At 47.3% G+C, this 70,917-nt stretch overlaps 1 protein-coding gene across 2 annotated transcripts; it reads left to right on the forward strand.

The window, feature by feature from the left end:
* The first annotated feature begins 19,921 nt into the window (after window positions 1–19,921).
* On the forward strand, window positions 19,922–47,495 carry ADAMTS15 (ADAM metallopeptidase with thrombospondin type 1 motif 15). 2 transcript variants are annotated; one of them, XM_005580182.4, is made up of 8 exons: window positions 19,922–21,206; window positions 32,598–32,730; window positions 33,199–33,366; window positions 33,578–33,861; window positions 40,152–40,329; window positions 41,727–41,908; window positions 42,015–42,190; window positions 43,839–47,495. In XM_005580182.4, exons 1-8 carry the CDS (start codon window positions 20,250–20,252, stop codon window positions 44,611–44,613), a joined length of 2,853 nt encoding a protein of 950 aa, XP_005580239.1. In that variant the 5' UTR covers window positions 19,922–20,249; the 3' UTR covers window positions 44,614–47,495. The 2 variants fall into 2 exon arrangements, with proteins under 2 accessions (XP_005580239.1, XP_073871743.1); XM_074015642.1 differs by lacking the exons at window positions 40,152–40,329; window positions 41,727–41,908; window positions 42,015–42,190; window positions 43,839–47,495 and adding an exon at window positions 34,519–36,240.
* The last annotated feature ends 23,422 nt before the right edge of the window (window positions 47,496–70,917 follow it).

The following is a 70,917-nucleotide window of genomic DNA, read 5'->3' on the forward strand; positions in this document are numbered from 1 at the left end:
AACCCTTTTCTCAAAACAAGCAAAACACTTCATCCCAGCACAGTGTACAGTGCTCGGGACATCCTGTACAGTGCTTGGGACAGTCTGACCTGGGCAAGCAATGAATACAATTCTGTGTTGCCTCAGGGCTGTTGTAACAGTTCAATGACTGGTTTTTACCTCCTTGAAGCCCCTTATTTGCTGTTTCCCAGAGTACAACTCCTGATTTTCTTTTTTTTGACTCTCACTTTGTTGCCCAGGCTGGAGTGCAATGGCACGATCTTGGCTCACAGCAACTTCTGCCTCTCAGGTTCAAGAGATTATCCTGCCTCAGCCTCCCAAGTAGCTGAGACTACAGGCAGGCACCACCACACCTGGCTAACTTTTGTATTATCAGTAGAGATGGGGTTTCGCCATTTTGGACAGGCTGGTCTCCAACTCCTGACCTCAGGTGATCTGCCCGCCTCAGCCTCCCAAAGTGATGGGATTATAGGTGTGAGCTGCTGTGCCAGCTAACTCCTGATTTTCAGTAGCAGTTAGGTCCTGTAGGTTTTCCTTCTTTCTCGAGTGTAAGCATCTGGGAGGAGTGGGATTGAGGAGCATGCCCCGTTTCCCTTTCTCCTGCCTGGATGCTAAGGGCCAGAAGTGGGAGATTTAACTGGACCAAGGGAAGTCCTGAGTGTCCATGGAGCCTTCAGTTGTGAAGGCTCTGGAAGTTGCTGCTTACTTTTTATTTTATTTTTAAATATTTTTGAGATGGCGTTTCACTCTTGTTGCCCAGGCTGGAGTGCAATGGCGAGATCTTGGCTCACTGGAACCTCCGCCTCCCGGGTTCAAGTGATTCTCTTGCCTCAGCCTCCCAAGTAGCTAGGATTACAGGCTCCCACCACCATGCCTTGCTAATGTTTGTTTTTTTTTTGGTAGAGACGGGGTTTCACCATGTTGGCCAGGCTGGTCTTGAACTCCTGACCTCAAGTGATTTGCCCACCTCGGCCTCCCAAAGTACTGGGATTACAGGCGTCAGCCACCGAGCCCAGCCACTGCTGCTTCATTTTTTTTAAATAGGATGAAGTGCCCCCATGGGTAGCATTTTGGAAGTTCTCTTTGGAGAGAGAAGTCAGTGAGTTCTGGACTTTATCCTTCCTCATTTTAACAACAACGACATCACCAACACCACCACCACCCACCGCCGCCGCCGGCGCCGACACCGCCACCACCACCACCTGCTGACTGGCTGCTTGACTGGCTGGGCAGCCCCCTCTCCCTCCTGAATTTGCCCTTCCCCAGATGTGCAGTGCTGCTGACTTCCCAGGTAGCTCCTGCCGTTCGCAATGCAACCACAAGGTGTCAGGCTTACCTTGGCTATGTTAAACCCAGGCCCCTTGCCGCAGGGAGAGAGAAAGGGTGGGTAGTTTGTAGTGGAAGCTCTTAGAGGAATGGTAGATGAAAACAGTACAGCAAAACAAACATCCACAAATCAACCCGTGAAAATCCCACAACGGCATTCTGCCAATTCCGGATTTCTTACATTACTACTTTATTTCCCAAAATATATAATTACAGCAGGGTTGCCAGACTACGGCCCGTGGGCTAATTGCTGCACACTGCTTGTTTTTTTTCCACTCTACAAGCTAAGAATAGTTTTTATATTTTTAAGTGGTAAATATAAAAAATTAGAAAGAATATTAAAATTTCTTAACACTTGAAAATGGTATGAGATTCAAATTTGTGTCCATAAAGTTTATTGGAATGCAGCCACAGCCATTCATGTACGCATTCTTTGCTCTTGAGCTGTGAGGGAAGGGTTGAGTAAGCCTAAAATATTTACTATCTGGCTCTTTGCAGAAAAGTTTGCTGACTCCTGAATGTAAAATAGCATCAATTTGGATTCCTCGAATTTGGAATCTGGGATTACTTAAGCTCACTATATGCCATTCTTACGGAATAAGAAGCTCAAAATAATTTCTTGCTCTGGATGTGAAAAGGAAATTATATAAAAAATGAAAGCATCTTTGTTTTGTCTTTAATTCTGTATCTAGTAGTTACTTGTTATTTAATTCATCCTTAAATAATTAAAATACTTTTATGTTTACGGAGTCTTATACTGTAGGCCTATTGTGATTTTTACGTTTTTAATCAACTTACATTATTAGTGACTGGTTATTTCTTAGTTTATAACTAGAGTTTTATATGGTATATATGATACATTTTTAGTGTATGTAAGTTCCAGTATTCTTTAGAATTCCAGACTGCTTAAAATGGGAAGAAACATTGCTGATCATCTAATCCACTGCCACTCACATTTTGCAGAGAAGAAACAGAAATTCAGAAGTGTCAGTGACTTGCCCAAAATAACATAGCTAGTGATGAATTGCTTTTTCCAAATTACTCTCGTATCTCCTACATGAAGGTAAAAAAAATTGTTTTGCTTTAGAACTTCATTTGCAATTTGTACATTTTCATTAAAGTTTAGTGTTTACTATGGGCCTGGGCATTGTTCTGAGGATTTTTTTTTTTTTTTTTTTTGAGACGGAGTCTCCCTCTGTTGCCAGGCTGGAGTGCAATGGTGCGATCTTGGTTCACTGCCACCTCTGCCTCCTCCCGGGTTCAAGTGATTCTCCTGCCTCAGCCTCCCGAGTAGCTGGGACTACAGGCATGCATCACCACGGCCAGCTAATTTTTGTATTTTTAGTAAAGACGGGGTTTCACCATATTGGCCAGGATGGTCTCGATCTCTTGACCTTGTGATCTGCCCACCTCGGCCTCCCAAAGTGCTGGGGTTACAGGCGTGAGCCACCGCACCTGGCCGCACTTACTTTAATTTAATTTACTTTTCGTTCAATCCTCAGTAATAATTGCTTCCATCTTTTGAGTGCTTGCCGTGCACTAGGCACTGTGCTGAGCAGCTCATTTAATCATCATGCCAATCCTCTGAAAAAGGCATCTTACAGACAGGTAAAGAAATAGGTTTGAGAGGTTAGAGAACTTGCTTATGCTAAGAAGCAGCACAGACAGGATTCTTTTTTTTTTTTTTTTTTTTTTTTTTTTTGAGACGGAGTCTCACGCTGTTGCCCAGGCTGGAGTGCAGTGGCGCGATCTCGGCTCACTGCAAGCTCCGCCTCCTGGGTTCACGCCATTCTCCTGCCTCAGCCTCCTGAGTAGCTGGGACTACAGGCGCCCGCCACCGCGCCCGGCTAATTTTTTTTTTGTATTTTTAGTAGAGACGGGGTTTCACTGTGGTCTCGATCTCCTGACCTTGTGATCCGCCCGCCTCGGCCTCCCAAAGTGCTGGGATTACAGGCTTGAGCCACCGCGCCCGGCCCAGACAGGATTCTTAACCAACGCGGAATCCATAAACTGGGAATTCAATATAACAGTTTTCTGATGAGATTGCGGTACACTGAATTAGTGTTCCTTTGAGTAGAACCAAGGACTGAATCATTGCATTACAAAGCTGGAAGAGACTCCAGGTGTTCACTGGGCCTGTTGTTGGAGATCCTGGGAGAATGGCACTGCTTTAAAAATCTCAAAGAAGGGAATAAACAGCCTCTCTCAAAAGCCTGTGCTAGCACTTAAATAAAAACAGAGTTCTTTCTTTCTAAATAAAGTAATACCATGTTTGCTACAATTCATGTCAATTTTCTGTAAGTTTGGCTATTGTGCAATGGCTGTGACTCCACATTGCCTGTAATAAAGGATTTTCTTGTCCTCATCTATCATATCACTGAGCACACATCCCAGGCAGGCAATGTCTGATTTTTGGCATCACTTTTGTGCTGACAGTTGCCTTGTATTCCCTTTGGCATTCAGGTTTCTGTGATTGCCACCTGCATGTTTGGAAGCATTTCTGTGCGCTTAATTCTTTCTTAGTCCTAGATAGTCTCTCTTTTTGGAAACTTTAAAGTTTTTCAGTATTTTTATATATATATATATATATTTTTTTGAGACAGAGTCTTACTCTGTCACCAAGGCTGGAGTGCAGTGGCATGGTCTTGGCTCACTGCAATCTCCGCCTCCCAGGTTCAAGCAATTCTCCTGCCTCAGCCTCCTGAGTAGCTGGGATTATAGGCACCCACCACTATGCCTGGCTAATTTTTGTAATTTTGGTTGAGATGGGGTTTCACCATGTTGACCAGGCTGGTCTTGAACTCCTGCCCTCGGCCTCCCAAAGTGCTAGAATTACAGATGTGAGTCAGCCACCATGCCTGGCTGGAAATCATTAAATCATATCCCTGAGGCCACTTTAAGTTCAATCTCCTGTAAAGTGCTAGCTACTCTGATTATTTTTCCTGCCATCATCTGGTGTTCACAGCCTCAATGGACATGCTCCGGATTCTGTGATCTATATCAGGGAAAACCAGATCTAGCAGAAACTCTACTGCAATATCGACATTGTCTTGCTTGCTAATAAGATTTTAATTGATTTTAATACACCGAGAAACAAATTCAGAAACAACCCTTTCTGTTCCTGCCATTTGTATTTTTAGTGACTAACTGCCAAGTACTGGTTTCCCAAAGTTGCAGAAGAGACGGTCCCTGTTCTCCAAGATACAGTCTTGTGGAGGAGTCTAGCAAGACACTTGTAAAAGGCTGCCCAAATTCCATGTGTGATGCGTCCATGATTACAATCTGTGGTTACTATAGTACCCGGCCAGTAAGAGTTACTTGCACATTTTAGTATTATATGCAGTAACAATTGCCACCGTGAGAACCGACACATAGGTCATGCCTGTCTCACCACATCATAATGTGCCACCAGAAGGTGGCACTGTTGGAACTTGCTGTCTCTTGCTCGCTCGCTGGCTCTGTCTCGCAACTTTCTAAAAAATTAGGCATCACTACCGTGTCATGCCAGTCTAAAACAACAGTCCTTCAACATTGTTCAAAAAATCTAAGCACACAGCAATTCCTCATAGCCAATCACCGGAGCCAGTTGAAGGAGACGCTGTCCTGTTCCTTTGTTTACCGTGAGTCATGCGTCTTTCCTTCCTATTCTTCTTTCTTCACTTTGATTTCTGCTCTTCATGACACCAGTGTCTCTAATTATTTCACAGGCTGGGAGAGCTGACAAAGCTGAGATGTCTCCAGGGCCGGGGACCACCTTAATTATAAGGACTGCTTGGTTTCTGTACACCCCAGTTAATTAATGCAAACGTACATTTCTCCCAAATCTTCACTATTGATTCTAACCACCAGGTGGGAGTCTTGGCATATTTACCTTTTATAGGTCCTATAAGAAGAGGGTCTGAAAACTCCCTGAACGATGGATCTCACTAGCTACTTAGTGTATGTATGTGTGTATATATATATGTAATATGTGTAAATGTATTATGCAAACTTGCAAAACTACACCCATTTATCTTTGTTTCAGAAGGAAAGAAAAGAGAAATGCAGGAAAGGAGCCAGGATCTTCAGGATCTGGGGTGATTTCTCCGAGCAGATAAGCTGCTTATTGTAAGTCATTGTAACAAGTCCCAATATAAGTCCCATTGTAACAAGTCCCTTTTACGAGGGACTTGTAAAAACTACCCAGTTCTTATAAATGTGCTTACAATGCGTCAGAGCTGAAGTGCTGAGAAGCCTACTTGGCAGGCAGTAGGCATGTTTATTTTTTTTCTGTCATCATCATCCTATCCTTATCATATATATTCCCATCTGGTCTGGTGGAATAGTGGTAAAATATTTAAAATGTATCTTGTCACCTTTCCCCTCATCCTCAGGGTCTCTCCTTTTAAAATCACCTAGGGCCCTCCTCTGACCTTCTGTTCTCATGAACAGGGGGGAAGCCAATAAGTCATGAACACTTTGTTTTGATAGCAAATACTACTAGAAAAGTTTGAATTTTAAGAGACCTGAGGAAAGGGAAGCAAAATAAATAAACGACTAATAGTAGAATTTCAGACACTGTGGCTCTAGCATGAGGGAGCAATCTGGGGGCCAGTGACACATGCCGGGGCCCCTAAGTAACTATGCTACCCGTCCCTGCTCGCATCGCTGCAGAACTTTGCACACAGAGGTAGTTCCCATTCCTGGAAGTGTTTAAGCAACGACACGAGCACCTGCAGGGTGATAAAAGAGAATTCCTGGACTGGGCAGGAGATTAGAGGACCTTGAAGGACCCATCCCTTCTAATTTAAAAATATTCTTTAAAATTTAAAAAAATATTAAAATTTTTTCTTGATTTAAAGAAAAGGTCTTGCTGTGTTGCTCTGGCTGGTCTTGACTTCCTGGGCTCAAGTGATCCTCCTGCCTCGGCCTACAGACACGGGGAGTAGCTGGGACTGCAGGCACATGCCACCTTGCTGGGCCTAATTTTCAAATAGTCTTGAGCAATGGAGGATTATTTGGATTCTGGATAAGAAACACAGAGTTTTGTTTTTGTTTTGACTTTTAGATATCTACTCCCAGTGCAAATTGTGCAGCTGTCTGTTGATCCCGCTTCCTGAGGTTATAGGATTTCTTTCTTTTTGTCAGAACATTCTCTCTGGCAGGCCGCTCTGTCTGGAGTCTCCTCATGCTCATTGGCATTAGAGAACTTTAAAGAGAGACATAGACAGTAGAGGGGAATGGAACCTAGGAGATCCCTGTCTCTAACCTCTTGCTTTTCTGATGGGGAAACTGAGACCTATTTGGTCAAATGTCATTTGACCAAAGTCACACAGCTGGTTGGCAGGAGATTCAGGGCCAGAATGTAGGTTCTCATCCACTGTTCTCTTTATGTCACATCGAATGCCACTGTCTCCTGAAGAGCAGGATCTGGGCATGACATGACCAAGTCCCGGGGTTGTCTGGAGGCAGGGCTGACAGTTCAGTATGGGTCCATGGAGTGGGGTGGGACGTGCTGATACAGTTCAGCATCCTCCCTAACCCAGTGGACCATGTTATCTTCATTCAGACTGCTTTCTTTTGGGATGTTTGTTTTTTTTCTTCACGAAAACAGCCTTCTATTATGGAGGAATTCAAAATGTCTATAATTTAGCCATATTTAGTGACTTACAAAGGAGTGTTTTACCCTGTGTAAAACTCTTTAAGCATGTGAAGGTGTCCTCTGATTCCCTCAAAAGATGATGCTGAAAGTAAGAAGGCCTGAGGGCTTAGGAAGAGAGTGAGGTTTAGAGCAGCCACGTGGTGGGAGAGAAAGAGGGAGAGGGTGGGGATAGATGTTGCCTTGTGCACTTACATGGAAAGCATTTTAATTAGCATTGAAGCTTCAAATGTTGAAAGCTTTTTTTTCACAGCTTGCCTTGTGTGTATGTATGGACACCAACTCACATCCAAACCTGCCCACCCACCTACACACACGTGCACACACACGTATTTTGGTGGTGCTGGGAGAAGTGGTACACCTTTCTGTTTCTCCTCTTTCTCATTTTTCCTCTTTTGCTCCCATCTCTGGGCTCCCACCCTACTCTTCTCTCTTCTCCTTGAACTTTACCAGATTTTCTTCTTTCCTCCTTTTCTTCCTCAGCTCCCCATTCCCTGTATCTTCACTTTCAGTAAGTAATTCCATTAACCTACTCTACGCCACAAATGGTGCTACACACCAGAGGCAAAGAAATGCAAAAGGTAGTTCCCGTGTTCTGATCACCTCTTTCATCAAGACAGCTCCCTGTCTGGCGAAAGAAAAAGTTAAATAGCCAAATAAATATAATGTAATGCTGCAAGCACAAGAATAAAGCTATAGCCACAAAACGTGGTACACAAGTAGTAGTTCAGTAGACATCTATTGTTGGAAGTAATACATTATGAAAACCCAGAGAAAGTAGTGATAGTTGTGTTTTGAGGGGCAGGCAGCAGGTTGGGAAGGATTCCATTTGAGTGACATTTTTGTTGGACTTTAATGAATGAGTAGGAGTTCACCAGGCATTGGAGGGAGAAAATCCACACACACACACACACACACAGACACACCCACACACAGACACACACACACACACACACGAAGACATTAAAGAGTCTGCCATGTTTGAGAAAGTGAGGAGCTCCCTGAGTCTGCGGTGTAAGGGGCCGCTGAGGCATGGCAGGACTTGGAGCTGGAACAGTCAGCAGGGCCGGTGTGTGAAGCGGTGTATTCATCACCTTGGGGACCTTGGGCTTTCTCCCAGAGGGCAATGCAGATTCATTGAAGCCTCGTACTCAGGGGAGTGACATGACCGTATTTGTCTTTGGAAAGACAGCTCTAGCAATTATGTAGAATCAGGATTGCATTAGTGGAGAGATTGGATAATGGAGACCTGTCAGGACGTGACTTCAGGAGATGGCGGGAGCCTGAGTTAAGAAGTGGCAGCAGGGAGGATCGCGGGGGCCACGGAGAGAGAGATGAGGCTGCCTAGTGGAGGCCTGAGGTGAAGAGAGATGCCATTGGCCTAGTTGGGAAAACAGCAGGGAAGAGGTGTAGATGGACATGTGCATTGCTTTGGGTGTGTGCGTGGGGGAGGAAGAAGTCTGGGTACAATTTTGAAAGAGGAAAACAAAGACAACCCCAAATTTCACAAATATTCATACAGCTATGTGCCCGCCTTTCTTCCTTTCTCTCTTTCTCTTTCTTTCTTTCTTTCTTTCTTTCTTTCTTTCTTTCTTTCTTTCTTTCTTTCTTTCTTTCTTTCTTTCTTTCTTTCCTTCCTTCTTTCTCTTTCTTTCTTTCTCTTTCTTTCTCTTTCCTTCCTTCCTTCCTTCCTTCCTCTCTCTCTCCCTTTCTCTCTTTCTTTCTTTCCCTTCTTTTCTTCCTCCCTTCCCTTCCCCTCTTTCTTTCCTCCCTTCCCTTCCCCTTTCTTTCTTTCCTTCCTTCCTTCCTTCCTCCCTCCCTCCCTCTCTCCCTCCCTCCCTCCCTCCCTCCCTCCCTCCCTCCCTCCCTCCCTCCCTTCCTTCCTTCCTTCCTTCCTTCCTTCCTTCCTTCCTTCTTTCCTTCCTTTCCTCCCTCCCTCCCTTCCCTTCCTCCCTCCCTCCCTCCCTTCCTTCCTTTTCTTTCTTTTTTTTTTTTGACAGAGTCTCGCTCCGTCGCCAGGCTGAAGTGCAGTGGCATGATCTTGACTCACCGCAACCTCTGCCTCCCGGGTTCAAGCGATTCTCCTGCCTCAGCTTCCTGAGTAACTGGGACTACAGGCCTGTGCCACCACGCCCGGCAAAATTTTGTATTTTTAGTAGCTACAGGGTTTCAGCATGTTGGCCAGGCTGGTCTTGGACCCCCGACCTCAAGTGATCCACCTGCCTTGGCCTCCCAAAGTGCTGGGATATAGGGGTGAGTCACCACATCCGGCCGAGCAATGTGCTTTCACTTCCACTTCAACTGCACATGTCCACACTTGACTCCCAAATCTGCCTTTCCGGCCCCCATCACTGCCTGAGCTTCATCACACGCATTCATTGCCACCTTGATATCCAGAGGGTCCTTACCTAGCCTGAAACAGAAGTTTTCCCCATTCCTCCATTTCTCTTCTTTTCCGCATTTCCTAGAGCACAGGTGACATCTGCCTGTCAGTTACCCTTCTTGCTGTCTCCTCTCCCTCCACAGCTGGAGCCTTTCCAGAAGCAGGAAGCACTCCTGGTTTTCCTTTGCTGATTGCAGTGACTTTTACCCAGTTGGGTTCTGTGGTCAGGTGTCTTCCAGTTGGCCTGTTGGCTGATTCAAAATGTCAAGGTGGGAGGTACCGATGTGAAGGAGGAGGTTCCTGGCTGGTTCAGGGAGAAAAAGGAGAGGGAGGTGGAATCTTCACTTGGAGTGACTTGACTTTTGGAGTCTCACCAACCACAGCTTGAAAGCATTGGGCAAGTTGCTGGGCCGCTCTTGCCAGCTTGGCTAAGAAGTGACATTACTGGATCCTATCACCTCTTGGCTCTCAACGATGACAAGAGAGGCTGCACAGAGGTGCAGAGAGGACAGAGTGAGGGGAAGCATGACGTGGAAGGCCTTTCTGGAGGAGACGACTTCTGTTTCCTCAGTAGAGCACTGGGGAACCCATGGTGGGAGAACAGTAGGGTCCGCTGGGCGCCTCAGGCTCTGCTCTGGGAACTGTGTGCAGGTGGGAGGTGGGCCTGAGCCAGGGCAGCCGGAAGCAGCTTTTCTTCTATGACTGGCCAGGCTCAAACACTAGTTTTATGTTCTTCTTTAGTTAAATACCAGAGTTGTCTGCCCTTTAATTTCCAATGTCCTTGAGGATCAGAGAAAACTCACATCTATAAGTCTCGTGCATATCAGGTTCCTGGAGGCTCAGCTGTAAATCGTACCTGCCTCTTGGGCCCATGCTGTCTCATTGACTGTCCACGATGCTCATTCCCATTGCCTGCTCACCTCCCACTTCTAGAGTGAAACACATTCCATCTGAAGTGAGATGATGTGCATTGACCATTAGCAAAAGAGAGGGCCGGATGAGCTAAGCATTCCACACGATGTTTTTTTTTTTTTTTTTTTTGAGACGGAGTCTCCCTCTGTCGCCCAGGCTGGAATGCAGTGGCCGGATCTCAGCTCACTGCAAGCTCCGCCTCCCGGGTTCACGCCATTTTCCTGCCTCAGCCTCCTGAGTAGCTGGGACTACAGGTGCCCGCCACCTCGCCCGGCTAGTTTTTTGTATTTTTAGTAGACATGGGGTTTCACCGTGTTAGCCAGGGTGGTCTCGATCTCCTGACCTTGTGATCCGCCTGCCTCAGCCTCCCAAAGTGTTGGGATTACAGGCGTGAGCCACCGTGCCCGGCCCCACACAACATTTCTAAATGAGATGCCAGATGAAAAATTTGAGGTTGAGAACTTGCTAAATGGAAGTCCTCCCATGCTGGCTCTGTTGGTCTCAGAAAGAAGACTGGTGGATGAGAGCAGGGTGAGTGCACGAAATCCGTTGCTGGGCATGCACTTTTTATCAGCTTTTTTCACCTTAGGATAAATGAAGACACTGGTAGCAAATTTTGAGAGACGGGAGTGAGGATGCGTGAGAAGAATTAGAGAGAGCATCAGAAAGCATGGCATCAGGGAGGCCAGACAGGGACTGGAGAGGGTACAGGGGAGAGGGGCGTGCTGGGGGAGAGAATTGACAGTAGGGTGTAAACCACAAGGGGCTGCTACCTCTGGGTTTCCATGGGCTACTTGCCTACCCCCTAAATCACCTAGATGAAGAAAGTAAGAGCCTGCAGCTCCCCTCAGTTTTTCTTGGCAGAACAAATCAAATAAATTGCAGGCTCCTGCAATGGGAACTGTATCATACTTTCTGATTACAAGAGTCCTAAATAATGTTATTCACTCTGTGGGCTCGATGTGTCATTACTAATGATAATGAGACTATTCTTTCTCTTCTGTAAGTAGGGGATTCAAAACTCCAGGAAGCATTTAACTAGCACCCCAAAATAAAGCAACCTCAAATAGGGCTGGGACTGGGCCCTGGCTTGCTGACCTGCAATTCTGGCAGTGAGTTAGACTGATCCTTGCTCTTGACCTCTCTGTCATATAAGGGCTGGTGTGTTAGGCTCAGGTCCTGGCATGGTCTTTTTGATTTTCAGGTATTTTCACAACTTACTTCTAGTGGGAGAAGAAACTTTTCCTCCTCTTTGGGCATGGGCATGTCTTTCTTTTTTTTTTTTTTTTATATCATACTTTAAGTTCTAGGGTACATGTTGTGCACAACGTGCAGATTTGTTACATATGTATACATGTGCCATGTTGGTGTGCTGCACCCATCAACTCATCAGCACCCATCGACTTGTCATTTACATCAGGTATAACTCCCAATGCCATCCCTCCCCCCCCCATAATAGGCCCCGGTGTGTGATGTTCCCCTTCCCGAGTCCACGTGATCTCATTGTTCAGTTCCCACCTATGAGTGAGAACATGTGGTGTTTGGTTTTCTGTTCTTGCGATAGTTTGCTGAGAATGATGGTTTCCAGCTTCATCCATGTCCCTACAAAGGACATGAACTCATCATTTTTTATGGCTGCATAGTATTCCATGGTGTATATGTGCCACATTTTCTTAATCCAGCCTGTCACTGATGGACATTTGGGTTGATTCCAAGTCTTTGCTATTGTGAATAGTGCTGTAATAAACATACGTGTGCATGTGTCTTTATAGCAGCATGATTTATAATTCTTTGGGTATATACCCAGTAATGGGATGGCTGGGTCATATGGTATTTCTAGTTCTAGATCCTTGAGGAATCGCCATACTGTTTTCCACAACGGTTGAACCAGTTTACAATCCCACCAGCAGTGTAAAAGTGTTCCTGTTTCTCCACATCCTCTCCAGCACCTGTTGTTTCCTGACTTTTTAATGATCGCCATTCTAACTGGTGTGAGATGGTATCTCATTGTGGTTTTGATTTGCATTTCTCTGATGGCCAGTGATGATGAGCATTTTTTCATGTGTCTGTATTTCATGTATGCATGTCTTCTTTTGAGAAATGTCTGTTCATATCCTTTGCCCACTTTTTGATGGGGTTGTTTGTTTTTTTCTCATAAATTTGTTTGAGTTCTTTGTAGGTTCTGGATATTAGCCCTTTGTCATATGAGTAGATTGCAAAAATTTTCTCCCATTCTGTAGGTTGCCTGTTCACTCTGATGGTAGTTTCTTTTGCTGTGCAGAAGCTCTTTAGTTTAATTAGATCCCATTTGTCAACTTTGGCTTTTGTTGATGGGCAGGTCTTTCTAAGCCTCTAGGAGTTAAAGAACAAAATTCTTAGAGGCTGCAAATCTCCCAAAATTGTGGGCAGAATTTCATATGTACATGTGCCTAGGTGTTTTTCAGGGATGAGGTTTCACAATGTTTATGGCATTCTCCAAGGACCCAGATGGTTAAGGATTGCTGCATTAGAGCCCATGTGATCTATGTTGATATCCAGTGAGTTGAGTTCCTTTAGTGTCTGTATTAGTCTGTTCTCTCATTGCTATAAAGAAATACCTGAGACTGGGTAATTTATAAAGAAAAAGAAGTTTAATTGGCTCATGGCTCCACAGAACATACAGGAAGTATGATGCTGGCATCTGCTTCACTTCTGGGGAGGCCTCAGAAAACTTACACTCATGGTGGAATGTGAAAGGGAAGCACATACATCATGTGGCCAGAGCAGGAGCAAGAGAGAGAGAAGAGGGAGGTGCCAGGCACTTTTAAACAACCAGATCTCACAGGAACTCACTCACTATCACAAGATCAGCATCACGTGGGAAATCCGCCCGCATGGTTCAATCACCTCCTGCTAGGCCCCACCTGTAACATTGGGAATTACAATTTGACGTGAGATTTGGGTGGGGACACAGATCCAAACCATATCCATGCCGTGGTGCACAGGCAGCAAAGCAAAAATGAATGCAGTGGGAAAAATGCTCCACTGGTGTTTTCTGTGGCTTCTTGTTGATGCGCCAAAGACAGTGGGCCAAGCCACTTTAGGGTCATTAAGCTAATTCTTGACCCAGAGTAGGCTCAGCTTAAAGGCAACTCATTGGATTCTCATGAATTCTATTTCAACTAGCTTGTGAGCATGTGTTCGAGGAGTGTGAGGAGTATGTGTATGGGAGGAAAATGGGGAAGAGCTGAGTGTGGCTGGAAGTGTATGATACTGGGGTGCACCCATGGTATGAGTCAGAATGGGAAAATGAAAATGGAAAAAGGATGGTCTTACCAGAAGAAAGGCGGCTGAGGTCAGAGGAGTCACCAGGGCTGGAATTGAACAGGGGAGGAGTGTCTCAGTCACACATCTGCTGCCCAGTGATGAGGCGATCTTTGTCGAGTCACTCAAACTCTGAGTCTTAGTTCTTCTTACTCAAAAAGGAGATGTTAAGAACTCCTGTCCCATCGCTCCCCTCCCCAAGTATTGTTGTAAGGATGGAATAATATATATCAACTTATTTACCAATCATATGGTATTTTGTATATGTCAAGTATTTTTCTTAGGAGCGAGGATGAGCTAATGGAAGAAACCATGCTACCTGGGAGAGCAATGAATTTCGTATTGGGACCTCATCTGGCATGCAGGAGCCTGGAGTGGTCCTTTGCTAGAGATGGGGCGGGGGCCTGAGGCTCAAGGTCAGGCTCAATCTTGAAGCTACTCTTTGTTGATGGTGGTGGGAAAAGGGGCACACTAGGAAGAGTAGAGGAGATAGAAGTTTTTTGGCAGGAAAAACGAATTGCTTTCTAAATCCCTAGACAGGAGTTGAGGATTTAGCATCCATCTCATCTCCATTTTAGGCATTCTCCTTCAACCAGCCTAAAGGCTAAAGGTACAGCTATGCACAGAATAGCCAAGAGTTCCCGAGTAATTTGCACTGGGGCGTGTGTGTAAATCGATACAATAAATGATTGAATCAGGGAGCCTGAGATTTGAGGGGGGGCGGTGGCTGTTACTTAAGACTGCCTAAGGGGGATTCAGGGTGAAAGGAGGCAGCCTGGAACTATTGTTTGTTGAGTTTGTCCAAGCCAAATCAAGACCCTTTGCTCTAATTTCCTGGCATCCAAGAGAACAAATACAGGAGTTAGCACCGGAGAGACTTCTACTTAAACGCTTAGCCCCAGAGTCAAAAACAGAGTGGGTGGCTGAGAGGGAAAGAACAGAGTTAAATATTTCCTCTGAGTAATGAAGAATGAACCCAGGCCAGGGCTATAATTCATGGGGCCTTAGATGAATCTCCAGCTGCTTCAGCTGTCTCTGCATCTGGGATAAGACCAGCCAAGAGCTCCAGCAGTTGTGGAAGCCAGTGGATGATGGCAACTCAGTCATTTAACACTCACTGGGCCTTCCGGGGGCTTCTTGAAGCCTGTGCCTTTCTATACTTTGCTGCTTTGCCCACCTCTGTGGCACAGATTCCAAGAGGAGCAGATTAAACACAGCTGGGATTTTTAGGGATCTTTAGTAAAGAATGATTAAGTCCTAAAGCTCAAAACATGATAAATTTGTACATCTGTTTTCATGCTGCTGTGTAAAACCCGATTTAGGTCCTAACATGGCAGGCCAATGATTTAGCATAGCTAATCTGGGGAATTGGGAGACTCTGCTAAGTCATTTCCCTGCCCAGTAAAATCTTGCCCAGATCATAGTGCTTGTCCCTCCACCCCGTTTTTCTCCTTAATTATTTTCACCTGTTTTGAAGAGATCCTCCAGGATGCCCAATTTCACAGGTAGGCAGAAGTGATCCTTGGTCCAGATGATGGTGGATAATCAGGATCTGGAAGAAGTGAAATCCGCTGGGCGTGATGGCTCACGCCTGTAATCCCAGCACTTTGGGAGGCCAAGGTGGGTGGATCACAAGGTTAGGAGTTCGAGACCTGCCTGGCCAAGATGGTAAAACCCCGTCTCTACTAAAAATACAAAAATTAGCTGGGCGTGGTGATGGGCACCTGTAATCCCAGCTACGTGAGAGGCTGAGGCAGAAGAATCGCTTGAACCTGGGAGGCGGAGGTTGCAGTGAGCTGAGATCATGCCACTGCACTCTAGCCTGGGTGACAGAGCAAGACTCCATCTCAAAAAAAAAAAAAAAAAAAAAAAAGAAGTGAAATCCAAACCTAATCCTTGTAGCTGCCTCCTTCTGGCCTCAGTGAGTTACCTTTTTGGGCTGATCTTCTGCCTGGAACCTGCTGCATCCAGCTGGCTCGACCAGGAAGTTAACACCTCCTCTGGGGACTGTCGTGGAGACTGGTATAATAGGAAAGGAAGCCCTGCTTTTGATGAGTTTCCAGGCAAGTATGGCTGCAGCCCAGTCTCGGGAAAAGGGATGAACACACGATTAGCAAAGGGCAAGCAAGTTCAAATGGACTCTGCCTGTGCTGGAAATGGAATGCATATATGCCAGAGGAACTAACAACAAAAGAGCAACCAGAGCTGTGTGAGTTAAATCAAGGGGCTTCCTGTTGGAGGTGAGGGTTATATAGACAGGCATGGATGAGGCTGAGAGGGCGTTCTGTAGGGAGGAAAGGCTCACATAAATATGCATGCTGGAAGAACAGCTTCTGATCAGGGGCACTCAAGCTAATGAATCTAGCTAGGGCCAGGCTTTCACATGAAGAAGGGGGCTGTACTTGGGCTGAGATCTGGAGGCTGTGAAGAGGCCAGCCTAGTTGGTGACGGACAGAAAGGCCAAGTTGGGGGTCTTAGATCTGACAGACGGGCCAGGCCCCCAGTCGTTCTCTGGGGGAAGAGCTGCTTTTTTTTTTTTTTTTTTCTTTTCATTTTCATACCTTGACAGGCAGTTGCTTTTTTATTTCCCGAGGATCTTAAGATCACGGAGGGCAGGAGAAGTGAGAACTCCATGGCAGTTGTGGAGTCCTACTATGGAAGTGGGACTTGGAGCCAATGTGGAAATTCCCGAGCAGAACCGGGAGAGGACATGCCCCAGAAAACTTCAGAAGATGATGACAGCAATCAGCTTGGAGGGCCTAGTAGAGACTGGTAGCGCTAGGAGTAGTAATAATAATAGCACATAAGAATATTAGCAGTACTAGGCCGGGCGCGGTGGCTCAAGCCTGTAATCCCAGCACTTTGGGAGGCCGAGACGGGCGGATCACGAGGTCAGGAGATCGAGACCATCCTGGCTAACACGGTGAAACCCCGTCTCTACTAAAAATACAAAAAATTAGCCGGGCGAGGTAGCGGGCGCCTGTAGTCCCAACTACTCGGGAGGCTGAGGCAGGAGAATGGCGTGAACCCGGGAGGCGGAGCTTGCAGTGAGCTGAGATCCGGCCATTGCACTCCAGCCTGGGCGGCAGAGCGAGACTCCGTCTCAAAAAAAAAAAAAAAAAAAAGAATATTAGCAGTACTATTAGATAATATTTAAGGCACTTTTAAAATATACCAAGCATTGCCAAACACTTTGGAAGTATAATATTAACTCATTTGGTCCAGGAGGTGGGTAGAATTCATATCCCCATTTTAATAATGAGAAAAGTGAGGCTTAGGGAGGTACAGCAATTTACCCAAGATTGCACAGCTAAGATCTGGTGGAGGCATGCACACAAGGCCCTCTGACCATGGGCTCTTAATCACTGTGCTATGTTCCCTTCCACAGGCCTCAATCAGTCATGTAATATTTGACCGGGTTGTTATCTTAGGTATTATCTAGACCACAGATTTCGGATGCAGTCCTCTGGCTGAAGACCTCTGAGCTAGGATAACCCCTTCTCTTTTGACAGACGAGTCAGAGAATCAGATCAGTGGTAGAAGTGGAGTGCCAATCCTGAGTCTCACCTCTACTCAAGTGCTCAACATATCCCTAGATCCTCAATTCCCTGGCAAAAGTGACTGGATGGAACCACAGACTTCCAAGAGGGGACAGTCAAGCATTAAATACGAGAATGCACATATAACTCTTGATGCAATGTTTAGCACATACTAAGCCTGCAATACATGCTCATCCCTTTGAACAAATCCACATGGCCAGTTTCTGTGCTCAGGGGTGAAAACAGCCGGGCTATGATTGGGACAGGGGGAGCAATAGGTGGGGAGGGGCTTCCTCTCTCCAGGCCTGCCATCTTGACTGACATGCTGCAGCCCTTGCCAAAATCCATGGGTCAGAATGAAAGTAAAATGTCGTTGGAAACCTTGCAATCCACCATTAAAACTGCTGGGTGTAGTAAAACAATTGCTTGCCCCAAATAAATGACTTATCCTTGCTGTTGGTTGTCTGCGTTTCTCTTTAATTATAGGCCCTCTTTGAACGCTCAAACACACAGGGCCTTTGTAAACTTGAACTCCCTCTCTCACACACATCCCTCCCATACACATACACTCCCTTTCATTTACAGAGTATAAACACCCATCTCTCACTCATTCACATAATGAATTTCAGCTCCTTGCGTCCCAATCAAGGAGAGGCCTCACTAGAATTATGGGCATCTGAGCCATCTTCATGTTCCAAGGCCCCAGGGGGCGCTTCCAAGAGTGGATCCTTTATGGGCAGAAGATAATGGGCAAAAAGTGCTCTTCACTCATGGACTAGTCCCGGCCTTTTCTCTCCTTGGACAATAGAGTTGTTTACTTGAACAGCCACTTCCCTAAAAAAATTCCAAAATTCTCCCACATCATCCCCTTTATGCTTGAAATCATCACACACTCCCTTCTTTGTCCTCCCCTCTTGCAAACTCAACTCAGAGCCCTTTGGCTCCAGAAAGATTTTCTAGGTATCAGGAGAGACTAGCAAAGCCTCCCTCCTCCCCCTTGCCTTTCTTCCTTGTCAGAGAAAGAAGTCGATTCTGCGGAGAGGTAAGAAGGATCTTGAGGTCTAGAGCCTGAAAGGCTCCTGGGGCTGTTCTCCAAACTAGATGGTAACATAAGGTGTGATTGTATCTTCTCCACCTGATACTGACTCGGCCTCCTATGCCTGTCCCCGGTCCAGGGTTTGGTCAAGGGTCAAATGAGATAATTTCATGGAGGAAGCCTGGCCCAAGTTTTCTACTGTCTGCTGGAAGTACAGCCTCTTCCTCTTGTACCTGCAGCCCCAGCACCTGATCTCCACATCCGCGCCAGGCAGGTAGCTGTGTAACAAGGGCTCATCTCCCTGCCCCCAACCCCAGCTCTGATTTGCTTATTCAGGTGATGTAAATACTTCTACCAGGACCCAGGACCTATTTCGAGCCATTGTGATTTCCCCTGACTGGGGAGACGCAGGGCAGCATGCCATTTAATATTTCCCTCACATTTCCACCCCACTCTGCTCTCTTTTCTGGGAATTGCTGGCTGTCTCAGAGGGTTGGTGGTTCTGGTGGCTCAAGACCATAGGTAATTATCAAATACTTAGGAAGCGATGGGTTTTGAGTATTTATTACCTTTTAAAAATGTACTTTGTGGCTAGGCATGGTGGCTCACGCCTGTAGTCCCAGCACAGGGAGGGTGAGGTGGGTAGATTGCTTGAGCTCAGGAGTTCAAGACCAGCCTGGGCAACATGGCGCAAGCCAGTCTCTACCAAAAATACACACACACACACACACACACACACACACACACACACACACACAAAATTGTCCTGGCGTGGTGTCGTGTGTCTGTGGTCGCAGTTTCTCAGGGGACTAAGGTTGGAGGTAGGAGACCCAGGTAGGAGGATCACCTGAGGTCGGCAGTTCGAGACCAGCCTAACCAACATGGAGAAACCCTGTCTTTACTAAAAATACAAAATTAGCCAGGCGTGGTGGTGCATGCCTGTAATTCCAGCACTTGGGAGGCTGAGGCAGGAGAATGGCTTGAACCTGGAAGGCGGAGGTTGCAGTGAGCCGAGATTGCGCCATTGCACTCCAGCCTGGACAACAAGAGCAAAACTCCGTTTCAAAAAAAAAAGGAAAAAAAAATATATATACACACAATTTGTTTAATTGCAAGTGTGTTTAGTTTAATTTTTAATAATGTCTGTGATTAACAGCTGGCTGGCAAGATTCCTGAGTACTGAAGAGTTTTGCCCCAGCCCATCCAGCACACCATGGGCCCAGGGCAGACCTTGGGGCTAGGCGGTCCTGGGCTCCAGAGGGCTCCCATGCCGCTGTCCTACTGCTCTTCTGGCAACAGGACATTTACAGGGGGGAGATCTTGATTCTGGGTCTTTTAGGGGACTCTGTGGTTAAGAAACAGCAGAGATGTTGCAACAGCAGGGATGAGGTGGGCCTGAGGAGGGGTCAGTGAAGGGCCTTCATTCCCAGCTTCTGACCTGGTCTGCCTTGAGATAAAGGCTAAGACCCAGAGACTGGACGATGTCCACAGGGGCAGAAGCGACTGAGGCGTCGGGACAGTGGGGCATAACCGAGAGCAAAACGTGAACCGAGACTTCAGCGCCGGTTTCTCGGGCCAGCCCACGCCTCCCGCCTCAGCCCAACGCCACTCCCTCCCCGCCAAGTGGCTCTCTGCTCTGGAGGCGGGACCGAGTTCTCCGGTGGCCCCTGGAGGCTCGGGCTGCGAGCTCTGGGAGGCTGGGAGGGGAGTGAGGGGAGGGGCGCTGACTGGGCAGTCCAAAGAGGAGGGGGCCTTTAATAGGCTCGCCCAGCGCCCGGCTTGCTGCGCTGCGAGTGGCTGCGGTTGCGAGAAGCCGCCCGGCACCTTCCGCTAGTTCTCGGCTGCAAATCTTCGTCCTCGCACTTGACAGCGATTGTACTTAAGCTCCCAGGGCGCGCTTTGCTTGGAAAGGCACAGGTAGGAAGCGCCGGCTGCCGGGTGCACGCTCGCTGCTCTGGGAGGAGTCTCCCTCCCTTGGCTCTCCTTTCTGGGAGCTGCCGGCTGTCCCGGAGCGTTGGCGGTACCAGAGTGCGGGCTGCACGGAGACCGCGTCCGCGGCCGGAGAGCCCGGCCCAGCGCCTTCCCAGAGCGCGGCGGTGCCTGCCGGGCGCCATGCTTCTGCTGGGCATCTTAACCCTGGCTTTCGCCGGGCGAACCGCTGGAGGCTCTGAGCCAGAGCGGGAGGTGGTCGTTCCCATCCGACTGGACCCGGACATCAACGGCCGCCGCTACTACTGGCGGGGTCCCGAGGACTCCGGGGATCAGGGACTCATTTTTCAGATCACAGCATTTCAGGAAGACTTTTACCTACACCTGACGCCGGATGCTCAGTTCTTGGCGCCCGCCTTCGCCACTGAGCATCTGGGCGTCCCCCTCCAGGGGTTCACCGGCAGCTCTTCAGACCTGCGACGCTGCTTCTACTCTGGGGACGTGAACGCCGAGCCGGACTCGTTCGCGGCTGTGAGCTTGTGCGGGGGGCTCCGCGGAGCCTTTGGCTATCGAGGCGCCGAGTACGTCATTAGCCCGTTGCCCAACGCCAGCGCGCCGGCCGCGCAGCGCAACAGCCAGGGCGCACACCTTCTCCAGCGCCGGGGTGTGCCGGGCGGGCCTTCCGGAGACCCCACCTCTCGCTGCGGGGTGGCCTCGGGCTGGAACCCCGCCATCCTGCGGGCCCTGGACCCTTACAGGCCGCGGCGGGCGGGCTTGGGGGAGAGTCGCAGCCGGCGCAGGTCTGGGCGCGCCAAGCGTTTCGTGTCTATCCCGCGGTACGTGGAGACGCTGGTGGTCGCGGACGAGTCAATGGTCAAGTTCCACGGCGCGGACCTGGAGCATTATCTGCTGACGTTGCTGGCAACGGCGGCGCGACTCTACCGCCATCCCAGCATCCTCAACCCCATCAACATCGTTGTGGTCAAGGTGCTGCTTCTTAGAGATCGTGACTCCGGGCCCAAGGTCACCGGCAACGCGGCCCTGACCCTGCGCAACTTCTGTGCCTGGCAGAAGAAGCTGAACAAAGTGAGTGACAAGCACCCCGAGTACTGGGACACCGCCATCCTCTTCACCAGGCAGGTGAGTTGATCTGCTGTCATTTTGCACCCATAGAGTCCCGTTCTTTAGGGTCACCTCCCCTAGCGCTCCAAATCCCCTTTGTATCGTGCAATGCCTCCGAGTTTAAACTTCGTTAACTTCTTCCGACTCCAACTGTTGTTTTCCGGAGAGCCCTCTCCTAGGCTCGGAGGAGCGGCGGCTCACGTGCATCTGGGCCATTGGAGGAGAGCCTGCGCTTTCCGAAGGTGTTGGCCTGGCGCGGCCAATCAGCGCCTCCTGGATCGGGCGCCGAGGGGCCGGAACCCAGGAAGTTGCCGCCCCGGAGCCGCAGTTTGTGTCCAAGACCGATAGGAGACGCTATGAGGATGGTGTTGGATTGGGCGGGAACGGCCCGCCCCTATTGTATGGGCGGCTGAGACTTCTCGGACACCTCCTGAGGTCTCCTTTCGAGGGTTGTAGAACTGAAGGTGATCCAAGGTCAGCGCCTGCTACATTTCTCTCGGGTAACATGTTGTCCCCTCTCTGTACTGGGCCTGGAAAGCCTGGATTTGGGTGGAGGGAACCATTGAGAGATTTTGTGAGTTTGCAGTGACAGGCCAGACTCAAGTACTGCGAGCATCCCTCCTTCACCGCCGCTTCTCCTACAGCCTCTGCTGGGCATGGTCCAAGGGGCTTCTAGACCATTCTGAGCAGGCAGTGTAGTTAGGGCACCTGTTTGGAGCTGAGACTGTTTCACTTGGAGTTTCAAGTGGAGTTTCACTTGGAGCTGAGTTGGGAAAATCTTTTCCAATTTTCCTGTATCCTTGCTGTCAGAGGGTGACCCGTTTGCCCAGATGTATACTACAGAGCAGAGCTGGCACGCTTGCTCCTGCTCCCAAGTCACTATAATTCCTATGACTACACTTGACTTCAGGGCTCTAGCTTCTGCCCTTGCTGGGGTTGAAGTGGTGTGAGCTTAGTCAAGAGTATTTGGAGATTCCAGCCGTAGAGTTAGAAGGAAACTGAGTATTGGGATTAGAAAGATGGACCCAGCCCAGGAAGCAGCCCTGCCTTTTGCAAGGCCTTACCTGATATTCTATGTCAAAGAAGCTATGAATCTGTGAACATTTAGATTCACAGGTGTTGGAGTGATTGGGCACTGTGGAGTATTTGGATTCTTGAAATTTCTCAGATACAGGAGGCTGGGAGGAAAAGAGCCATCCAAGTGAGCTCCTGCTTCCGATTTGGGGGACGGTGACTTGAATCTGTGCCATGCTCTATTTTTGTTATTATCATAACCACAGCATTCTGGGGAGGGCATGGAATCCTTGGTTACCTCTGGGGCTCTAACTCTCCACTGTTTCCAAATGACCACTCAAAGTTGGACTGGAGCACACCAGGCTGGAGCTGGAGTCTTCCACAGTAACCCATTTGGCACAGCTAGTCCCTTCCTAGAGTCGAACTTCCTCCTTTCCAGCCTTCTTCTCCTCCCACCACCTGGTTTCTCTAGGGAGGTCTTTGGCCTGAGTCTGTTTCCTTGTGCTCATTCTTCCAACTGAGGTCTGTTGAGCTGCCACTGCCCAGCCTCTGCAAGCACTGCCTGAGTCATGGGGAAGCTGTAAAGGAGGTGGCTTTGACCTCTGCACACAGACCAGCTTGGCAGTTAGATTGCTGGGGCTTGAAAAAAAGCAAAGGCCAAGAACAGGATATCTTAATGGGCAAAGCAGCTGTTGCCCCATTTACTACCTGGGCTGCCCCATTGAAGGTCACTCACTGGCTCCAAAATAAAAGCCCTCAGCCTCTGCAGCCTGGTGGTGAAGGCTGGCTTCTGGAGTCAGCCCTAGGAAGAGAACTCCTGCTGGGCATAGGACCCTGCCGTCAGAAGGAGGCCGCCTTTTGAAGAAGAAGCAATCAAACAGCATGACAGCTTCCATTTCTCAGTAGTGTGTGTTCAACCCCCCGGGGGCTGTGTTGTCCATGCATAATGGGTACAAGATGCATGACCACTGGCTCAGAAGCAGTGACGTGCAGGATGTGACTTTTAGAAGCTGCCTTCCCCTTAGGTGCCTAGAGAGCAAAGCCAGGGAGTCGGGCTTCTGTGTTGTCAGGGCTGCCATCAAGGTATGTACATTTATGCTTCAGAGTAAGCACCTCTCCCCCACCTCCTCACCAGCTCGGACTTCAGGGCCTTCTGCATTCTGAGAGTCTCAGGATCTTCTCACTGCTGATCTCTCCGGGGGAAGGTACAGTCTTCAGTGAGAACAGGAGCGAGTAGCTGCCCTTTCTAAGATTAAGGCAGACGCGGTCTCCAGGAACCTTCATCGCCCGGAAACGAGAATATAGTGGTTGTACAACAAGTATTTTGACAATTTGAGGAGTTTACTTAAAGATTCAGAGTCAGTTCATGGAGAAAAGTGCACATTTGATTTTGCAAAGTGATCGGTCTCCAGGCTCATAACAGCAGGGTGAGGTCAGCACAGGACTGGAACCAGGATCTGCGAAGAACCAGAGCCAGAGTGTTGCTCATTTATTTCTGTGAGGAGAGAAGTTTCTTTGGCTTCCTGTTGCACTGGGCGGCAGGAGCCAGGTATTTAATGCTGAGACTTTGTAGGCCCTTATTCCCTGAGACTTCTCTGCCTTTAGGTCCAATAACGCTGCTGTTTGGGTAACCCTTTGTGGTAGAATGGCTTTCATTCATTTATTCATACACTCTTTTAATACTTGTTGAGCATTATTTATTATTATTTCTAGGTATTACCCTGGGCTGTGGAGCTACAAATAGTAATAAAATGTGGTCTTGGCCGGGCGCGGTGGCTCACCTCTTGGGAGGCCAAGACGGGCGGATCATGAGGTCAAGAGATCAAGACCATCCTGGCAAACATGGTGAAACCCCACCTCTACTAAATATACAAAAATTAGCCGGGCGTGGTGGTGGGCGCCTATAGTCCCAGCTACTCAGGAGGCTGAGGCAGGAGAATCACTTGAACCCGGGAGGCAGAGGTTGCAGTGAGCCGAGATTGTGCCACTGCACTCCAGCCTGGCGACAGAGTGACGCTCTGTGCCAAAAAAAAAAAAAAAAAGTGGTCTCAGGTCCCCAGGAATTCACAATGTGATGAGGAGCTTACAAGACAAGAGCTAATTTCAACAGGATGTGCTAAGTGCCAGACCAGCCCCGCTGGGGAGGAGGGGCGTTCTCCTGAATGCTGGAGCTAAGGAAGCGCTCCAAGGGATGGGAGCAGAAAGGGTACTGGCTGCGGAGTGGGGGCTGGGGAGGGGAGCTTGTTTTCTGTGTCATCAGATGCCCTCTCCTCCATTCCACTGCCTGCTTTGCTATCTGTGACCTTTTCTCTTCTGGACTGATTTTTTTTTTTTTTTTTAAGGACTTGTAGTTTATGGTTTTACTGTCTGTTTCTTGATTTCTTTCTTTTTTTTTAAGGACTTGTATTTTATGGTTATTCTGTCTGCTTCTTCATTTATTTCTCTTTTTTTTAGGACTTGTATTTTATGGTTATTCTGTCTGCTTCTTCATTTATTTCTTTATTTTTTAGAGACAGGGTCTCATGTCACCCAGGCTGGGGTGCAGTGGTGCCGTCAACTCACTACAGCCTTTAACTCCTGGGCTCAAGCAATCCTCCCACCTCAGCTTCCCGAGTAGCTGGACTACAGGCCTGCACTGCCGTGACCAGCTAATTTATTTTTGTAGAGACAGGGTCTCACTATGTTAACCAGGCTGATCCTGAACTCCTGGCCTCAAGAGATCCTCTTGCCTCAGCCTCCCAATGTTTTAGGATTACAGGTGTGAGCCATCATGTCTGGGTTCTGTAATATTCTTTGTGAGAAGACTTTTAACTACAAATTTCATTTTTAAAACATATATATTCAAGTTTTTCTTGAGTGAACTTTGGTCATTTATATTTTTCAAGAAATTTTTCCATATCATTTGAGTTGTGAATTCATTGACAAAGAGTTGCTTATAATATTGTCTACTATGTTTCCCACCTCAGTCTCTCAGTCTCACCCAGCCTGTAGCTGGGACTACAGGCATGTGCCACTATGCCTGACTAAATTAAAAAAACGTCTTTTTTGGAGATGAGGTCTTGCTATGTTGCCCGGGCTGGTCTCAAACTCCTGGGCTCAAGCAATTTGCTCGCCTTGGCCTCCCAAAGTGCTGAGATTACAGGCCTGAGCCACTGCGCCTGGTCTATTTTGTTTGTTTTTTTCCTGTTGCTTCTTCGTATCATTTGACGCCACCTCTGTTCCCTCTCCTCTGGCTCTTCTTCCATGCTCTCACCTTCCTCTTTTGGGACTATCCAGGCAGGATCTTTACAGTCTTCCTCTTCCCCCTTATTCTCTTCATTTGTACTCTGACTTTTCCCCGCTCACAACCCCGAGCTTGGTGCTATCTTCTTGTTTTGACCTTGAGCAGTACTGTGTTTCACTGGGGATACCCTACACTGCGCAGAGCGGAACAGCATTCTAGAACCTCATGTGAAACAGACGCCAGTTCTTTTGGTGATAAAGCACTTGTCATAGGGCAGTGATATTTACTGTTCAGATAAAAATAGTTAATAATGAAGTGATAATACGTATGTTACACATATCTCCCTATACAATAGAAAAGGATCATGATTTCATTAGGATCTTTCTTGAAGTTGGACTTTGGAAGATATTAGGAGACAGAGGTCATTGGTAGATTTAGTATTTAATAATTTGTTATTCTTGGCCACTAACTGGAAACGCAACACCATGCCTTCTGGGAGGGAGGAGGGAAGGAGTGGGAAGAGAGAGGGAGGAGTGGAATATGTTGGTTCCCTGTCTTGCAGGATGAGTGCTCTCTCTCTTTAGTTACATCAAATGAGTTCGCCTGATATTAATGTCAGCAGATGGGGGAGGAAGGTTGGAGGGAATCTTTTTCTTTTATTTTCAACTGCTGGTCTAGTCAGAAAGGCAAGTGAGTTTTTCTCTTTCTTTAGGTCTCACTCTCCTTCTGTCTTTGAACTTCTCTGTAGTTGTTTGCGTCCCCTCTTACCCCTGGAATTTCCCCCCAACCTTTCCTTGACACCTTGACTTGATCACGTGGCATGATGGAAAGAATACAGGTTTGGAGTCAGGCAGAGCTGAGTATGAATCAGGGGGCTTGAACACTCTAGCAATGGACATTGCATGAGTCAGCTATGTGCACTTTGCTTTCCTCATTCTTAGAATGAGGATAATGATGATGACATGATACCTCACTTACGGGGCTGTTGCAAAGATGAGTGTTACTGAGTGGTCTAGAATAGGCCCCCAGTTATGGTAGTTATTATCATCACTACCTTAGTAGTCACTTAGTACATGCTCCTCGTTGAATAACTAGCTGTGGATCCCTTGCCAGACTCAAGTTTGGGATAGCCCTGATTTAAAGCATTCTGCCCCATTGCCCTTGCGAGTATGCTTAACACTTGTTCCTGTTTTTGTATGGAAGCTACGGACATCAGCATCTGCTAATCTCACTGATCTGTAAACTCCTTTTAGGCAGGAACCTCTTTAGTCTTTATAGGCCCCTGCGTGGATCCCTGGATCCCTGCAAGTCGGCTGTTCAGTAGGTGATTTTGGAAGGAAGGTGCAGACGGAAGTGCAGGGGCTGCCTGTAGTTCTGGGTGCGTAGGTCGCTCACCTCCCTTCCTGGGGTCATTCATCCAGCTTTTGAGGCTGTCAGGCTGCAGGGTTGGGAGAGGGAGTCTTCGATTCTTCTGGCATTTCACCTTGGCTCTTTGCCATGAGGTTTTGCCCTGAAGAAAGGAGGGGCTCCAGCGAGGTGTGTGTTTAATCCACCTTGGAGTCAGCAGACAGGGTGCATGACAGGGCAGGGATGGGGTCAGTGTGTCAATGCAGGTGTGGGGCAAGGAGCCAGGGGCTTGCTCAGCCAGCGAGGTGGTGCAGACAGTGCTCTCAGAGAACTCTTAGCACTTAATCCTGCCTCTCCCTCTCCCCAGAACTCTTCCCACTCAGTGTCAATCAGCACTTGCTTGAGATACAGGGTGGGGCCTTCCATTCTTGGGGTGATATGCACCAGAGGCAGCAGGAAGTCATGGTGAGAGCTCAACCCTGCTGCTGCGCTGCCTGGACTTCAATCCTCACTCTGCCTCCTTCCTCTCTGTCTAACCTCGGGCTTACTGTGTGACCCTGGGCTAGGTACTTACCTTCTCTGGTTCTCTTCTGTGCGATGGAGGCTGAAAATGGTGTCTTCTTCCTAAAGCTGTGAGGATTAAATGAATGAAGGCAGGTAAAGCTCTCGCGACAGTCTGGCACACAGTAGCCCATCAGTAAATGTTAGCTATTATCACTGTATTTGTAGGCACCCTCTCTTGCAGGGGTGATTTTTTTTTAAATAGAAGATTTAGTCTTCTTGCAAGCTTGGGGTTCCTCTTCTTCATTGAGGTAATTATTGTTGTTTTGGTTACCTCACTCTCTTGCAATAATACCATTTTGTACATCTGGAGGGATTTATATGCCAGTGAAATAGAATCTGCCAGTAGAAGTAACTAACATTCTTCATCACATTGCCAAGGCACTGAATTGCTAGATTTTATTTCTTCTAGCAAAGCAAGGCCCTCCCATCCTTGGGGATTACAAACAGACATGGATTTTGGGCTGGACAAGGAAATACAGTGACGCATGGCAGAGATTCAGATGGGAAACAAGTTAAAGGCACAGTAGTAATACTAGCGCAGGGTGCTTTTCACCAGTAATTATGGTCTCCTAAGCAGTGCCGCATGATTTAGACCAAAGAACTTAGCTTTGGATTTGGGATCTCATTCTTCGCTCAATAGCCACAGGGACTGGGGTGCGTAATCTCAAGTCACTGAGCCTCAGCTTCCTCATCTGCAACATGAGAGGACAGCCCTAAAGTCCTGTGAGTGTAATACTTGGATGCTGTGATGCAGCCATGAAGATGAGCTCTGGCTCTCCTGCCTAGAACTTCAATGGAAGTAGGCAGTTGGCTACATGAGAATGCATAAGTCTTCTGCCACATTAAAAATGTTAATGTGCGGCCAGGTGCAGTAGCTCGCACCTGTAATCCCAGCACTTTGGGAGGCTGGGGCAGGTGGATCACTTGAGACCAGGAGTTCGAGACCAGCCTGGCCAACATGGTGAAACCCAGTCTCTACTAAAAATGCAAAAATTAGCCAGGTGTGGTGGTGCATGCCTGTAATCCCAGCTGCTTGGGAGGCTGAGGCACGAGATGCTTGAACCCAGGAGGCGGAGGTTGCAGTGAGTCGAGATCACACGACTGTACTCCAGCCTGGGCAATAGAGCGAGACCCAGTCTCAAAAAAAAAATGTTAATGTGCTTGATTTTTGTGTATCCCTCTCTCTTTGTATTGCTGGAAAACATTGAGCATCTTGGTACATGCCTGGGAAATGAGAGGAGGTAGGAAGGAGGTTCTCAGGGAGGGCAGCTGGTGGGAATCGTGCTGGAGGCGTGTATGGAGTGACATTGGTAAACAAGCCACTGCCAGGTGTTATCCTTGTTTATTTTTTTAAGTTGTGGCTCCAATCCTAAATTATTTTATAAGAAGGGACAGTTAGAAAATAACAGTCCAGGAGGATTAGGTTCCTGGCCAAGATGATTCCAGGATCATCTGGAAAAGCAGCTGCAGCTACAAAGAGAAATGGCCAATTGCTGGGAATCGTAAGTCAGGTAGGGTCTGGGTTAGGAATACTTACACCTTCTAGGAGGAAGAAGGTAGAACAGCTTCTGTTTTTTGGAGGCAAGCACTTGAGCTGAAGAGGTTAAGGCAGTTTTAGTGCCTCTGAGTTCATTCCAGAAGGGTGGAGATTTTTGATGCCACAGATGAGGCACTGCTGGGCCCCTGTATAAGCACTTGTAGGCGTTCAAAGTGCAAAGGCCCAGCGGTTCCTCACTGAGTCCCTGCAGGGGTGGCAGGAGGACAGGCAGAGCTTCTGACCCCACACAGCTGTGTCTTCCCACAGTGAAGACGCTGGTTACTGCAAGACGGCTGCTTCCAGAGCCACTCTCACCCTCAGGAAATTTGCCGGCTCTTTCCTTGTTCCTCTTGTTTGATCCAGGGAAACCGGGACTTCTTGATGGAAAGAACAGGTTGCTCCTGGCCAAGCAGGGGCTGCAGCTGCATGTCTTTGCTCCAGAGAAAATCCACCCTCCCTAGGAGGAAGGAGGCTTTTGGCCGTAAGGACTTCCCAGCCACAGAGGCGGCTGCAGGGTGGCTGAGTTCCAGACGCCCTCTAGATCCCAGTCTGAGCATTCAATCTGGTCTAGCAGTTTCTTTCTTTCTTGTTAACGTTTTAATTTTTGTAGAGATGGGGTCTTGTTATGCTGCCCAGGCTGGTCTTGACCTCCTGGCCTCAAGTCATCCTCCCGCCTTGGCCTCCCAAAGTGCTAGGATTACAGGCCCGAGCCACTGTGTCCTGCCCGGTCTAGGCATTTGTGAAGAGCGGGGCTGGGGAACAGGACTCTGAATCTCTGCGTGGGTGACTTCCACTCTTCTGAGAGTGAGTGCTGTCAACTACATGACTTGGGTCAGTAGACAAGATGTTCCTTGGGGTTCTGAAAACATGTCATTCTGTGGGTTCCTTTCATAACCTACAGGGCCAGAAGGGGCTGCATGCTCTGGGACCGGGGAAGGAGCAGAGGCTGAAAGCACTGATTGATTCAGGCCCTAGTTGAAAGTTGGCCCTTCCCTGGAGCAGGAAACCAAGGCCCCAAAGAGAGAGAGGACTTGGATAAAGTCACACATATACTTAGTGATGGGGCCAGGACCAGAATCTAGACTTCCTGATTCTTATTTCCGCACCCTCTCCCTCTTACACAGGGAGCAGTGAGCGTGCAGGGCAGCCCAGAGGCACCCCCACAGGCTGCAACTGCTGGGCTAGAATGTCCAGAGCCCCAGCCTTGCTGGGTCTTACACTACACCAATCCTACACCTACATCCTTCACTATGCCCTTGCAAGAGCCTTCATCCCTGCCCTCATCTTGGCTCCTTTCCCCATAGTTTACACGCTGATCCATGTTCCTCAGCTGTCACATTCCCTAAACTGCTGGTCAGGTGAAGGTTCCTTCCCAAGTTTTATTTTGTTTTGTTCTTTGTTTTTTGAGACAGAGTCTTGCTCTGTCACCCAGATTGGAATGCAGTGGTGTGATCACGGGTCACTGTAGCATTACCCTCCCAGGCTCAAGTGATCCTCCCACGTCAGCCTCCTGAGTAGCTGGGATTACAGGTATGCACCATCATGCCTGGCTAATTTTGTTTATATTTTGTAGAGATGGAGTCTCACTATGTTTCCCAGGCTGGGCTTGAACTCCTGGACTCAAGCGATCTGCCTCCTTGGACTCCCAAAGTGCTGGGATTACAGGCGTAAGCCACTGTGCCCAGGCCCCTCCCAAGTTTTGACAGTGGTTGTTTTCTAGGTTTCAGAGCTCTTGGGAAGGAAAACTTTCTGGGAGAGTGAGTCTTTGAAGATGAAAGAATATGGGAAGAGAAGGGCATTTGAAGTCCTCCATGAGGCTCCTAGAAGTGGAAGAAATGCTTCCAGCAAGCACAGGCGGCAGACCTGGCTGGGTGTGCAGAGCACACGTCATTGCCTCTGGTGCACCCGGGTTCAGGCTGGTCACCCTCGAAATAACTGTTCACTCATTAGGAGGTGTGACTATCACCTGACCGTGGGAAGCCAAGTTTGACTGCTCAGATGGTAAACCTCTGAGTGCTTTGGATTAAATTTTGCTGATTTTCTGTACTCTGACCGCTTTTCCTCCCATGCCCCATGGCTCCTGGCTCCCTGTGCTGTGCTGCTGCCCACCTTCGCCCCTTGCCAGCATGTACACAGATGTACCTGCGGCCTCACATATACGTGCCCATGCATGCGGACATGTGCTTCTTTGCCTGTGGAAGGTGGTAGTAATAGTCGTTATTTCAGTGGGATGTTGTGAGGATTAAATAGGGCCATTCGTGCAAAGTGCATGCACAGTGTCAGCATTTAATACATCATGGCCATGATGAACTATGGGCATGCACCTAGTTCCCACCTCTGACAAATAGATATAATAATATATCTGCATCATAAGCCTATTGTGAGGATTAAATGGGGTGACGCACGTAGTAGCTTCCTGTGAAATGCAGAATGCCTTGTGCATTGAAGGCAGCGATGTAATGAAGAGAGAACCAGCATCACTGATTCAACACACGTCGTCGTCTTCTTCTTTTTTTTATTTGAGTTGGAGTTTTGCTCTTGTCGCCCAGGCTGGAGTGCAATGGTGCGATCTTGGCACACTGCAACCTCTGCCTTCCAGGTTCAAGCGATTCTCCTGCCCCAGACTCCCTAGTAGCTGGTATTACAGGCACCCGTCACCATGCTTGGCTAATTTTTGTATTTTTAGTAGAGACAGGGTTTCGCCATGTTGGCCAGGCTGGTCTCGAACTCCTGACTTCAGGTGATTCACCTGCCTCGGCCTCCCAAAGTGCTGGGGTTACAGGTGTGGGCCACTGTGCCTGACCCAACACACGTCTTCTTAAGAGGAGCAGAATGTACACAAGGGTCTCATCCTATTTCCAACTCTTGGGCTTTTAAGGTATCTGGCAGTGTTTCTGGCCAACGACACTCAGTAAGTTCTTTGAGATATCCACCCCGGAAGCCCTACCCTGCCTTTCTGTGTCCCCTGGGAATACGTCCTGTCAGGGTTTGCTGCTGGAGGCCCTAGGTTCTGCAGCCAACTTAAGCTTCAGTACAAAACGAGGGACCTTCCTGCTTAGGTGGCCATCCCTCTATTTCATGCATCTTTCTTCCTAGCAGCCACTGAGCCTGTGTCCCCTTGTGCTTCTGTAGCCAATGAAACTGTGTCTGGATGGGGACTTGGGTTCACCTCACTGCTTCCTCCCAGTCTACGGCAGCCAAATTGCTGGCATGGGTGGGTCCTTGGCCGGCAGCCCTCTGGCTGAGAATCTGGACTTAATTCATGGTTGGCCAAAAGGCAGCCCAGCAAAGACCGAGGCTGCTCGAAGCTGCCTGTGGGTGGGAATGGGACTGGCTTCCTCCCTGTTGCCTCAGCGAGCCTCCCCTGGCTATGGCAGTCACTGCTTTTCTGGTCTGGAGGCTATCTCTCCCTAAAGCAGTGGCCCTTGTCGTTTAATTTGGTGCCTCCCAACTTCCTCCCAGAGGACCTCCCTGCATAGGGTTTAGGCAAAGTCTTTTGGTGAGCCACAGAGCCCTTCCTAAGTTTCCTCCCTCAGCCTGGGTTCGTTCTGTGAACAGCCCCACAACCTCCTAGGAAGAAGGGCCCGGCTGGAAGGTGCTGGGCCTGGTGAGGTTGGAATGAGACGAGCTGGAATGTCCCATAGGATGCCCTTTCTTCCCTTCAGGTCCTTTCTGTCACCGTCTCTAACTTTGGGCTGGCTTCTGCTTCTCCCCCACCCGGCAGGACCTGTGTGGAGCCACCACCTGTGACACCCTGGGCATGGCCGATGTGGGCACCATGTGTGACCCCAAGAGAAGCTGCTCTGTCATTGAGGACGATGGGCTTCCATCCGCCTTCACCACTGCCCACGAGCTGGGTAAGGCTGGATAAGCTCCTCTTGGGGTCTTCTGGGTTTGCCTGGGACGCCCTGGAGGGTGGGAGACACGTGTCTTTGCCCCTCGTGTTCTGAAGCCTCAGGACCCCTTCTCAGGGCACAGTGAGCCTTAGCAGCAGCTTTGTTGTACTTTTTCCGATTGCTGCAGCCCCACTGGCCGGTGATGTGGTTTGAGCCCCTCAGTAGAGTGTCTCAGCACTTAGGCACTGTGGGGACACCATGTTAACGACACGGAGGTACATTCTGTTGTCAGGGAGCCCACAGCCTGATGCAGGGGACAGAAAACACAAGAACATGATCTTGAGGACATTTGAAAGCAGTCTATTGATAGGTGGCAATGACCAGCCTGAAAACCGCTGACATATGCTTTCTAGTTCCCCTGCCCCATTCCTCCCTCCAACCCCCATGTCCTTCCTCCTGCCCTCTCAGTCCTCTTGCCTCACCCGACAGGCCACGTGTTCAACATGCCCCATGACAATGTGAAAGTCTGTGAGGAGGTGTTTGGGAAGCTCCGAGCCAACCACATGATGTCCCCGACCCTCATCCAGATCGACCGCGCTAACCCCTGGTCAGCCTGCAGTGCTGCCATCATCACTGACTTCCTGGACAGTGGGCACGGTAAGCCGGGACGGCGGGAGGGCAGTGAGGCCGCCTCGGAGGAGGCTTTGCTGCTGCCCCTGGTGGAGTTGCCCACTTCTCCGTCCTCTGTACCTTAGGTGTGTGTGCCCCCTCGGAGCTGGGCTCTGACATGAGTGCATTCCTGTTGCCCTGGGCTAGCCAAACCTCATCTTCCCAGCTCATCCTAACGAACGCCCTCGGCTCTCTGCAGGTGACTGCCTCCTGGACCAACCCAGCAAGCCCATCTCCCTGCCCGAGGATCTGCCCGGTGCCAGCTACACCCTGAGCCAGCAGTGCGAGCTGGCCTTTGGCGTGGGCTCCAAGCCCTGTCCTTACATGCAGTACTGCACCAAGCTGTGGTGCACTGGGAAGGCCAAGGGACAGATGGTGTGCCAGACCCGCCACTTCCCCTGGGCCGATGGCACCAGCTGTGGCGAGGGCAAGTTCTGCCTCAAAGGGGCCTGCGTGGAGAGACACAACCTCAACAAGCACAGGGTGAGTGAATTCTGGAGCTGTGCTCGGGACTGCTGGGAGGAGGGACGGAGACCTGGGGGCCTCCCCTGCCCTTGGTCTTCACCAGGAAGCTGCCTAGCACAGATTGGCCACGGGACCATCACTGTTGCATTGCTGAGCTGTGCCTTCACTGCCCTCTACATGGTCCTGTCCCCTTCTTGACTCTAAGACTGGAGAGAGAAGCTGTGGCAGGTCGGAGGACTTGGAGAGGCCTCAGACACATGGAGAAAAGCCTTCAACGGGAGGTGGGGTCTCAGCCCTGAGCTCCAGGCCTCGTCCTACCTGGGGAGGAGCTCTGGGCTCAAAGCTGAGCACCTAGTGTTAGAAGCGGCTCACTCGCTGGCTCCTCCCTTCCTTCCCACATCCACTCTTTCCCAGCGTGTTGCACACCCAGGGAGCTGGGGACCATGCGCAGGAACAGGCCTTAGAACTGCAGGGAAGCAAAGCCCTGGGCGAGCTTCAGGAACTGGCTGCATTCTGAACCAAGCGTCCATTTCTGTTGCAATTGCTGTTTTTCTGTAGCAGAAACATAGTTGAACAATACTTGTTTTCCCTCCTGATAAACAGAAATAGCAGCCAAACACGAACACATCCAGAATCCCAAATATTCTCTGAATGTAATAACTCTATCTTCCTCAGGTCTCGTTTTGGGGGTAGGAGAGGAATTTGTACTTTTCTGGGCAGGAAGAAGAGGTCTGTCGTTCTCCTGGATCCTGGAGCTGACTGTCCCTTCCCGTCCCTGCTCTCAGCTTGGGGAGGACTTGCCTCTGGGCACAGAGTCAACGTCACAAAAAAGCATCCACCAAGCACATTATCAATTGCCCTGAGTTGAGTATGGCACAGAATTATTTAAAATATTTTTCTGTGTTCTGGGGATACATATCTAATTAAACCTTAACCGTTTGCTAGGCAACAACCCACTGTGTTCAGGGAACTAGGTAAGATACTGTGGTGGTCAGAAAAAGAAATAAAACACAGGCCATGCCTCAGAGAGCTCATAGTCAAGTGGGGAAGCTCGAAATGTGGCTGTGATACAAGATGCAGAGAGGCACGTGTTATGCAGAAGGACAGAAGAATGAAAATATGTCACAGGAGAACAGGGGTCAAGAGATTAATGATGATGAGAGGGGACTGAGAAAACTTGGAGGAGGAGGTTAGATTTGAAGAGAGCCTGAGGGATAAGTAGGATCCCTGTAGGCAGAAACAGAGCAAGGCAGGGAGGTCCTGGGCGAGTCGGAGTGAGCTGCAGGGCTGCGTAGATGAAGGCTCTGTGGGAACTGCCTTCGGGAAGGTTGTTTGGGGCCAGACGGCAGCCATCTTGATTGCCAGGCGCTAGAAGGTCCTGAGGACAGGCAGTATGTGGTCAGTACCTCCTCCTGGGAAGATGAGGCTGGAGGATGCAGAGACAAGTTGAGATAATATTGGATAGAGAAAATGTGGTCTGAGAAGTACCATCTTTCCACACTTCCTGGAATTCTCAGTCTATGATTAGGCAAGATCTACCTCCTCCACCTCTTAAAATCCCTTGGTCACCCTGTTTTAACTGAAACTTTCCAGGAAACCTTCATGGAAGTCACTGCCCTCATTGGCCGAGGTCAGATCGTAAAGAATGTCTTACAAATCACTGCAGCTCCCGCAGATCTGTTTCAGGAATCCCATTCTGACCACCAAGGCCCTGTCTTCCCAGATTACTCCCTCTGGGATTTGGATTCCAACAATTCCTCAATCCCATCTGGGCCTACAATCCATTGCTACAACCTTTCCATCATGCCTCACCCTTCTTGTGCCCTCACCTCCTCCTTCGTGAGCTGAAATTCCACAGTCCTTTTTTGAAATCACTGCCTCGCATACACTCTTGACTCCCTTGCCCCTGTCTGTTTGCATCAAACTCACTTGGATAAGCCACCATCTGGGGTGACTCCAACTCACTCACCCATTCAATTGTGCTTACACAGGTGACTATGGTTCGAGAAAAACATGCAATTGGGCTCACTGGTCTCAGTTTAAATTCGTGATCTGAGCTGGGCACAGTGGCTCACACTTGTAATCTCAGCACTTTGGGAGGCTGAGGCAGGAGGATCCCTTGAGCCCTGGAATTTGAGACTAGCCTGGGCAACATGGCAAAACCCCCTCTCTACAAAAAATACAAAAATTAGTGGGACGTAGTGGCAGATGCTTGTCCTTGCAGCTACTCAGGAGGCTGAGGCAGAAGGATCACTTGAACATGGGAGGCAGAGGTTGCATTGAGCCATGATCACGCCACTGCACTCCAACCTGGGTGACAGAGTGAGATCCCATCTCAAGGAAAAAAAAAGAAAAAAGAAAAAAGAAAGAGAAAAAGTAAGAAAAAAGTAAAATAAATTGATGACCCGGAAGTTTAGGTGGGCCCATAATGCTGTCCAGGAGTCACATTATTTCATTTCCCCAGTTGGTTACTCTCCCAACCTCCTGAACCATTAGTTCACACCCACCATCACCTCTTTCCTCCCATTACCAACTCTTTCTTCCTCCTTTTCAACTTTCACCGATGACCTTTCTTCTCATTTCCCAAAGGGAAAAAAAAAATCAAGTAATCAGAAGGGAACTTCCACCCACCCCCGACCTGCTTCTGCGCGTGTTCTCCACTGTCCCCTTCACCGTGGCTGAATTGTCCCTGCTCTGATCTGAGGCCGCGCTGTGTGCTTTGCACAGGAACCCCATCCCCTCTCGCTTGTTAAGGACATTGCTGATCAATTCTCTGTCTCCTGCTGTGCCAGTATTTCCCAATCTTGAGCTGAATCATGCCTTTTAGAATACAAATCTGTTGTAATTTCTCCCATCTGAAGCAAAACTTCTTACGATCCCACTTCCTTGGTGGTCTGTTTCTCTGACTCTCTTCACAGCAAGTTCCCGGAAGGAGTTGTACAAGCTTGCTGTCTCCAATTCCATCTCCCCACTTTTCTCTGCTGCCCATTCCAGATAGGCTTGGACTACCACCATTTCTCCAAAACAACTCTTATTAAGGCTACCAAATGGCCTGCACACCACGAAGGTCAGTGACTGTTCCCTTTCCTCCCATCGCCCAGCAGGCCAGCAGCATTTGTGGCAAGCCAGAGCTCTGGCCCCTGGAACGGGGTCTCTGCTGCCTCTCGGTTGCCCTCCTCCCCTTCTCATTACCTTTACTGCTTCTTCCTTATGCTCTCATTTTCTTTTCTTTTCTGTTTTTGAGATGGAGTTCCGTTCTTGTTGCCTAGGCTGGAGTACGGTGGCTTGATCTCGGCTTACTGCAACCTCTACTTACCGGGTTCAAGCGATTCTCCTGCCTCAGCCGCCTGAGTAGGTAGGATTACAGGTGGCTGCCACCATGCCAGGCTAATTTTTGTATTTTTAGTGGTGACGGAGTTTCACCATGTTGGTCAGGCTGGTCTCGAACTCCTGACCTCAGGTGACCTGCCCGCCTCAGCCTCCCCAAATGTTCGGATTACAGGCGTGAGCCACCGTGCCCGGCCTGTACTCTTTTTCTAAAGTGTGGAGTGCTTCGGCACTCAGTCCTTTCCCTCTTCACCATCCACACTCAGTCTCTTCGCTGATTCATCTAGACCATGGCTTTCAATACCATCTAGAGCTTGAAGACTCCCAAATTTGCATCTTCAGCCCAGGCCTCGCTCCTGACCTGCAGACTTGCATCTGTAAGGGAATCTGGACGTGTCCATTGGACACCTGCTTAGTATCTTATGCATGTGTCGGTGAGACTGAGCTCCTGGTCATCCCCCCTGAAGCTGCGCTGGCAACTCCACGTTCCGGTTGCTCAAGCTGAAACTCTGTTTCTCTCATATGCTTCACAGCCTGTATCTCCACGTCCCTGTGGGGCTATCTTCAAGGCAGATCCAGGATCATTTCTCAGCACTTCATCTGCTCTCACCCTGGCCCCAGCCACCACCCCCCGTCCCCTGGATTAATGCAGTTACCTCTAACTGGTCTCCCTGCTTCTGCTCTTACTCCTTACAGATGATTCCCGCTGTGGCAGCTCTGTTGAAATGCACCTTAGGTTATGCCGCTTCTCTGCTCCGCACCCTTTAGGGGCTTTGCCATGGCTCAGAATGAGCGATCCCATTTCTCGCTGCCTTGTTGGCCCTAGTGACAGTGGCGCACTTCAGGCTCATCCCCCGCCCCTCAGGGCCGGTGCACTTGCTCCCTCTGCTTGGAATGCCCTTTCTCTGATGTCTGCATGGCTTATGCCACCTGTACATCCTTCAGGCACAAGAGAGTTCCCCGTAATCCAGAGCAGCCCTTCCCAACTCCTCCCTCCCCCCTGCTTGGAAGCCCAGCCTCCACTCTGCGCTCACAGATTCATTTTTATTGTCTGTCTCCCCACTAGGGAGTAATTGCCCTGAGGGCAGGGACTTGCACGAGTGTTTGGTGAAGGAATGAGTGAATGGCATAGGGCGGGAGCAGAGTGAATGTTTTTTGTACGAATGGTAAGCAGTGATACCAAATAAAAACCAGGTAGCCTTGTCTCAGAAGCTGCAGGAACAGTGCTACACGCTGAAGAAGAATTGGAGATCACGAGGCCTAGGCACACTCTTTTAGTCTTCACATGGCCGTTGTGGCTTTTGAGAGGGCAGCTTCCGGGGTGTGATGGGGACAAAACCCACAGTGCCAGGCTCTGGGGAGTGAGTATGAGGAAAGAGCCAATGTGGGTGACGCTCTCAGGGAGTGAAAGGATGGAATGAGGTGAGGCACTAGTTTGAGTAGTTTGAGGCCAAAGCAGGGTTGAAGGAGGGTGCTGGTGGTTGTTTTTCATAGGATCAAACAGATGTGGACGCAACGAAACAAGAACTATCTGACAAAAGGGTAGATTGAATACATATGCTGGATATGTACACAGGTTAAAGTGTTTCTATGACATGCAGCCAGTTCCTGCTTAGTTCCATGTGAGTTAGGCACTGTGTGGACGGTCGGTGGCAGAGTTGTAATTCCAGGCGAGTACAGCAGCTGGGCTGCTTCCTCTGTTGCTCAACTGATGTGTGTTCAGAGGATCCACACTCATTTCACTGTCATTCTAAGGAAAACATCAGTGATACCGTAAATTTTATTCTCTTTCTACCCTGTTAAAAAAAAAACTAGAAAAAAAAAAAGCCCTCCAAAACACTGCACAATTCACCCCGAAGCCAAATAGAGTTTTAGGATTGCTTAATAGTGTCTTATCTTTATCTCTTCTTAAAAGAAACATTCGAATGGTTCATGGTGAAAGTTTCTCAAATACAGCCCCCGATCGAGGTTAAGATCAGTTTGGTCTGGCGTCGAGTCTGAATTATCGAACACTAAGGAATAAAAACATTCACATATCTATGGTGACATTTTTTATCCGCAAGGCTGGGGGCTGGCCATGCCTTAGAGATGCCTGTGAATGCACTGACAACAAATAAAGGGAACGTCTTTTGTTTTTTCTTTTATTCCCGGCAAGCTGTGGGATTCGAGGAATCTCTGAACTTCTGCCGGGGCCAGCGGGGTACTGGGAATTTTCATGACCATTAGGCCACTTCTATCATCCACCTGATATCAGGCCCGAGTATTATTAGTATTATCCACCCCATTTTTGCAAGTGAAGCCCTGGAAGGCTAAGGAGGATTTGCCATTGCTCAAGCCCACTAGGGTGGCGTGGTATGGGCGGAGTCCATTGAAAACACGTCTGGCTGGGCGCGGTAGCTCACGCCTGTCATCCCAGCACTTTGGGAGGCTGAGATGGGCGAATCACTTGAGGTCAGGAGTTTGAGACCAGCCTGGCCAACATGGGGAAACCCCGTCTCTATTAAAAATACAGAATAATTAGCTGGGCATGGTAGCAGGCAGCTGTAATCCCAGCTACTTGGGAGGCTGAGGCTGGAGAATCACTTGAACCTGGGAGGTGGAGGTTGCAGTGAGCCAATATTGCACCATTGCACTCCAGCCTCGGCAAAAGAGGGAGACTCCGCCTCAAAAAAAAACCAAAAGAAAAAAAAAAAAGAAACACGTCTGTATCACTCCACCGCCCAGTGAGGCCTGTCTTTTGCACGGCCTCCTTTGCATCTGGGAGCAGCTGCTGTTTGCTAGTTAGTTGGTTGGAACGTTGGGTGGGCTCGGTGTACACTGGCCATTTGCTTATTGTTTTTTTCTTCATTATACAACATGAATTTTATTCCGGGAAGGTGGGATGAGAACTTGAAGGCTGTACAGTGCAGCTTTTCTGTGGGCTAAGGGGCTGGGTGTGGCACTTGGGTCCGCCAAGGAGTATAACAGGCTCTTCCTCACAGGTGGACGGTTCCTGGGCCAAATGGGAGCCCTATGGCCCCTGCTCGCGCACATGTGGCGGGGGCGTGCAGCTGGCCAGGAGGCAGTGCACCAACCCCACTCCTGCCAACGGGGGCAAGTACTGCGAGGGAGTGAGGGTGAAATACCGATCCTGCAACCTGGAACCCTGCCCCAGCTCAGGTGAGGCGGGGAGAGCAGCGGTGGCCTGGGCCCAGGGGAGGCAAGGCTGGAGGTCACCCCTACCCCACCCCTACTCCATGTAATGCAAGGCCTCCAGGTAATTGGGTATACAGGTAATTCAGGTAGGCTGGTATTTCTGTCATGGATTCCTATTGATGACGAAGGGACTGCAGTCAAGATTCTAACCTTCAGGACAAAGCCTGGAAGTGGAGAGGTGCAGATTCTTCTTGGGATCATTCCTCTTTCCACTCACCTTTGGCAAGGGTGTTTCCTTCTGGATGCTTAGCCTGGGAGACTAAATGGATCATGGGAATGAGACACTAGAAGTCCTCTTAGCTGAGGCCTGCCCAGCCCATCTTTGTAAGCAGGAGTCCAGAGCCCAATAACTTGGTGGGGAAAAAAATGACATCTATATTTTTATTAATGTCTCAATCTAACATTTAGTATTTCTTTCAGAGAGAAATTAGTATTTTTTTAAACTACCTTTCTATCTGAAATTTAGTATTTCTTTCAGTTAGACAACAAAACTACAATAGTAGTAGAAGTACCTGTGACTTTGTCATCAATAGGAATCATGGATATTTGATGACATGACATTTTGGTTGTTGCAGAATTTTCAAAATGCTGTTTAAGCTCATCCTTACTTCAAAATTATAGTAGTTATCAGGTTCATTACTGAATCATATATATGTATATTTACTTTTTTGAGACAGAGTCTCACTCACTCTGTTGCCCAGGCTGGAGTGCAGTGGCGTGATCTCGGCTCACTGCAACCTCCACCTCCCAGGTTCAAGCGATTCTCCTGCCTCAGCCTCTTGAGCAGCTGGGATTGCAGGCGCCTGCCAACATGCTTGGCTAATTTTTGTATTTTTAGTACAGATGGGGTTCCACCATGTTCGTGAGGCTGGTCTTGAACCCCTGACCTCTGGAGATCTGCCCGCCTCGGCCTCCCAAAGTGCTGGGATTACAGGCATGAGCCACTGTGCTCGGCCCTGAATCATATTTAATGCATTAACAAAAAAGCACATATATCACAGACTTGTTTCAAAATATATTGATAGTTGTGTAGCAGATGTAACTGGTGTTGTCGTTAATCTGTGTAATTTACTTTATGCACTGAGTTACGTTATTCTGAAAATAGTTTGCAACCTAGAGGGAGTTTGAGGCTGGGTTACTGGAGAAGGTGGTGCATAGCTCAGGGGATGTGTTTTCATCTGCACCCTGGGTCCTTTTGGGCCCAGCTTGCTTTAGTGCTGTGAGATGTAGAGGAGGTTGCAGCTTTGGTGACAAGGGTGGGAAGGGCTAAGAGAGCCATGGCAGGCTGGGCGAGAGGCTTGTCCTTTGCACTGGCCTCAGCCCTTCCCTTCAACTTCTTTCTTATGCTTCTCCCTCCCTAGCCTCTGGAAAGAGCTTCCGGGAGGAGCAGTGTGAGGCTTTCAATGGCTACAACCACAGCACCAACCGGCTCACTCTGGCCGTGGCATGGGTGCCCAAGTACTCAGGCGTGTCTCCTCGGGACAAGTGCAAGCTCATCTGCCGAGCCAATGGCACTGGCTACTTCTATGTGCTGGCACCCAAGGTGAGTGAACCTGGGGCCTGAGAACAAAGCAGGGACCAGGTCTTTGGAGGAGCATTGGCTGAGCTGCGCTGCTCTTCCTTCTTTTTCCCCTTCTGGGGCACTGCAGGTGGTGGACGGCACGCTGTGCTCTCCCGACTCCACCTCCGTCTGTGTCCAAGGCAAGTGCATCAAGGCTGGCTGTGATGGGAACCTGGGCTCCAAGAAGAGGTTCGACAAGTGTGGGGTGTGTGGGGGAGACAATAAGAGCTGCAAGAAGGTGACAGGACTCTTCACCAAGCCCATGTGAGTTGGGGTCCTGGAAGGTGCTGCCAGGGAGCAAAGGGAGGGAGGTGGAATTTCCCAGGGCATTGGAAGCTTGGGTTAGATTGGGGTAAATGTCAGATCCAGCCAGTACCCTTGCTGCAGAGGCCCCCCATCTAGGGCTGCTCGTCCTTCACTCACTCATTCATTCATTCTTTCAACAAACAAAGACGAATGCTGGGGAAGACCCACTTAAAAGGGGAAGACCCACTTCAGGAAGGTGGGCAGAGTTGTTAGGGTCTGTATAATGTTCTAGAGTAAGACCGACCTGATTCAGATCGCAGTTACCCATTTTCTGGATGACCTGGGCAAAGGAACTTAATCTCCAGGTCTCTAGATGTCCCTACTTGTAAAGTGGGTATAATACTAATATATTTCATGTGTGAGGAATAAGGGAGTTAGTCCAAGTAACATAGTTAGCATCATACCTGGTGCATAATAAATGCCCAATACTCCTTCACCTTGATGAGGCTGAACGTGACAGCTGCCAGGCTCTCCCTGGACTTGAGGCCCTGACCTTGGGGATCAGACTGAGGTGAGAATGGCAATAAACTGCCAAGAGACAGCGAGTGAGTGGCTGGGACTGAAGGAGGCCTCACGTCTTGGACAATCCCTGGGCATCTAGTCCTAGCTGCAGAATCTGGGCCTCCAGCTTGAGCTTCCTGAGGTCAAACACATGCTCCTTGGAAAGCCCTGATCCACGTGCTGGAGGAAGAGGGGGTGGCAGGGCACCTGAGGTCCCAGCTGGGAGTGGGGGCTATGGTTGGCCCGGAAAATTTGGGAGTCCAGGTGCTGGTGATGGAAAGGCCTAGATGGCTGTCCTGGAGCCTTGACTGTGCTCCTGGACACAACACCCTCTCCTGAGCCCTTGGGTGGTGATGCGCAGGGAGGATGCCCAACCCCGTCTCTGGGAGCTCGGCACCAGGGACAGATGGCATTCCAGGCTGTGCTTCGCAGGGATCTGTGGTGGGGAGGCCACATGGGGAGTAGGAGGTACATACCCCAGGCTCGCCTCACTGGTTAAATGGCAGATGTTCTTTTCACAGCCTGTTGGAGCTGGAAGGAGCCTTAGAAATCATTTAGCTTAACCCACTCATTATGCAGATGAGAACACCAGAACCCAGAGACACTGGCTTGCTTAAAATTGCCAGGAGTTGGCATGTGAGCCAGGCTGGATCTGCGTCCCTGCCTCCAGGGCCAGTGTCCTCTCACCGCGTTGAGCTCCTAGCCTCAGGCTCCAGGATGGTGGACTTATCCCTCCGCCTCACCCCTGGTAATCCTCCTCGTCCTCGTCCTCACGGCAGATGTCTACACATGCTTGCTGTGTGCCAGGCACCATGCTACATGCTTTATGTGCTTTGGTGGACTCAGTCCTCCCTGCAGTTCAATGAGGTGTGTGGAATTCTGAGCTCCACTTTACAGGTGAGGACATGGAGGCTTGGAGAAGCTCAGCACCTTACCCAGCACCAATCGCCAAGGGGCAGGGACCTCTCTGACTCCCAAACCTGTGCTTTCCCTCCCATGCCAGAATTCACCAAAAGCTAGGTTTACTGAGGAAACGGATCCTGGAGCGGTGAGGTCCTCAGGCCCAGGCTTCTGTCTAATGCACAACCCCCCTTTCCCACCCCAGGCATGGCTACAATTTCGTGGTGGCCATCCCCGCAGGCGCCTCAAGCATCGACATCCGCCAGCGCGGCTACAAGGGGCTGATTGGGGATGACAACTACCTGGCTCTGAAGAACAGCCAAGGCAAGTACCTGCTCAACGGGCACTTCGTGGTGTCCGCAGTGGAGCGGGACCTGGTGGTGAAGGGCAGCCTGTTGCGGTACAGCGGCACTGGCACAGCGGTGGAGAGCCTGCAGGCCTCCCGGCCCATCCTGGAGCCGCTGACCGTGGAGGTCCTCTCCGTGGGGAAGATGACACCGCCCCGGGTCCGCTACTCCTTCTATCTGCCCAAAGAGCCTCGGGAGGACAAGTCCTCCCATCCCAAGGACCCCCGGGGCCCTTCTGTCCTGCACAACAGCGTCCTCAGCCTCTCCAACCAGGTGGAGCAGCCGGACGACAGGCCCCCTGCACGCTGGGTGGCAGGCAGCTGGGGGCCGTGCTCGGTGAGCTGCGGCAGCGGCCTGCAGAAGCGGGCGGTGGACTGCCGGGGCTCCCCGGGGCAGCGCACGGTCCCTGCCTGTGATGCAGCCCATCGGCCCGTGGAGACACAAGCCTGTGGGGAGCCCTGCCCCACCTGGGAGCTCAGCGCCTGGTCACCCTGCTCCAAGAGCTGCGGCCGGGGATTTAAGAGGCGCCCGCTCAAGTGCGTGGGCCACGGAGGCCGGCTGCTGGCCCGGGACCAGTGCAACCTGCGCCGCAAGCCCCAGGAGCTGGACTTCTGTGTCTTGAGGCCGTGCTGAGTGGGGTCATCCCTTTCTCCCCCTCACTCTCCACCCCACTGATGTGCCAGCATTCTGCCAGCTGGAGTAGTGGGCAGAGGACGGTGGCCAGGGGCTCACGCCACGATGTCACCCACATCCAGGGACAAGGACCATGGGCTGGGGCGAGAGGTTCCCTCCTCCTCCCTGGACTGGGCAGAGGGAAGCCCAGAAACTCCCGCACAGTCTACCTCAGGCCCCGCTCCTCGGGCCGGTTGCGGGAAGAGGCTTTGAGGTGCAGGGCAGAAGGTGCTGAGGCCCAGTTTCCAAGGGACCTGGAGGATGGGCACCTTCCAGGCAGAACTTCAGGGACCCCGGCCCCCGGAAGGGAGGCCACAGGCTGCTGGAAGAGCCATGTCTCAGCAGCTTGGCACCCTCAGGTGGCCCCATGGGCTCTGAGCCGTGTCTGAATGGGGCAGGGTTTTCACGGTGCTTTTAGCCCACCTTCTTTTTTGAACTGACATGGACTAAGCAATAAAAGCTGGCTGGGGCTGGGCAGAAGCCACGGGGAGAATGAGATTAGGGTCCCTGGAGTCTGGCACTTCACCGTGGAATGTAAACGTGGATGTAAACAGGGAGTCCTGAGGTTTCTCGTCCTGCACTCTGGGCCCTCCCTTAAAGAAGCAGCCTTTCCTTCCTCTGGTGTGCAGGGTGTAGGGCTGGTGGGGGGGCTGCCACCGGAGCGTTCTCCGAGGCTCTGCAGGGAGGGGGAAGTCAGTAGGGAGCCTGCTGCCTTCTTCAAGATGGAGCCGGCCATTACAGAAAGACGTTGACATTAGCGAGGGGCGATGGAGTCTGTGGCTGATGCAGGGAGTTTTCGGAAAGTTCTGGAGGGTTCTGCTGTCACTGGACTGGGGTTGGTGCTGAGCTCTGGGGTTGGTGCTGAGCTCTGGGCCTGGCTTTGGGGGATGTCACCCTGGGATAGGGAGGAGGAGGCTGCAGTTCTGATGGCTTCCTCCTCCAGAGAGGCACATATATGCAGGCTGACGTCGGAGGGTCTGTGTCACCTCAGACAGCCCTGACAGTGGCCACAGACCTGCACCCATTGTGAGGGGGTGGGGCGTGCCTGTGAGGGCTAGGTGCTGAACATCTGTGTGCCTATAAACTCGTCTTCATTCCAACAGCTACTGCTGTCTGCCCTGGGTACGTCACGTTGTATCCCAGGCCTAAGCTTCTCCACTGTTTGCTACCTCAGATTATGCCCTCTAGGAACCCAGCCGTATCCCCCCCCAGGACGGTGCTGACCTGGTCCTTCCACCACGCTCAGTCTTTGGAGACTGAGCTTCCAGCCACAGAAATGAGGGTGTGGTGTGTGGCTTCCTGCTCCCCACAGCCCAGCCCCCTGCTGGGCTCCAAAGCCAAAGACCTCTTCTTCAGACTCCTTGGGAGTAGGTTTCAGGAGGCACCAAGAATCGATGACGGACCCAGGGGGCCTGGCAGCCACTAGTATGAACTGCTGGAGACCTGTCTGTCTTCTAGACAGGCCAGGAAAATAGAAACAGGCATTTTCTATAGCTCCAAGTGGGGAGCTATTTTGGGGTTAGAGCTTCTTTGGCTAAGCAGGGTGTCTCTTGAAGGTTCGGATGCGCCTGTGCACACGGGATGTTCTGCTTCTGAGTGTAGGTGATGAATCCAGGGCCTCGGTGGAATATTGTATTGAGCTAAGATCAAAGCATGTGTCTTCCTGGAAGAGTTCAGTTCTTTTCTGTGGGTTTCCCTAATAGTCAGAATCCACAAGCCAACTCCCAGCCAAGCCTCTGCGATGATGTTCTCAGCCGGGTCTAGCGCTGGGCTGGAGCCCTTGGACGGAGTTCATGCAGGGGCAGAGGGGGTGCCAGTCTCTGAGGCAGGGCTGCAGTCACCCCTGAAGGACTAAGTGAAGAGGAACCCCTCTGTGCCAGTGGCCACTGTGGGATACAGGGACTGAAGGACTAAGTAACCCCTCTGTGCCAGTGGCCACTGTGGGCTACAGGGACAAAAGGGACCAAGGTACCAGGCAGAAGCAGATCCTCGCTAGCTGACGACAGCACTGCGCCCTGTGCTTGGTGCACTCCCTCCTTGAGGAGGAAAGGGTGGCATGGGGGCTGTGCGGGATGGCAGGGGGAGTGGGTGGGTGGGAAGAGAGGTGCCATCGGTAGGAGGCTGGCCTCCGGTAGGGCAGAGCAGCTTTTGTCATCAGTACTTTACAAACCATTTCAAGGAAGGACAACCACTCTGGCTCCTGACACAAGCCAGGCCTCAGTGCTTTTATCTGTTGTGGTGTTTTTTTCTTTTTTCTTCTTTCCCCTTTTAAAAGACGCATGACCAAGACAACCTAGGGAGTTTGTCTTGCTTGCCTTTGACTATTTCCTTAATCCAACCATGCCCTCGAGGGCTGAGCGGAGACTAGACTCAAGGCACAGGTTTCTGGTGATGGAGTAAAGTTACAGCGGCATCTCATGTCTACACAAGAAGAGGAACGTTCTGAAAGCTCCAACAACTTCTTCAGGGGGGTAGACCAGTATGGCTTTGGGCCCAGGATTCCCTAGCCTCCTCTGCCCATTGCATGCACTGATTGGAGGAGTCTGGCCCAAACACTCTCATATGGACCTCGTCATGCTGGAGTGGGGTCTGGCAGGAGCTGATGACAGTTTGAGGGACTTGAGTGTCCCTGGCCTGGCAGTTGCCTCCCGGAAGCACTAGACACTGACACTCACTGGTAGACCCTCCCTCCCCGCCATTCTGTTTGGTTCTTTTGCATTCCATGTACTGCAGAAGGATGGAAGGACCTGGGTGCTGGCTGGGCTGTGTATACTGTGTATACAGGGGAGCTGGCTGCTGAGGTGACCACAGCCTTCTCCTAATAAAGCTGTAAGTATTTAAAACCTGTGTCCTGCCTCTGTGATTGCTTCTCATTCATGTGTGCATTCCTCACATCCATGGAACGCCCAGCCACGGTGCTAGGAGCTATGGAGACAGCAGTAACCTTGACAGGCATAGTCCTGGTCCTGCACAGCTCCCAGGTTCGCTGAGGAGGCAGAGCTCAAGTCAGCAAGCACAGAGTTGTGACAGATCATCCTACAAGTGAAGGAGACACCAACTGATGCTGAGAGTGGGAGCTTGGGTGTGGGTGTTTAATTGGATTTGACCTTTTTTCAGAGAGAAGAAGCCAAATCAAGAAAGGAAGAAAAAAGAGCTTGGGTGTGGGAGAGTGATCAGGGAAAGCCCCTAAGAGGAAGGGACAATGAAACAAGATTGAAGGATGAGACAGCAGCCCTGTTAAAAGGGGACAGGGGCCTTGTAGCAGACAAGCAGAAGGCCCAGTTCTGGGGGCCGCTGGGGCAGGGTGTGAGGAGGGCTTGAGAGAAGCTCTGGGGCTGCACGTGGGTGAGGCGCAAGGCACGGGAGAGGCCAGAGGGGCCCCGTCCTGTGGGCTTCCAGTCTCCTGCCTCAGGAGGAAACCCCGAGTGTCTCGAGGGAAAGGTTTATTCTCTTTGGAGAATGTGTCTCTCTTCCTAGTTTTGTTTTGGTCTGGAAATGCTGGCAAATACGCAGGCATGGGAGAGGTGTGACGCACCGTAAAGAACATCTAGAAACTCGTGTTGGTCGCAGGTCTGAGATCCTCTCTTGGAATCCTCATTTCCTACCTGCAAAGTGAGAAGGGTAGATCCAGTGTTCTGTGAGGGCACTTCCAGCTTTAGCAGTCTGGGCGTATAGGCCGGTTATGGTTCAGATTTTGCTAGCTGATGGTTTGTGTTCAGTTTGGGGTTCAGAGATGAAGGAGTTTCTCCTGTTGACTTTCCAGCAGGGCAAGGCCATAGGGAATGACTTCCTCATGAACTGGGAGAGCTGCCCCTTCCGGTATGTGGGTGAGGGTTGTGGGGAGGTTGGACAAAGTTTCAGCACCTGATAGAAGTTTCTGGAAGAAGGAAGAACTAGCCAGAAGGTCCTGCATCAGTCTAGGAGCTAGCAGAAAGCCCAGAAGGGACCCGCAGGGGTCTGGGTTAATGTCTAAGCTGGAAGTCAGCAATTGTAAGACCTTTCTAAAATTGCTCAAAATGTCATATTCCTGGGGTTATTTTTGTAATCCTTTTTGTTTTCCATTGATGCAATTGCCAGTAAAACCTTTCTAAGGAAAAGGTCCTCTGGGCTGCTTTGGGGATCAGCCAATGAAAGAGGAAGCAGAGGAGGCTGGGTCCCAACTACAGCGGGGTCTGGAGGTTCAGGAGAGCTCCAGGTAAGGCAATGGGGTGTGTGGAGGGCAACAAAGCTGCCTGCATTTTAAAGTTTCTGGAGAAGGAAGGAGCAGTTTCCTATGCTGGCCCTTGAAGAGAGGCAGGAACGATTTGCTTTGTAATCCATCCTCTGGAGAGGAATGTGTTCTTGCCCCAGTGAGAAATAAACCTTGATAATTGCAAAAAGGTGTCGACCCCTGGGTCGTGCTCAGCCTGCCCAGTGAACCCTGGCCAGCCCCCAGCAGGCTGAGCTGGCGTGGCCAAGGGCAGCGCGTGTGACCCAAGCGTCGTTCCTTTGCTCCTTGGCTTGTGTCCAGCCCTCGTGGGTGAGTCAGCGCTGAAGCCTGCAATCCCAGCAACAAATCCCAGAGAAGCAGAACATCCCCCTTCAGGCTCTTCAGACATCACCGCCACGGTGTCACCCTCAGCCCCTGGCCGCTGTGAGAAGGCTACAATGAAATGTTTGCTGCTCCAAAGCAGGAAACTGGGCAGGGAGAGGGCAGCCAGAAACTCAGCCCTCACCTTCCCCTCCCTCCAGGCCTACCCGTTCGTGCTCAGCTGGGCAGCCCTGCCTTTGTTTTGCTCTCCTGAACTGTGGTCAGTAACGTAAGTCACATTCCAAGCAGTGACCAGAATGTTGTGAAGGAGGAGATAAGAGTTCCCGACCTCCCAAGGCATTCCAAAGAAGAAACAGAACTGTTTGTTTCCAAAGGAGAACAATTTTGGCAGAAAGGGTAGGATAGAGGGAGATGGAGAGAGGAGGAAATCTCCTCGTGAAAAACTGGATTTGGGAAAAGGGTGAAAATATTGTCGTGGGGAATGGCTGGAATTTGATGAGATTTTAGCTGCACTCCTAGGCTGTTAGAAGCAATCGCCTTCATATCATTCCCTGTTCCTGTACCTGGCCACAGTCCCAGACAGTGTCCGGGGGCTTAAGCCACTGCTGTCCCAGACTTCTGACCAGCAGTTCAGATGACCTCAGGGGACTGGGATTCTGGCCTCAGCAGGGAGCACCCCCGGCCTCTGCCCTGGGGAATTGAACAGATACTCCTGACGTGGTTTCGTTGTCGTTGAGGATTTTGAGAAAAGAGCCTTTACGAGTGCTCTGGAAATGTGTTTAGGAGGATAACATGACCTCTCTAAGAACCCTCCCTGGGCTGAGTCTGCAGTGCGTGGGAACCTGGTTCCGTAGCTGCAGTTACACACAGCACCTAGAGCCCAGGGCTTGGGACGACACGGTCAGTGGTCAATGAGTATTTGTGATGCAGAGGCTTCCTTGGGAACATGCACCAAACCAAGAGGGATGAAGGACCCTGTCTTTGGTGGAACTATGGGGACACTTCTCAGTGCGGGCACCGTCTGTCTGTGTACACGGTCCTGTTTGATCCTCACCACCTCCCGAGTGCTGCTGCACCTTGCAGCCCTCTGCTCGGCTCGTGCATTTCATACGCTTTCCTTGGGGATCACATGCTCTCTCACTGCTCGGTTAAAACCAACACATCAATGGATCCTGTGTCTGCATACATAACCCTCCCACCCACCTGTGTTCACCCAGACTCCCCACCCACCCCACACGGACCACCCCAAATGTCTCATTATTCATCCAGTCACATGACTGGATCCGCCTCCAGGATATCTTCAAACTCGGTTCCTTTCTTCCTGCCCACTGCTGCTGCTGTAGTGCAGGCCAGCATCATGTCTCACTGGAGTGTGTCCATAGTCTGCACCTGTTTTCCTTTGTTTCAGATTCTTCTGCTTTCAATCTTTCCAGCAGGTGTGACATTTAGCGACAACAGGTGCCCCATCTTGAGCTCTCATGGCACCCTCTGCGTCTTCTGACATTGAGCTTATTGCTTGTCTGTCTCTTTACCTATACCCTAAAGACCTCAAAGGCGGACTTTAATTGTCTTTGCACTAAGTGCTTGGCACACAGTAATCATATAATGATAATAGCCATCACCCAGCATATATATGAGCATTATGTTAAGGGCTTTACTTCTCTTACTGTATTTATTGTTCATAACAACATTATGAATTATATTCTATCACTGACCCTCCTTGTGTATCAGGAAGCTGAGGATCAAAGATGTTAGGGACCTTTAGATGTTTCCTCCAACTTGTAAATGGCGGCATCAGGATTCTGAGCCCTGTATTTACTGAATAAGTTGCAGAATGAACCACTTAGTCTACTCCTCGAGACACATGTTTTTGGGGGGAGATGGACGTGAGAAAATGATTATGATGGAGCATGAGAAGTGCTCTGACAGAAGTATGCTTATACATCTATGGGAATTATACAAGAAGCAATTGCAGGAATCACTTTGAGTGGACCTGGGAAGGAGTCAGAGGAAATGATGCTCTTGAGCTGGGTTTTGAGGAATGAAGAGAATTTGTTGGGCAGATAAGGAGATTCTTGGAAGTGTGGCTAGCACGTACAATGGCACGGAGGTCAGGAATGAAAACAACTTGGTATGGCTGGACTGTAGAATGCATGGGAGAGAGTGGTGAGTTGAAGCCTGGACTGGGCTGGGGTCTGATCGTGGAGGGCCTTCTATGTTGCATTAGGGAGTTTTTGCTTTGTTTGACAGGCAGCAGAGAGCCATGGAAATATTTTAAATCAGGCTGTAATTAGCTCACCACTCCAGTGAGCTGGTAGTAAGTATGGACTGGGATAGGAAAAGACTGTTGGCAGGAAGACCAAGTAAGAGGCTCCTGCAATAATCCAGATTTAAGACCATGAAAGCCTAGCAGTGTAAGTGGATTGGAGAGGATGACATAAATTCTAGAAATATCTAGGAGAAGTATGAGCTGGTCTTAAGCGCTAACTGTGTGCAGGGTATGACAATAAAAGAAGTGTCAGAGGAAATGCAGATTAATGTTTTTCATCTCAACGACTTCCTGCTTTACAAAAGGAGTATACAATTAGGCCATTCCTTGACACATGGATATGACTATGCAACAAGGGCAGGGGAAAGACGGATATACTTGACTTCCTCTTGGAATTAAGTTTCTAAAATATGGTACTGCCAGGATTCAGAGGGATGAGATGACAGATGAGTTCTCCTGTTGCTCTCACTTCCAACCACGCCTCCTTACTCACTGCCTTAGTTCCTGGCATCACATCCCCCAACCTCTGGCCTTAGTGTTGTGTGGTTAGCATGGCACCAAGAAGACATGGGCGAGTGAAAGGAAAAACTAGAGACCAGAAGAAACAACAGAGATAGTTCACATACACTAGTGTGAAAGTAACGATATGGTATTTCAAATGTACTTTAGCAGAGGTCGTAGAAACAGATTTATTTTTTAATATACCCCCTGTATCTTTCAATTAACTGTACATTGTACATAATATATTTCAATACTGGTATCTCAGGATGGGAATAGCAGAAACATATGTTAGTGGAGTTATATTAACTCTAGGGACAGTATCACTGGGTTACGAGATATTATGGCTCCACATGTCTCAGCAACATATGTTACCCATAAGGAAGCCTGTGGCTTTAACGTGTAACACACTGTGGACTGGATTGGCAAGTGGATTGGACTTAGGTTGACAAAAATTGAAGATCTTCTGAATGAGAGGTTTATTTTACGTATTATATCTGGGCAAAAAAACCTTCCTGAAGCAATCTGGCTAAATCTCCTTGTTGCCTAATCTCTATCAGAAATGGAGATTGGAATGGTTTAGGCCACTGCTATTTTTTTCCCTAACATCCTAGGCAAGTTTGCACATAGAGATTGCCTTTGAGATGATTAGATAAATACCTAACTGCTGGATGGGAAAGTTTTTCCTAGTTCCCATAAGTCCAGGGCACTATGTCTTGGTAAGTTCACTTTAGTCTTATTTCTTGAAAAGTCACCTATTTAGACATGGCCCTGGTGCCCTGGACAACCACAGCCCGGGGAGACAGGAGAACCAAGCATCTGTCTAGACTCTGCTAGCACTGGGCCATTTGCACAAGGTCATCCTCTGGGTGTTCATTTCCCTGTTTGTTAGATGAGGCATTGAACTTGATTGTAAATTACACATTCCCTTTCAAGCTATAAGACACATCGATTCCATAAATTGAAAACCTCAGCTCCAAGGGGATTAAAAAAAATTTGTCTGCCACTTCATGTGAAGCAAAAGGAGAGGTATCTTTTGGCTGTATACTTCAAACATTTCCATGCTTCTCCCCTCATATTTGGAAGTTGCTCACCCAGGGCGTGTCTACCTGCTCTTCCCTTGGTAGGGAGCCCTCCAAACGGGAATAAACGTTTGCAAAATCTCAGTATATAGATTAGCTTCTGAAGTTTCCTTAGCTCCTCTTGACTTTTAAAGTAGTTTTAGATGTCAGCGACCAGGACACTTATACTTAAATATTTCTATTTCTTCCCTGTACTTGTCATGCCCATACCTAGCAAATAAAATCTGTTTTGAACTCTGCACTGCTGCCCAGTGGGTAGCTCTATTCACTGCATTTTCTTTGTACTTGGTCTTAGGGAAAGAGACCTTAGTTCCTAGTGGAAGGTGGGATAAAAAGAAGGCTGGCTGTTGCCAAGGGAGAGTTCTCAATAGTCAGGCACTCTTAAGGGATGGTATGTTGTGTATGTCATATGTGTTTATAGGTTGTAAGTGTTTACATAAGTTATGTGTCCTCAAAGGAACTTGATGAAGTACATTCTATTATTATCCCTATTTTGCAGATTAGAAAACTGATGTTTATAGAGGTTGGTACTTGACAAGTGGCTTGATAGGTTTAGTGCTAGAAACGGTAAGAATGGTTACTCCTGGGCCTCTGATCTCACAGAGATTCTCAATAGCCAAGTTTCTATCTCAACCGTCAGAGAAGAGCGGGTTGGGTGGTGGATGGTATTTTCAGTTTGGTCCAATAATTACTGATTGCAGTGTGTGCTTGGAGTACTAAGAAAGAAACCCAAAGCATTGGCCATATCCTCGAAGGGCCTATAGTCCAGGTCAGGGGACTGTGATGCACTTGGGAGGTAAATAAACAGTATGGAGTAGTCCAAAAAGAGAAGGAGTTATGAAAGATGAGGAGTTGACACAGGCAAGGAAAGCACAGGTCAGAGTTGGAGGCTGGAGAAGAGAGCCATGAGATGGTACAGAGAAACTCAGGGGAGGCCTCCCCTTGATGCAAGGCTGTCTTTCCCTGTTCTTTTTCTCTTCCTTCTTTCTTTTTGATATTTTATTATTATTTTCTCAGTATATTCCAGAAATAATGGAATATGAGACAAAGGATGTGCACTCTGAGAGGTCACAGTCTCATGTTGACATGGTACGGCTGATCTGAACAAAGGCACTTGGCAGGGACAACTGAAGCCTCTCTGCAGGGGAGGAAGAAGCCGGCTTGGAGCAGCGGCACTGTGCCTGAGAGGTGTGGTGGGGGAGAGGGTGTGGAACCAGACTGGTGAGGGAGCTTGAGTTCTGCCCAGAAAGTTGGGGCTTCATGTTAAGCCTTGGCAATGGAGAGTTTGGTTTCTAAACAAGGGAATAGTATTCTGAAATTCTGTGGTATTGAGTTTTTTAGGTAAGAGAAATGAGGAGAGGAGAGAGGAATATAGATTTATACGCGAGTGCCAGAAACACGTCTCTGCATTAATGGGTTGAGCTCTTTGAAGCTAACTATGGTGAACTCTGCAACACTGCCATGCCACTGCCCGTCTCCACCCAGAACTATTCTTAGAGGGATTTAGCAATGACAACAATGACATATGGAGCAACGACAGCCATGTGACTTCCTAGGTTGGTCTCTACAAGTTTAAGGAATCAGGGAACTCAAGAGATAATGAGTCCTAAACTGAAAGTAGAGACAAAACACGATCCTTGACTTCTCTGGAGTTGAGAGTTATGTCATTTTCTAGAGTCAACTATGTGAATGACTCTTTCTTCTTCTTCTTCTTTTTTTTTGCTATGAAAAAGGTCAACTTCAATAATAAAAACAAAACAAAACAAAACAGGAAACATAGAAGGGAGAGCAGGAAGCCAGTTTAGTACAGGGAAAGAACCATGATGAATTATTTAACAAACTGTAGCTTGGAAAACTCAAAGCTCCCAGGCAACATGACTTATACTGACTTAGAAGATACGCTTCATATTTGACATGAGAGCTCTATGATGAATCTAACCTCTGAAAACACTCATTCATAAATATGCAAGATTAAACCTATAGGAATGTTCAGCCCAGCATGGTTTCTAATGGAAAAGGATGAGAGAAGAAAGAAAAACTAAAGGGAGGAAGGAAAAGAGGAAGGTAGAAAGAAAGGAAAGAGAAGGAACGAGAGAAAGGATTTAGGAAGCTACCAAAAGGAGAGTTATTTAAATCAGTTATAGTACATTTATAAAATAGAATTCTCTGCGGCAGTTAAAAAGAAACGTGGCAGAGCTATGTACTAGTTGGCCAGGACTGCCATAACAAGTGTCACAGACTGGAGGTCTCACATAGCAGAAATGGATTTTCTCAATTCCGCAGGCTGGAAGTCTAAGATCAAGGTGTCGGCAGGGTTGGTTTCTCTTGAGGCCTCTCCTTAGCTTGTAGATAGATGGCTGTATTCCCCTGTGTTTTCACATGGTCTTCCCTCTGTGTGTGTCTGTGTCTTAGTCACTTTTTCTTATAAGGACACCAGTCATATTGGATTAGGGTCCGCCGTAATGATCTCATTTTAACTTAATTAACTCTTTAAAGCCTGTCTCTCAATACAGTTACATTCTAAGGTGTTAGGGGTTAGAACTTCAACATATGAATTTTGGGGAGATCACAATTAAGCTCATAACAAGCTAAATATACTCATGTGGAAAGATGCCTAGAATTTTTAGAGATAAATAAATTGCAGATCAGTATAATAAGTATGATACCATTTTGAAAACAAAGAGTATATATGTAACCTATATGTATATAGGTATACCAAAAAACATGTGGAAAGCTGTATGCTGAATGTTTAACAGGGAAAATTTTGAGAAAGTGGGGGCCATGCTGGTGATAGGGATGTGGTGGTATGGGAATGAACTCTGGTGATTTCCCTCCATTTCTTTATTGTATGAATTTCTTTTGTTTTATGCTTTGTTTTTGGTATTAGCTTAGTGATGAAGAGCACACACCTAGAGTCAGATTGTTTGACTCTAAATTTGAGCACAGGCTCAGATCCTGACTTTGCTGCTTTGTAACAGCTGCTCTAGATCTCTGTTTCTGCATTCATAATGGAGAAAATAATAAGATTTTTATGATAGATCAGAAAATGAATGGAATGCATTCACTGGCACAGTGCTTGGCACCTAGTAAGACCGATGAATATTAGCTATTTTTATTACCATGGAAAGGTAATAGAAAAGGAAAAAAGCTCTTATATGCAATTTATGTTAAGAAGTATGGTGTTCTTAATCCTAGAGTGTATTGTTAGATCTTGATCAATTTAATTGAACGAATAATTGAGAGTCTACCGTTTATGCAAGGCACTGCACTGAAACGTGCAGAGAGGAATGAGGAATAAAAGTATTTAGACCAACATTTACTTGTAAATAACTTAACAATAGGCAGATACAGCTTCGTCTATAAAATAACCCTAACTCAGAGGGCTGTTGCGACTGCTTATTGAAGAAATGTCTGTAAAGCAGATATTGGTAAGAATTCAACACACAGCAATGTTTTGTTGTTATATTCACCTCTCTTTTGTAATAGAACCTACCTGGAAAATTAAATTTGGAAGGCAGCTCAGGAACTACAGATATAGGAAGAATTACTTAAGGGAAGTGTCATCAAGTCATGCAGAGACTGGCTCATTCTAGACGTCTCTAGAAGCAGGCAGGAATGCCTGTCATGGCTGGATGTTGTCTGCAACACCAGGTGGGAATCTGACAGGTTTCGTCCTCACTATTCCCTTTTGGTGACCAAGAGCTTCTTTATAGCTTTGCCACAGAGACAAGTGACAGCTTCTTAGGTTATTGTCCCCACCCAAGAGATTGGCTTCTTTTTGGCACTTGCTTCCCTGTGGCATGGATTATTTTTGAAAGGCACCTGTAGATTCTTGTCCCTTTTCCCTGGGTCTTGCAATACAGTTTTCTTTGTGGGTCCCTGGTAACCCACGTTGACACTTGGTCAGTGACACTGTGGCCACTACATGAGTAGTGACAGTGCTGGCCTGTTCTGGGCTCTGTACTCTTGGTCTCATGCCTGGGCCAGGTCCCTGTCTGTGTGTCCATGGTGCATGTCCACCCTGATGGCATCTGCTCGCGGCTTGCACCTCAGAGCCTGTGTGGGCCGTGGCTGCACCCGAGTCCTCTGCTTCATCGAAAGAAACTGACTTGGCAAGCCCAACTTGACAAAAAATTAAAAAGAATATTTGGGCTAGACGTGAGGGACTATTTTATTTCTTCTTTTCATTCTTTCCTTTGGGGGATATCTTGTGGGATTGACTTTCTCAGTGAGAGAGATGAGGAGAGAGGAATATATACTTGCAGGCTTTGTGCCAGAGGTGGGGAGGTGGGAGGAGTCTGGGGAAAGGGTTACAAGAAGGGCCACGAGGAGTAGGGACTAAGAGAGGGGCTCCCGGGTCGGGGGTGGACCCCACCACTGGGGGAAACAAGCGCAGGGAGAGCCTCGAGGGCAGCGTCCCACTTGCAGGGGTGTGTGGTCGGGGGGTGGTGGGCATCTGGGAAGAGAGTTTGAGGTGCAGAGAATCAGCTCAAGGATCCGGGTCCAAACCCCAGTTCCAGGCTCTGTGAACTATGCGTGACCTCCACTGACAGTCACTCCTGCTGGTGCTTTGGCCTCCTTATCTGCAAAGGGAGGTAATAGCAGTACCTGGCTGGCAGGCTTGCGGAGGATGTGCAGAGCACCAAGTTCCCGGTGTCCTTGTCACCCAGGCGTGCAGTGCAGGTGAGGGCAGCAGCAGACAGGGCATGTGGGCATGGGAAAGGAGGTCCTCCTGTGCTTCCCAAGCCTTCTCCCTTCCTGCCTCTCATGTCTTGTGTTACTCAGGCAGCTTCTTAGAGGACAATGTTCCTTCCAGCAAGGTCACTTTTCCAATGCCCCTGGCTAGGGAGGTGGCACCTCCTTGAGCATCAGCCACCAATGTCCCTTCAGAGGGTACCTGGCTCTTTCTGGGTTGGATCTTATATGCTCTGGACCTGCAGGCCCAGCTGGCAGAGAAAAGGGCCTCAGTTGCAGCTGTCACGGGTCACAGCAGATCACCCCTCGCGTGCTGGGCCTCTCCCTGCAGGGCACAGGCCCCAGCCTCTCAGCTTCTGCCAGGTTGGAGGCCCGGCCCATCTGGGACTTTCATGTTGGAAATATGAAGTGTGACTTCCCTTGCCTGGGGACGCCTGAGCCAACCCACGCTGGGCTTATCTCTTTACTCAACACAGTGTTTGTTTGAGGACAATCAAAGCATGTTCTCTTTCTGCTCTTCCAAGGCAGGAAAGAGCAAAGCCGGCTGCTGCCCCGGGGCAGGGGCTGCCTAGCTCAGGGTCAGGTCTGCGCTCTCTCTTTAGCCTCTGATCCCGGCATACCTCTTTCTTGGGCCAGTCTCTATGGAATTAAGCATACTCAAGTTCAGGGCTCTGCAGCCGGCAGCATCTTGGGGGAGAGTTCACCCCCGGCCCGCCCCATGACTCCCTCACTCCCAGGTCACAACCCTTCATCTCCAGCACGCTGAAACCCCTTCTCCACCCCAGACTCTGCAGCTGCAGGCTCCTTCTGGCTGGGCTACCTCTTCATGCCACAGCGTCCACAGCTCCCTCTGCAAAGCTGACTTGCCTGTCTGCAGGCGAGAGGTCTTGGCTTCCCTAGGCCTCTGGTTTCCTCCTTTCCTCCTGTTCCTGCTCCTTCTCTTTCCTTCTTCCCATTCCAGACCCACCAGTCCCTAGGGCCAGCACCCCATTCTGCCTCCCCAACTCCAGGGAGGGCCAGAGCCCCTGACCTCCCTCTAACTCCCACCTCCACTGAGGGTCAAGGTTTCTTGTTGCAGGCATGGAGGGAGCTAAGCCCAGCCACTGGAATGGGAACAACGGGTGCCCTCAGCCAGGACTGGAGGACAAGGCCTATGTGTGAACTCAGGAAAGCCATGTGGGGCCTCATGGAGTCTCACTGGCAGCCATGAGCAGTCAGTAACCCCTGGCTCATGCTTCACAGGGCCGAAATCACTTTCCTCAGAAGCCTGCAGGAGAAATGTTTTAAAACATTTTTACGATGACACTCAAAGATGCAAAACGGAGAGAATTGAACAACCAAGGCCCAGACACTCATCATCCCACTTACTGCTGTTGCTGTTGCTGTTTCCTCAACATCATGCCCCCTTCCCTGCGTAATGCTCTCCTTTTTTAACTTGCAGACAGTCGATGACCTTTTAGGTGAATGTGTCACATGCCCCTCTGCCACAGTAAACAGTAAACCTAGGCTGTTACGTTTTATCATGGCCTATGCTTTGCCCTCAGGAGTCGTGATCTGTTTTAGGAAAGACCTCAGTCCAATGGCAAAGTCTTCGCAGAACAGCCCCACTTCATGCCAGATTGAAAGTCGTTGTTTTAGGCAGGCATGTTCCTACATCTAATCAGCCAACATTAAATAATGATGTGACTGGCCAGTTTCTGCAGCTGCTCTGTGCCAGGTGTTGGCTGGGGCCTGGCTCTTTACTGCAAGTCCTCTCGGACCCTCTGCCAGAAGCAGGGCTCCCCTAAAGGAGAAACTCTTCAAGCCTCGCTGATTCTGCGATGGTGCAGCAGGGGATGTTGCCCAAAGGGACATTCACTGGCTTTTCTGCAGGAATGACACCATAATGCCTTCTGGAAGGCAGCTCTGGGGTAGGATGTGTGTTTTTTGATAACTGGTATAATCTCTTTTTCTAACAATAAGAACTATGAACACGATTGTGTTTTGCTTTTTGCCTTGGCTACCAGGAAGCTTAGTGCTGAATTTAGGGCTCAACTAAGTGACTGTTTCACCTGTGATTTCGGTTAACTTATCTCCCCCATTTCCTTTATAATTTCTAATTTCTCCCTGTTATCTTTATGGGCATGGAGGTTTTATTGTACCCACCCTTCACTTTCATTTCTTTAAGCTTAAGAGTGGGAAATTAAAAGCAAAAGCAAATAGACTGCAACTGCACCTTCCCTGTCATCCGTGTCCGTAGAGCCTTGTTCATGAGAAACCCAAAGGGGTTAAAGTACTCCAAGATCACACCATCAGTGATGAGAATCAAACCTTACATATATGCAGTGCGTGGACGCTTTATAATCCATGCTTTATACTTTTAAAAGGGCTTCCTCATATCTCATCTTAATTTATTCTTGATTTATTCTTTCAACAAATACTCACTTCTTACTTTATTTGTAATATACTAGGCACTATGGACCAATAAAGATAAAACACACACTTTTGCCTTTATGGAATTTACAGTTTAACAGGGAATATCAGAGTGCTCATCTAATTAAAACACAAGATAAAAAGTATGGGAATGTCTTAGATAAAATTTATTGAAGTTGAGGAGAGGAAGGAGTTATTTGAAGATAAGGAACGAGGACAGATTGTGAAGATGGTTGACATTTACACTGATTCTAGGAGAGGGAATGATAGACATAGAGATCTTTTATTCTTACTATTGTCTCCGCTTTACAGAGGATGAAATCAAGACAGAGTGAGGAAGACTTTCTCTATTTACCCAGTTGGACATTTTTACTGTTTTAATCATCCCTTCTGCCTCCCCCCACCATCAAAGGCTTTAGGACAAACGAAGGCTGGAGTATATTTGTTTTTAGGTGACAACTATAGTCCTGCACCGCATAACAAGTTTTCAGTGAATGACAGTCCACATGTTCAATGGTGGTCCCATAAGATTGTAAAGGAGCTGACAAATTCCTATTGTCTTGTAACGTAGCCCTCTGAACGTTGCAGTGCAAAGCACTACTCATGTGTTTGTGATGATGTTTGTGTGAACAAACCTACTGCACTGCCAGTGGTGTAAAAATCTAGCACATACAATACAGTACAGTAAACAGTGATTAGTAATCATGAGAAACGACTATGTTGCTGGCTTACAAATTTACTGTACTATACTTTTTATCGTTAGAGTGTACTCCTTCTACTTATAAAAAAGAGTTTACTGTAAATCAGTGTCAGGCAAGCAGGTCCTTCAGGAGGTATCCAGAAGAAGACATTGCTGTCATAGGAGACGACAGCTCCATGCCTGTTACTGTCCCTGAAGACGTGCTGCAGGATGAGCTGTAGGAGTGGAAGACAGTGATAATGATGATCCCGACCCTGTATAGGCCTAGGCTATTGTGTGTTCTTGTCTTAATTTTTAACAAAAAAATTTAAAAAGTAAAAAAGTAATTAATACAAATAGCTTATAGAATAAGGATATAAAGGAAAAACATTTTGGTACAGCTGAACAATGTTTTTGTGTTTTAAGCTAAGTGTTATTACAACAGAACGGGAAAGTTAATAAAAATAAAAAAGTTTATAAAGTAAAAACATTATAATAAGCCAAGTTAAATTTTTTGTTGAAGAAAGAAAAATTTAAAAGTAAATCCAGTGTAGTCCAAGTGTACAGTGTTTATAAAGCCTACAGTATATACAGCAATATTCTTGGCTTTCACATTTACTCACTCACTGACTCACCCAGAGTAACTTCCAGTCCTGCAAGCTTCATTCATGGTAAGTGTACCATGAAGTGTACTATGCAGGTATACCATTAAAAACATCTTTTATACTGTATTTTTACTGTACTTTTTCCATGTTTAGATATGTTTAGATATGTAAATACTTACCGGTATGTTACAATTGCCTACAGTACTCAGCACAGCACCATGCTGTACAGGTTTATAGCCTAGAAGCAATAGGCTTTACCCTATAGTCTAGGCGTGTAGGTTTGTGTAAGTACACTCTAGGATGTTTGCACAATGATGAATAATAACGTACTTCTCCGAATGTATCTCTGTCATTAAGCAACTCATGACTGTACTTAATGGTATCTAAACTGACAGAGTCCACGTCTTGGTATTTGGGGCAGTACTTTTTTACTTGCAAGGGACAATAATTGTCTTGAGCTAACTTAGGGTAAAATGGAGGAAATTCATGGAGGCCTCTGAAGTACCTCAGATAATTTAAGGCAGGGTTGAAGAGCCAACTGAGGCTTGCCAGCATTTGGTGTTATCAGCGTTCTGAATTTTGGTCTTTCTAGTAGGTGTGTAGTGGTATCTCATTGTTGTTTTAATTTACATTTCTCTGATGACATATGACGTGAGGCATCTTTTCATATCTCATTTTCTATCTGTATAATTTTGGTGCTGAGATGTTCTTTCAGGTCTTTGACCCATTTTTAATCAAGTTGTTCATTTTTTAAATTGTTGAGTTTTAAGAGTTCTTCACATATTTTACATGATAGTCCTTTATCAGATGTATCTTCTGCAGATATTTTTCCCCATCCGTGGCTTCTCTTCTCTTTCTCTCAAGGGTGTATTTTGTGGAGCAGTTTTGAATTTTAATGAAGTCTAGCTTATCAATTATTTCTTTCATGGATCATGCCCTTGATATAATATCTAAAAAGGCGCTACCATACCCAAGGTCATTTAGATTTTCTTTTATATAATTCTAGGAATTTTGTGATTTTGCATTTTACATTTAAGTCTAAGATCCATTTTGAGTGAATTTTTGTGAAGAGTTTAAAGTCTGTATCTAGATTCCTTTTTCTTTTCATGTGGATGTCCAGTTGTTCCAACTTTATTTGTTAAAAGGAATGTGTTGGCTCCGTTCTACTGCCTGTCCTCCTTTGTCAAAGATCAGTTGACCATTTTTATGAAGCTCCATTTCTGGGCTCTGTGTCCCATTTCATTAATTTATTTGTCTGTTTGCCATCAATATCACAGTATTCTGATTACTGAAGCTTTATAGCAAGCTTCGGAATTGGGTAGTGTCAGTCCTCTGACTTTATTCTCTTTCAATGTTGTGTTGACTATGCTGGTCTCTTGCTTCTCCATATAAACTTTAGAATCAGCCTGTTGATATTCACAAAATAACATGCTGGGGTTTTGATTGGGATTGCACTGGATCTATAGATCAAGTTAGGAAGAATTGATGTCTTGACAATATTGGATCTTCCTATCCATGAATGTGGAATATCTCTGTATCTGTTTAGTTCTTCTTTGACTTCCCTCATTAGAGCTTTGTAGGTCTTTATTTTCACATGGCTCTTGCACATATTTTGTTAGGTTTATACCTAAGTATTTCATTATTTTGGGTGCCAATGTAAATGGCATTGTGTTTTAAATTTCAAATTCCTCTTTTTCATTGCTAGTATATAGAAAAGTGATTGACTTTTGTATATTAACCTCATATCCTACAATCTTGCTTAATCACTTAGGTGGGTTTTTCTGGTCAACTCTTTTGGATTTTCTACATAGACAATCATGTTACCTGCGAACAAAGTTTTATTTCTTCCTTCCTAATCAGTGTACATTTTGTTTCCTTTTTTTGTCTCATTGGATTAGCTACGTCTTCCAGTACAATGTTGAAAAGGAGTGGGGAGAAGGGACATGCTTGCCTTGTTCCTGATCTTAGTGGAAAAGTTTCGAGTTTCTCCTCATTAAGTATGTTGTTATCTGTAGTTTTTTCACTGGCATTTTAAAAAAAATCAAGCTGAGGAAGTTCCCCTCTATTTCTAGTTTGCTGAGAGTCTTTATCACAAATCAGTGTTGGATTTTGTAAAATGCGTTTTCTGCATCTATTGATGTGATTACATGATTTTTCATTTTTATCTTGTCAATGTGACAGATTATGTTAATTGAGTTTCAGATATTGAAACACCCTTGCCTACTTGGGATGAATCCCACCTGGTGTATATTTCTTTTTATGCATTGTTGGATTTGATTTGCTAGTATTTTGTTGAGAATTTTTGTATTTGTGTTTATAAGAGATGTTGGGCTGTAGTTTTCTTTTCTTTTAATACCTTTTTCTTTTTTTGTGTGTTAGTGTAGTGATGGCCTCATAGAATGAATTAGGAATGAATTATTCCCTCTGCTTCTATCTTCTGGAAGAAATTGCAGAGAACTGATATTTTTTTTTCCTTAAATGTTTAGGCGAATTCAACAGCAAACCCAGGTGGACCTGGTTCTTTCTGTTTTGCAAGGATATTTATTATTAATTCAATTCCTTTAATAAATATGTCTATTCAAAATGTTTATTTCTTCTGGTGAAGGTTTTGGCAGATTGCAGTTTTTAAAGATATTGGTCCATTTCATCTAGGTTAGCAAACTTGTGGGCATAAAGTTGTTCATAGCATTTCTTTATTATCCTTTTAATGTCCATGTTATCTGTAGTGCTATTCCCTTTCTCATTTTTTATATTAGTAACTTGTGTCCTCTCTCTTTTCTTTTCTGACTAGTGGCTTATTTATTTTATTGATCTTTTCAAAAAACCAGGTTTTGGTTTTGTTGATTTTTAAAAATTGATTTTATGCTTTCAATTCCATATATTTCTACTCTAATGTTTTATTATTTATTTTCTTCTGCTTACTTTGGATTTAATTTGGTCTTCCTTTCCCAGTTTCCTAAGGTGATATCTTAGATAATTTATTTTTATATTTTTTCTTTTTAAATATATGCATTCAATGCCATAAACTTTCATCTAAGCACTATTTTCACTGCATTCCACAAATTTTGATAAGAAGTGTGTTGTAGGCTAGGCGCGGTGGCTCAAGCCTGTAATCCCAGCATTTTGGGAGACTGAGGTGGATGGATCACCTGAGGTCAGGAGTTCAAGACCAGCCTGGCCAACATGGTGAAGCCCCATCTCTACTATAAATACAAAAATTAGCTGGACATGGTGGCACACACCTGTAATCCCAGCTACTAGGGAGGCTGAGGCAGGAGAATCACTTGAACCTGGGAGGTGGAGGTTGCAGTGAGCTGAGATGGTACCATTGCACTCCAGCCTGGGCAACAACAACAACAACAAAGAAATGTGTTGTTTAACCTCCAAGTATTTTGGGATTTTTCAGCTATCATTTTGTTACTGATTTTTAGTTTAATTTCATTGCAGACTGAAAGCATGCAGTGTCTGATTTCATTTTTAAATTTGTTAAACTTTGTTTACAGCCCAGAATTTGATCTATCTTGGTGAATGCTCTTCTTAGTTTGAGAAGAGTGTGTATTTTGCTGTTGTGTAATGAAGTAGTCCATAGACGTCAATAAATGTCATAGATGTCCAGTTGATTGATGGTGCTGTTGAGTTCAACTATAGCCTTAGACTTACTGATTTTGTCTTCTGGATGTGTCCATTTCTGATACAAGGGTGTTGAGGTCTCCAACTATAATGGTGGATTTGTCTGTTTCTTCTTGTGGTCTCTCAGATTTTGCTTCATGTATTTTGATACTCTGTTGTTACATACACACACATTAAAGATTGTTATGTCTTCTTGGAGAATTGATCCCTTTATCATGTAGTGTGCCTCTAGCCCCCATGAATTTCCTTACTCTGAAGTCTGCTCTGCTTGAAATTAATATAGCCACTCTTGCTTTATTTTGATTAGTGTTAATATGATACATCTTTCTCAATCCTTTTACTTTTAATGTATATGTCTTTATATTTAAAGCAGGTCTCTTGTAGACAACTTTATATAGACAACAAAAAATATAGTTATGTTTTGTTTCTTCATCCACTTTGACAATCTCCAATCTCTGCCTTTTAATTGGTACATTTAGGCCATTTATGTTTTAAGTAATTATTGATGTACTTGGGTTAATACCTGCCCTATTTGCAACTATTTTCTATTTATTGCCCTTGTACTTTGATCCTATTTTTGCCTTCCACTCTGTCTTATGTGGTTTTAATTGAGCATTTCATATAATTCCACCTACTCTCAATTCTTAGCATAAGGTTACGCTTAAATGTTTTTTTAGTGATGACCCTAGAGTTTGTAATATACATCTACAACGAATCCAAGTTCACTTTAAAATAACACTATACTACTTCACAGGTAGGACAAGTACCTTGTAATAAGAAAAATTCTTTCCTCTTATTTGTTGTATCATTCCTGTCATTCATTTCACTTATAAATAAACATGTATTATAAATGTAACATATAATATATATTAAAATGTACACACGTAAGCATACATAATCAAATATATTATTGCTATTATCATTTGGAACAAACTGTTATCTGTAAGACCAATAAGAATAAGAAAAATGAAAGTTTTTACTTTACCTTCACCTATTTGTCCTGTGATGATTTTCCTTTCTTTATGTAAATCTGAGTTTCTGACCTATATAATTTTCCTTCTTTCTGAAAAAAATTTTAAAACATTTTTTTTTTTTTGCAGGGGAGGTCTACTGACAACAAATTCTTTCAATTTTTGTTTGTTTGAGAAAGTCTACATTTTTCCTTCACTATTGAAGGATAATTTCACAGAGTACAGAATTCTAGGTTGGTGTTTGTTTGTGTTTTTTTCTCTCAACACTTTAAATATTTCAGTACATTCTATTCTGAGGAGTTACCTTTGCTTCTCTACATAGGTAAGGTGTTTTTCTCTCTGGTTTCTTTCAAGATTTTGTCCTTATCTTTGATTTTCTGCAGTTTGGATATGATATGCTAGGCGTAGTTTTTGTCATTTATCCTGATGGTATTCTCTGAGCTTCCTAGACCTGGGTTTTGGTGTCATTAACTTGGGGGTAATTCTAAGTCATTATCACTTCAAATATTTCATCTATTCTTTCCTTTCTTCATTCTCCTTCTGGTGTTCTACCCCACATATGCTATGCCTTTTGTAGTCCCACACTTCTTGGATATTCTGTAGTGTTTTGCTTTTCAGTCTTTTTTCTGTTTGTTTTTCTGTTTTGGAAATTTGTATTGAGATATCCTCAAGCTCAGAGATTCTTTCTTCACTGTGTCTAGTCTACTAATGAGCTCATCAAAGGTATTCTTCCCTTCTGTTATGGCATTTTTGATTTTTAGCATTTTTGATTCTTTCTTAGAATTTCTGTCTCTCTGCTTGTACTACCCATCTGTTCTGACATACTATTTACTTTATCCATGAGAGTCTTTAGTGTATGAGGAGACTTTTAAAAGTTTGTGGAAAATGGAATTAAAAGACAAAAATAAAAATATAGACTTTATTTCTCAATATTGATCAAGTTCAAGACACTTTTGTAACTAATGATACTAGCCATTTAGTCCATCCCTAAAGAACTGAGCATCTTGAGTATTTAACCAGATCAATGCAGTCTTTTTTACATTAACTGAAGAAAAATGGGTGCCTTTTAAAGGCTTTTTTTTGTTTGTTTTATGTTTTTTGTTGAGATGGAGTCTTGGTCTGTCGCCCGGACTGGAGTGCAGTGGCAAGATCTTGGCTCACTACAAGTGCCGCCTCCCAGGTTCATGCCATTCTCCTGCCTCAGCTTCTCGAGTAGCTTCTCGAGACTACAGGTGTCCGTCACTATGTCTGGCTAATTTTTTTGTATTTTTAGTAGACATGGGGTTTCACTGTGTTAGCCAGGATGGTCTCGATCTCCTGACCTCATGATCCGCCCGCCTCGGCCTCCGAAAGTGCTGGGATTACAGGCATGAGCCACCGCACCTGGCCTAAAGACTTTTTAAGTTTAGAAAACAAAAAGAAGTCAGAAGGAACCAAGTTCAGAACAGTAAGATGGGTACCTAATAATTTTCCACTGAAACTCTCACAAAGTTTTCCTTGTCTGATGAGAGGAATGAGCAGGAGCTTTGCTGTGGTGGAGAATGACTCTCTGCTGAAGCTTTCCTGCGCCTTTTTCAGCTTAAAGCTTTGCCTAACTCAAAATACTCTCATCATAAGCAGATCTTATTGTTCTTTGGCCAAAAAGAAAGTCAGCAAGAAAAATGCCTTCAGCATCCCCAAAAATGGTTGCCATGACTTTTGCCCTTAACTGGTCTGCTTTTGCTTTGACTGGAGAATTTCCACCTCTTGGTAGCCATTGGTTTGATTGTGTTTTGTCTTCAGGATCATACTGGTAAAGCCATGCTACACATCCTGTTACAATTGTTTGAAGAAATGTTTTGGGATCTTTTTGTTTGTTTGTTTTTGAGACAGAGTTTCACTCTTGTTGCCTAGACTGGAATGCAGTGGTGCCATCTTGGCTCATTACCACCTCCACCTCCCCGGTTCAAGCAGTTCTCCTGCCTCAGCCTCCCGAGTAGATGGGATTACAGGCATGCATCACCACACCCAGCTAATTGTATATTTTTAGTAGCGATGGGGTTTCACCATGTTGGCCAGCTGGTCTTGAACTCCTGACTTCAGGTGATCCACCCTTCTTGGCCTCTCAAAGTGTTGGGATTACAGGTATGAGCCACCATGCCTGGCCCTGGGATCTTAATCCCACTTGTTTAAAAATTCCATTGAAAGTTCTGCTCTTGTCTGCAGCTGATCTGGGTGCAATGGTTTTGTCACCTGTTGAGTAGAACGCTTGCTCAACCTTAATTTTTCAGTCAGAATTGTGTGGGCTAAATCAATTGAGATGCCTGTGGTGTTGGCTATTATTTGTACTGAATTGTCAGTCCTCTTCAGTTAGGGCACAAACAAGATACATTTTTTTCCTCACCAATGATGCGAATGCTCTGCTGCTGTGGGCTTCATCTTCAACATAATCTCATTCTTCATCAGGTTATCCATTTGTAAACTGCTGATTTATTTGAGGAGTTGTCCCTACAAACTTTTTATAAAGGCTCAATGATTTCATCATGTTTTCACCTAAACTCCACTGTAATGTGATGTTTGTCCTTGCTTCAATTTTAGTAGAATTCGTGTTGCTGTGATAGGGGCTGTTTTCAAACTAACGTCTTATCCTTTTTAGTGCCTCAAACTAGGTCCTGTTCAGACTTGTTATTACAAGTTAGTACAGATTTATTTTGGTGCAGACAAATTTGAAATTAATTCATGATTTTTTCTTAATGTGTATTTTTCATGAATTTTTTTTTTTTTTTTTTTTTTTTTTTTTTTTAACGAGGTCTCACTCTGTTGCCCAGGTTGGAGTTCAGTGGCACGATCTTGGCTTACTGCAACCTCTGCCCCCTGGGCTCAATTGATTCTCCCACCTCAGCTTTCCACCCCTGAGTAGCTGGGACTGCAGGTGCATGCCACCACGCCCAGCTAATTTTATTGTATTTTTTTTTTGTAGAGATAGGGTTTCACCATGTTGCCTAGGCTGGTCTCAAACTCCTGGCTCAAGTGATCCACCCACCTCAGCCTCTCAAAGTCCTGGGATTACAGGCATAATCCACCATGCCCAGCCTTAATGAGCTTTTGGAAGCCCCTTCATATTCCTGGTCTGATAATTCCATCATCCTTGCCATAATCTAAATCTATTCTGATGCTTCCTCTGTCTCTTCAAACTATTTTTATTGTCTTTTGGTATGCCTTGTAATTTTTTCTGGATAGTCAGACATGAGGTACTGGGTGAAAGAAAGTGCAGTAAAGAGGCCTGTAGTAATGTGGTGGTAAGTTGTGGGAGGGACAAGGGGAGTGTCCTATAGTGCTGTGATTAGGTCTCAGTCTATTAACATTGGACCACGAACTTCACCAATGCTTCTCAGTCTTTTTTTTCCAACCCCCTTAGGTTGTACATGATGGGTAGGAGTGTCTGGAACTGGGTACTTGCTTTGCCCAGGTCAGTTAGACTAAGGAAAAACATTCATAATTTAGATTCTGATAAAATAGTTTGCTTTTGAAGGAAGGCCTTGCTGAGGAGAACAGAGAGCTCCCCTAGTGACCTTAATCAAGGCTGGGACCTCTGCCCACCATTGGGTATTATATCTACCCACCTGCTTTAGCTACAAATTTCAAAATGTTTCGTTTCTCCCTTCCTCTCCTGGAAGCAGAAGGGGATTTTTTTGATTTGTTTTTTGAAACAGGGTCTTACTGTGTCACACAGGTTGGAGTGCAATGGCACGATCATGGCTCACTGCAGCCTTGATTTCCCAGGTTCAAGAAATCTTCCCACCTCAGCCTCCTGAGTGACTGGGACTGCAGGTGCACAGTACAGACAGGGTCTCACTATGTTGCCTAGGCTGATCTCAAACTCCTGGGCTTAAGCAATCCTCCCCTCAGCCTCCTAAGTAGTTGGGACCACAGGTGCATGCTACCATGCCCATCTAATTTTATTTATTTATTTTTTTTAGAGATTTGGTCTTGCTATGTTGCCCAGACTAGACTTGAACCTGTGGGCTCAAGCAGTTCTCCTCCCTTGTCCTGTCAAAGTGCTGGGATTACAGGCATGAGCCACTGCTCCTGGCCCACACTTTTAAATTAATATTCACTGTGAGAACGTGGAGGCAAAACTCACAAAAGTGTGTGTGCATGGTTCCCCCCATGACTGGGTACCCCTGAAGTTTTTAACCCTGAGACATGACCACACTGAGCCTCTGGCAATTTGTTAATTACAGTTTAGGTTTTCCTACTCCAATACCTTCCACAAAGGTTTCTGATTGTGGGTTTCTGCTCTGGTAAGTTGTGATTCTCTGTGTTAACCTGCCTTTTTGGGGATGGTAGTTTGCCCTGTGACCTTACTTCTCTGATGGATCTAAGAAGAGTTGTGAATTTTCAGGGTTTTTTTTTTTTTGTTGTTTTTTGTTGTTGTTTTTGTTTTTTTGTTCAGCTTTTAAAACTTGTTAGACAGAATAGTGATTTCTAAGCTCCTTACATGCTGGACTGGAAATTAGAAGTTGGCTTGGCTTTTGCCATCAGCGCAATTCTCTGGTGATTCATCTAGATTGTTGTGTGTATCAATAGTTTGTTTCTTTCCATTTCTGAGTAGTATTCTATAGTATAGATGTGCCACATTTTTTAAACCATTCACCCACTGAAGGATGTTTCACGTTTTTGGCTTTAATTTAAAAAAAAGGTGAAATAAATATTCATTTATAGGTTTTTGTATAAAAATGTTTAGGAGTTGCATGTTAAGTTTTATAAGATACTGCTGAACTTCTCCAGAGTGGTTATACCATTTTATATTCTTACCAACAATGAGTGACCTTGTTTCTCCACATTCTTGCCAGCAGTTAGTAGTTGTTATTTTACATTTTAGCCGTATTGATACGTGCATAGGGATATCTT

Source organism: Macaca fascicularis, chromosome 14, assembly GCF_037993035.2.
Source record: "Macaca fascicularis isolate 582-1 chromosome 14, T2T-MFA8v1.1".
In the NCBI taxonomy this organism is placed as follows: Eukaryota; Metazoa; Chordata; class Mammalia; order Primates; family Cercopithecidae; genus Macaca; species Macaca fascicularis.

Excerpts from the sequence above, each read along its gene's own strand:
- ADAMTS15 (XM_005580182.4), top strand. The coding sequence starts at position 20,250 with ATGCTTCTGCTGGGCATCTTAACCCTGGCTTTCGCCGGGCGAACCGCT. Across the intron at positions 32,731-33,198 it reads CACCACTGCCCACGAGCTGG|GCCACGTGTTCAACATGCCC; the intron begins GTAAGGCTGGAT and ends CTCACCCGACAG. Across the intron at positions 41,909-42,014 it reads TCTATGTGCTGGCACCCAAG|GTGGTGGACGGCACGCTGTG; the intron begins GTGAGTGAACCT and ends GGGGCACTGCAG.